Here is a 71,009-nt window from a genome sequence, read left to right as displayed (position 1 = left end):
TAACATCCATAGCTTTAAAACAAAGTACTGGATCAACAACAATTCACAGCCCAACAACAACACACCATAGATCAGTGACCACACCAACACAAACAGCAGAATCCATAGAAAATGCATTCACAACACAAACTACAACATCTGCAGAAACAATATCCACAGCAACACAAAAACAACTAAGTTCAACCATAACAGAATTGTCAAGAACGTCAACTAAAACTACTTCATCTGTGGAAACACCACCGCAAACTACAGTTGTAACCACAGGATCAGCAACTCCTACACAAAGTACAATATCTCAAACAACAGAACCAGTTACATCTACATCATTAACAATGGTATCATCCACAGCTGTAAAACAAGGTACTGGAACAACAACAATTCATAGCACAACACTAACACAAAGTGGATCAGTGACTACACCAACACAAACACCAATGACATTCACAACACAAACTGCAAAATCTGTAGAAACAGTGTCCACAATTACACCAACACAATTTATTTCATCCCGAATAGGATCAACATCAACAAAAACTAAAACATCTGTGGTTTCAGCACCACAAATATCTACACAAACTAAAACTGTAACCACAAAACCAACAGCTCCAGTTGAAGTTGCAATATCTGCATCAACCAATTCAGTCAACTCACAAACATTGGCATCATCCACAATTGCAGAAATAAGTGCTGGATTAACAACAAGTCATAGCACAACACCAACACACAGTGGATCAGTGACTACAACAACAAAAACACCAGAAACAGACACAACATCATCTTGGGTGACACCAAGGCAAACTGCAGTTAATAAAACAACAACAGAGTCACAAACAACAATTAATACACTGAAATCAACAAAACAAAAAAATGAATCAACCTTTCACAGCACAACACCACAAAACACCAGCTCAACAATTGTTCAAACCCAGGCAAACACATCCACAGCAGCATCAACCACAAATTTAACAGAATATTCCACACCCAAAACAGATTCACCACAGTCAACAACTCCAGTACAAACTACAGTTCCTGTAACAAGTGGATCACCAAAAGAAATCTCAACTAACACTCATGTATCAACACCAAATCATATAAAATCTACACAAAGTCCAGTGTCAACAACAACAGCATCCACAGCAATGCTAACTCAATCTATGACATCTTCAACAGAAACCGTGTCCACAACATCAGCAGACATTATAGTATCAACAACAAATAAAAGGGAAAATGCAACATCTGTCACCACACCATCAGAGATCACTTCAACACAAACTACATCATCTGTAAAAAGAGAACCACAAACTTCAGCTGATGAAAGAGAGACAGGAACAACAAAGAACACAAAGAATACCATGCAAACACAACCAAGTACAGCATTGGTGAAGACAGAATCAGCCACATCGCAAGTAACGGCATCATTAACAATGCTACAAACCACAGCTTTAAAACAAAATACTGGATCGACGACAATTCACAAAACAACACCAACACACCATGGATCAGTGTCTACACCAACACAAATAGAAAAATCCATAGAAAATGCATTCACAACACAAACTACAACATCTGCAGAAACAATATCCACAGCAACACAAACACAACTAAGTTCACCCACAGCAGAATTGTCAAGAACATCAACTGAAACTACTTCATCTATGGTAACACCACCGCAAAGTACCGTTGTAACCACAGGATCAGCAACTCCTACACAAAGTACAATATCCCAAACATCAGAACCAGTTACATCTACATCATTAACGAAGGTATCATCCACAGCTGTAAAACAAAGTACTGGAACAACAACGATTCACAGCACAACACTAACACACAGTGGATCAGTGACTACACCAACACAAACACCAATGACATTCACAACACAAACTACAAGATCTGTGAAAACACTTTCCACAAGTACAACAACACAATCTATTTCACCACCACACAGATCTACACAAACTACAACCGTAACCACACAACCAACAGCTCCAGCAGAAGCTGCAACATTTGCATCAACCAACTCAGTCACCTCACAAACATTGGCATCGTCCACAGTTACAAAAATAAGTACTGAATTAAAAACAAGTCAAAGCAAAACACCAACAGACCATAAATCAGTGACTACACCAACACGAACACCGCAAACAGAAAAAGCATCATCATGGGTAACACCGAGGCAAAATGCAGTTAATAAAAGAACAGCAGAATCACAAAAAACAATTCATACACTGAAATCAACAGTACTGAAACAAAACAACCAAACAACATTTCACAGCACAACACCACAAAACACCAGCTCAACAATTTTTCAAACAAAGGCAAAAGCATCCACAACAGCATCGACCACAAATTTAAAAAAATATTCCACACCCAAAACAGATTCACCACAATCAAAAACTCCAGTACAAACTACAGTTACTGTAACAAGTGGATCACCAAAAGAAATCTCAACTAACACTCATGTATCAACACCAAATCATATAACATCTACCAAAAGTCCAATTTCAAAAACAACAGCATCCACAGCAATGCTAACTCAATCTATGACATCTTCAACAGAAACAACATTCACAACATCAGCAGACATTATAGTATCGACAACAAATACAAGAAAAAAAGGGATACCTGTTACAACACCATCACAGATCCCTTCAGCACAAACTACATCATCTGTAACAACAGAACCACAAACCACAGCTGATGAAAGAGAGACAAGAACAACAAAAACTACAATACAATCAGCCACATCACAAACTACAGCATCATTAACCATGGTACCATCCACAGCTGTAGAACAAAGTACAGTATCAACAACAATTGACAGTACAACACCAACACACCATGGATCACTGACCACACCAACACAAACAGCAGAATCCATAGAAAATGCATTCACAACACAAACTACAACCTCTGCAGAAACAATATCCACAGCAACACAAAAACAACTAAGTTCACCCACAACACAATTGTCAAGAACATCAACTGAAACTACTTCATCTATGGTAACACCACCGCAAAGTACAGTTGTAACCACAGGATCAGCAACTCCTACACAAAGTACAATATCTCAAACATCAGAACCAGTTACATCTACATCATTAACAATGGTATCATCCACAGCTGTAAAACAAGGTACTGGAACAACATCAATTCACAGCACAACACTAACACACAGTGGATCAGTGACTGCACCAACACAAACACCAATGACATTCACAACACAAACTACAAGATCTGTGGATACACTTTCCACAAGTACAACAACACAATCTATTTCACCACCACAAATATCTACACAACCTACAACTGTAACCACACAGCCAACAGCTCCAGCAGAGGCTACAACATCTACATCAACCAACTCAATCACCTCTCAAACATTGGCATCGTCCACAGTTACAAAAATAAGTGCTGAATTAAAAACAAGTCAAAGCACAACACCAACACACCATAAATCAGTGACTACACCAACACGAACACCAGAAAAAGAAAAAGCATCATCTTGGGTAACATCAATGCAAACTGCAGTTAATAAAAGAACAGCAGAATCACAAACAACAATTCATACACTGAAATCAACAGTACTAAAACAAAACAACGATACAACATTTCACAGCACAACACCACAAAACACCAGCTCAACAATTGTTCAAACACAGGCCACATCATCCACAACATCATCAACCACAAATTTAAAAAAATATTCCACACTCAAAACAGATTCACCACAATCAAAAACTCCAGTACAAACTACACTTACTGTAATAAGTGGATCACCAAAAGAAATCTCAACTAACACTCATGTATCAACACCAAATCATATAACATCTACAAAAAGTCCAGTGTCAAAAATAACAGCATCCACAGCAATGCTAACTCAATCTATGACATCTTCATCAGAAACAATATTCACATCATCAGCAGACATTATAGTATCAACAACAAATAAAACAGAAAAAGTGATACCTGTTACAACACCATCACAGATCTCTTCAGCAACAACTACATCATCTGTAACAACAGAACCACAAACTACAGCTGATAAAAGAGAGACAAGAACAAGAACAACTACAATACAATCAGCCACATCACAAACTACAGCATCATTAACCATGGTACCATCCATAGCTGTAAAACAAAGTACAGTACCAACAACAATTCACAGTACAACACCAACACACCATGGATCAGTGACCACACCAACACAAACAACAGAATCCATAGGAAATGCATTCACAACACAAACTACAACCTCTGCAGAAACAATATCCACAGTAACAGAAAAACAACTAAGTTCAACCACAACAGAACTGTCAAGAACATCAACTGAAGCTACTTCATCTGTGGTAACACCACCACAAAGTACAGTTGTAACCACAGGATCAGCAACTCCTACACAAAGTACAATATCCCAAACATCAGAACCAGTTACATCTACATCATTAACAATGGTATCATCCACAGCTGTAAAACAAAGTACTGGAACAACAACAATTCACGGCAAAACACTAACACACAGTGGATCAGTGACTACACCAACACAAAGACCAATGGCATTCACAACACAAACTACAAGATCTGTGGATACACTTTCCACAAGTACAACAACACAATCTATTTCACAAATAGACACAACAACACAAACACCAGAAACAGAAAAAGCATCATCTTGGGTGACACCAAGGCAAATTACAGTTAATAAAAGAACAACAGAATCACAAACAACAATTCATACACTGAAATCAACAGTACTAAAACAAAACAACGATACAAAATTTCACAGCACAACACCACAAAACACCAGCTCAACAATTGTTCAAACAAAGGCAAAAGCATTCACAACAGCATCAACCACAAATTTAAAAAAATATTCCACACCCAAAACAGATTCACCACAATCAACAACTCCAGTACAAACTACAGTTACTGTAACAAGTGGATCACCAAAAGAAATCTCAACTAACACTCATGTATCAAAAACAACAGCATCCACAGCAATGCTAACTCAATCTATGACATCTTCAACAGAAACAATATTCACAACATCAGCAGACATTATAGTATCAACAACAAATACAAGAGAAAAGGTGATACCTGTTACAACACCATCACAGATCCCTTCAGCACAAACTACATCATCTGTAACAACAGAACCACAAACCACAGCTGATGAAAGAGAGACAAGAACAACAAAAACTACAATAAAATCAGCCACATCACAAACTACAGCATCATTAACCATGGTACCATCCACAGCTGTAGAACAAAGTACAGTATCAACAACAATTCACAGTACAACACCAACACACCATGGATCAGTGACAACACCAACACAAACAGCAGAATCCATAAAAAATGCATTCACAACACAATCCACAACATCTGCAGAAACAATATCCACAGCAACACAAAAACAACTAAGTTCAACCATAACAGAACTGTCAAGAACATCAACTGAAACTACTTCATCTATGGTAACACCACCGCAAAGTACAGTTGTAACCACAGGATCAGCAACTCCTACACAAAGTACAATATCTCAAACATCAGAACCAGTTACATCTACATCATTAACAATGGTATCATCCACAGCTGTAAAACAAGGTACTGGAACAACAACGATTCATAGCACAACACTAACACAAAGTGGATCAGTGACTACACCAACACAAACACCAATGACATTCACAACACAAACTACAAGATCTGTGGATACACTTTCCACAAGTACACCAACACAATCTATTTCATCACCACAAATATCTACACAACCTACAACTGTAACCACACAACCAACAGCTCCAGCAGAAGCTGCAACATCTACATCAACCAACTCAGTCACCTCACAAACAGTGGCATCGTCCACAGTTCCAAAACTAAGTGCTAAATTAAAAACAAGTCAAAGCACAACACCAACACACCATAAATCAGTGACTACACCAACACAAACACCAGAAAAAGAAAAAGCATCATATTGGGTAACACTGAGGCAAATTACAGATAATAAAAGAACAACAATTCATACACTGAAATCAACAGTACTAAAACAAAACAACCAAACAACATTTCACAGCACAACACCACAAAACACCAGCTCAACAATTGTTCAAACAAAGGCAAAAGCATCCACAACAGCATCAACCACAAATTTAAAAAGATATTCCACACCCAAAACAGATTCAACACAATCAAAAACTCCAGTACAAACTACAGTTACTGTAACAAGTGGATCACCAAAAGAAATCTCAACTAACACTCATGTATCAACACCAAATCATATAACATCTACCAAAAGTCCAATGTCAAAAACAACAGCATCCACAGCAATGCTAACTCAATCTATGACATCTTCATCAGAAACAATATTCACAACATCAGCAGACATAATAGTATCGACAACAAATACAAGAGAAAAGGGGATACCTGTTACAACACCATCACAGATCCCTTCAGCACAAACTATATCATCTGTAACAACAGAACCTCAAACCACAGCTGATGAAAGAGAGACAAGAACAACAAAAAATACAATACAATCAGCCACATCACAAACTACAGCATCATTAACCATGGTAACATCCACAGCTGTAAAACAAAGTACTGGATCAACAACAATTCACAGCCCAACAACAACACACCATAGATCAGTGACCACACCAACACAAACAGCAGAATCCATAGAAAATGCATTCACAACACAAACTACAACCTCTGCAGAAACAATATCCACAGCAACACAAAAACAACTAAGTTCAACCACAACAGAATTGTCAAGAACGTCAACTAAAACTACTTCATCTGTGGTAACACCGCCGCAAAGTACAGTTGTAACCACAGGATCAGCAACTCCTACACAAAGTACAATATCCCAAACATCAGAACCAGTTACATCTACATCATTAACAATGGTATCATCCACAGCTGTAAAACAAAGTACTGGAACAACAACGATTCACAGCACAACACTAACACACAGTGGATCAGTGACTGCACCAACACAAACACCAATGGCATTCACAACACAAACTACAAGATCTGTGGAAACACTTTCCACAAGTACACCAACACAATCTATTTCACCACCACAAATATCTACACAAACTACAACTGTAACCACACAACCAACAGCTCCAGCAGAAGCTACAACATCTACATCAACCAACTCAATCACCTCACAAACATTGGCATCGTCCACAGTTGCAAAAATAAGTGCTAAATTAAAAACAAGTCATAGCACAACACCAACACACCATAAATCAGTGACTACACCAACACAAACACCAGAAACAGAAAAAGCATCATCTTGGGTAACACCAAGGCAAACTACAGTTAATAAAAGAACAGCAGAATCACAAACAACAATTCATACACTGAAATCAACAGTACTAAAACAAAACAACGATACAACATTTCACAGCACAACACCACAAAACACCAGCTCAACAATTGTTCAAACACAGGCCACATCATCCACAACATCATCAACCACAAATTTAACAGAATATTCCACACCCAAAACAGATTCACCACAATCAACAACTCCATTACAAACTACAGCTTCTGTAACAGGTGGATCTACAAAACAAATCTCAACTAATACATATGTATCAACACCAACTGTTACGGCGTCCACACAAACTGCAGCATCCATAACAACAGCATACAAAGCATTGCCAACTCAATCCATAGCACCTACAAGAGAAACAATACCAACACAACCAACGCTGTTTGTAAAAACAGGATTCCCAACACCAACACAACAACATAACACTGTAGTATCCACAACAAATAAACAGATATCAGATAGCACAATGTCTGTAGCAGTAGAATCAACTGCAACACCTCAAAAAATCACTTCGTCAGGAACTACATCATCAGTAACAACGCAGCCACAAACTACAGCGAGGATATCAACACAAACTGCTTTTGCAACCACACAATCAGCAACTCCAGGTCAAAGTACAGCATATGTGACAATTACATCTGCACCTATATTAGCATCTACAGCTGTAAAGCAAAGCCTAACACCAACACACAGTGGATCTACACCAACACAGTTCATTTCATCTACAGCAGTATCAACAATAACACACACTACAGCACCACTGCAAACTACACAAACTAATGTTGTGACCACACATTCAACAAATCCAGTACAAGCTACAGCATCTGTAACGATAGAATCAGTCAGGTTACCAACAAACAGTGTGGCTTCAACAGCATCACCTACAATTCACACACCTGTGACACAAGGTACACCCTTTGTAAGCGAAGGGAAATCTATACCAACACAAACTACAGAATCTGTCACAACAGCAGTACAGACTAACACACTGATGGCAACAGAATCCATAACATCCACAACAACACATACAGTTAAACCACAAGGTTTTACTTCTGCAGCAACCTCTTCATCAACATATGTACCATCAACCTCCATGACACATTTCGGAGAGACTACCAAGCAACCAGGAACAACATCCCCAACTGTAAACAGCACCAGTCCGCCAAGTTCAACTCCTCCCATCACATTCAGCCCATCCTTAACTAGTGCTTCAGTTAATACACCAACAGGACACTCATCAGTTCTTCCCAACACATTGCCAACCGATGGATCAACAGTACATACAACACGATCGACAGGCATCTCCTCTGCCTCACAACTGCATAATGTCTCATCTGTTCCCCACAATGCCTCATACAGTACTACTTCAAACACAACATCCCTTACAACAGGATCAATGCATTCAACCCTTACAACACCTCAGGCCAAGACCTCAACGTCAACATCTGTACAAACAGATGTTACTCTTACCCACAATGCAGGTGTCAAGGGAAAAGTGAATGACTCTTTCACAGATACACCAACAAACATGACGGTGACACCAACTTTGTCAACTGATTGCCCTGTTTCATCAGATACAAATGCTACAGCAGCAACAGTGCCATCAAGCTCTTTGCCATCACCTGGACTTGTGTCTCAGACCACACAATCTGACATTCAGGTGACACAGCTGAAAGTTGATTCTAATTCTATGGGAAATATAGTGTTCTTCGAATATAGCCCAAAAATTGCAACTGTGAGGCCCCTTGTGTTCGATCATCCAATTGTGATCCGGACCACTTTCGACTTTTCTGAGGAGGATCAGGATGAACAGAACAGCACAAGTGAGGTAATTACAACTGTTTTAAAGGAATGTTTTTGGAAATACACTTATTTGGTATCTTGCCTAGAGTTAAAACGACAAAAATACTATACCACTCTCATGCCTGTATGGTACACATAAAGCTACAGCTAGCAGCCATTTAGCTTAGTTTGGTATCATGAATGGGAATGCCAGAGAACAGCCAAAGGTAACAACATTTGCATACCAGCACCTCAAAGCTTGCAAGCTCACTAATTTACACATTATACCTAATTAGAATTTTGAGAATACATGAAAGTGAAACAAGACGATAGGGTTAGGTGGTATTTATAGGAATGCTGGAAGTGGTGCATTTGCTAAAAAAAAGCTTCAGTTAATGGTGTTGGTAGGCACATTTTGTTACCAATGGACAGGCGGATTTCTTAAAATTGTGTATATATGAGATCTTCTTTGTCTCATATTAACTATTTCTTACAATTTCACAGACCCCCACGTTTCCACAGTGATTGTGAATTAGTAAATGCAGAGGAAAGGGTGTCTCTCTGACTGATGATCATCTCAGCCACAAAACACCCCAATTCAATGTATGTTGAAGAGCAGTGTGGCAACAATGATGGACTGCCCTCAAATGCTTTCAAATGACATGTCCTACCCTCATCAAATCTCCATTACTTTGATACACTTGAGGTTTCTCACCCTGAATGTTGGTTTGATTAGCTCAGCTTTCCATTGATTGAGTGCAGTGGACTGTAAAGTAACTGTAACAGTAGCTGTCATGTACACAGTGCCTAGCTATAAATAGATATATCATTCAGCTACAAATGCCATGGATCATTATAACAAGGACTGTGAAAGTAAGCCAGGCACTAGATGATGTCCACGGGGCTTCTTCTTTCATGTCGGTGTTGGGTAGGCCAGTTAAACACCTAATTATCACTGTGTGTGGCTATCACTGTGTCTCAATACATTGCCCTTTTCAAAGATGACACTCAAATACCGATATTATCTTTAAACACAATATTCTAAAAGATACATGCTCCTAACAAATTTCATACATGATTAAAATGGATTTTATTTGTTTGATTTATTGTTTAAGTTATCATTTATTTGTGTATATGTTCTTGTTTTTTATGAGTTCAATTGTTATTTGATTCCCAGTCATATTCAGGTTATCATTTTTCATTCTTACTTTTATTTAGATATTGAGGTGTCACATTTTTTTATCTGGCTTGCAAAATTAGAAAATACTTTTTCTCCTCTGCTCCGTTATTTGATATAATGTCCATAGTTCATACCTAACATTAGTGGGGAGGAATGCCTTTACCTACACTTTGATTATTGACTTCTGAAGGTTTTTTTAATGATATTTTGTGTTTTATTTATCAGCACAATTTGTGTGTTGTTGTTTTTTATGTGTTGTTCATATTATAATTTTTAATGGAAAGTTTTTGTGAATGTGGCTGACTCAGCTACAGTCCCCTAGTGTTACTGCCCCTCTCTGGTGTTTCCAGTACTCCCCTGTTTGTCTCTCTCTCTTGCTCTCCTTTTTTGTTCTTGTCCATGTGAACCTGGCGTGGGTGTGGTTCTCCTCCCAGCTCCCCCTGTCTACTGGCTCTGCTGTGGCACTCACACCTGCCTGCAATCTGCCCAGTCAACACATCTACCCCGGCTCTCCAACCAATCCTTGCTCGATTGTTATCTCATCTGTGGTAGATACACTTGAGGCTCGGCTATTCTACTTTAGTGAATTCTCTGCTCCTTGTTTTTTGCTGTTTACTAATCACATTTTTCCTTGTGCCTCAGGATCATCTTCGCCTTATCCTCAGCCTGCCAGCCAGCTATTCCCACTTCAGCCCCGCTCCTTCACCCTGCCATTCTACAAGAAGCTCTGAGCTCCATACCTGTCTGCCCTCAGCCTCCATCAGAATTCAACCTTGCAATAAATACTTCTTTACTAATTATCCTGCTCTTGGGTCCGACTCTTGTTCATGACAAAAGTCTATGGGATGAATGTTTTAAACTTGATATCTCAAACAGTGTCAAAGTATTCATAATTCATAATTCATGGACAGGTGTTGCAAGTGAAAATGCTTAACATATTAAAACATGGCACCTGATTCGACTGGTCTGTGCTCTGTCCATTTGGGCCTGGAAAAAAATTCTGCCGTTCCATATTTTTTGGTAAACACATTTTGGCTTCTTTTGGCACATATTTAATCTAATCTTCACCTAACTTGGAATATACCATATTTTGATGACCCAAAAACAAAACATATGAGTTCAATTTTAGGTATCACTTACTGTTTGTCTCTAATTGGTTACCAAACTTTTGAAGGAATGGCCTGATAGCCTTAATGGGCCATAACTCTTTAATGTTAAATTTGAAAGAAGAAAAAGAAAAGATGAACAGGCTGTTGCACAGGCTTATTGCTCAACTTTTTGGCAAATGAGCTACTACTTTGACCCTGCTAGTTGTCTCTTGTGATTCAGTACATCCAGGTCCAGGATGAATAATAGTCTTTATACATTTTAATACCCTTAGTTTTCAAGTCACAAATAGGTTTAAAAAACACATCTAGTGATCTAGAACTGAAACAATTAGTCGATTAAGTCAACAAAAAAATGATTATCAACCTTTTTTTTTTATGAGTGAGTAATAATTTGCTGGATTAAATGTCCTTTCCAGGCTTTACACATGCAATCTTTTTTAGAAATCAGATTGACAAAATGTGTAGCCTAACTTTAATAATTTCTCTGCCAGGATTTTATTTAATCATCTGCTGCTGGATTGCTCATCTTGACTTCAAAAAATGCTTTGTGTTGTGTGTCTTGCGCTCTACAAAGTGACCGGCTGAGAAAAGGTTATTTTTATATCTGCTGATCAGCGGAACCGGAAGAGGAAAACGCATGGATTAGTGTGTTTACAACTCAAATCATCCTGGGTGCGCTCTGCATTACCTGCCGCTCTAAAACAGACTCGTAGCTTAAAATCTGCATTTGCATGCTGGTGCTGCCAACGACACACTGCGTCTTACAATATAGGCCAGTTTTTGGCTTGTGTCTTTGCTGAGGACTGTTATTGCTCTGTGATATCAAACACAGCATCGGGCCACCCACCATCTGTGGAAGTGGGACAAGGGAACAGATGGCGCATCCAAGCCGGGCTTCAGGGCTGCTCACTGTTAGGACAACACTGGAGATGAGTATCAATCATTAAAACAAAAGGCTGTCGTTGGCTATTGCACGGCACAGCCCAGCATCTTTTGTAGATTTAAGGATGCCAGAGTGACTGAGAGAGGAGTGGGAGACAGGAAGCATCGCAGATCGGTCAAATTGGATGCGCGGCGACTCGGCCACCGGCATCAACTTAATCCCTTTTGACGTGTCTCTGGGTCGGTGAACAATGGTTGACAATCGCTACGCCACAGCTCTGGTCATCGCCTGTGTGCTGAGCATACTGGCCACCGTGTATCTGTCGGTGGCCATCGGGACGCAGCACTGGTACCAGTACAGCAGCCCCACCGTGCGCGGAGAGGCCAACGTGTCCGAGTTGCGCTCCCTGTATGAGGAGTTCATGGATGGGGAGTTTGATGAGAAAACCTACAGTGATACCTTGTTCCGTCTCAACGGGACCGTGGGCCTCTGGTGGCGGTGTGTACTCGTTCCTGTCAGTACACACTGGCACAAAGAGTCAGGTATGTTTATATAACCTCACTCTGATTACACCTCTTAGTAAGTAAGCACCAGCCACCAGCCAAATGCAGGTAAAATATGCAAGAAGCTGCTGGTAGATTTGCCTAACTCACTTTGGCAGGTGGATAAAAAGTTAATTTTGTACCCTGGTTGTCTAAATATGAGCCTCACCTTGTGTCAGGTAGATGCCACCAGGTGTGGCTCATTACCCTAGCAGGTAATTTAGCCACCTTGGATTATGGATGGTATTATCCCCAGTTTGTGTCAGGCATGGATTATCATTACAGTCCAGTCACAGAGCTAACTAAATGGGCAATGCACATATATAGCGCTTTTCTAGTCTTCCGATCACTCAAAGCGCTTTACAATACATGCCAAAGTTCACCCTCTCATACATTTATATAGTGATGGTAGAAGCTGTCATCAGTAGCATTCAATTTTCTGATCAGTAATCTTTGAAAAAGTCAGAAGGCAGAATAAATGTGCAGCTGTTATAAAGTTATTGGGTAAATTGAATTTAGTTTTCTCATGTTTGTCACTGGAAACAGATGAGTGGAGGTAGTTTCATCATCAATTTAGTTAATACATGAGGGCTAAATAATAAATTAATATAATGAGTTTTGAGGAGGAATGTAATTTTATACCAAACTGGTATTAACAGACACATTTCAGTACAAACACATTCACGTAAATCATTCATCTGTACACAGAACATAAAAAAATATCAGTATCTCCCATAATCAATTCATATTATACTTTTCTAAGCCATAACATTAATAGAGTGATGAATGTCATTTAAGGAATACAATTTCATGTTTTGGCTCCTGTGATTTATAGCAGTTAATTTCAGCTGTCAGCAAACACCTCACAAAAACTGCTACTTAGTGGGATCATGTTTCTTATGTATGGGGTTAATGGAGTGAAATTTATTGATATTAAGTGCAAACAGTTTCTCCAAGGAGTGAGAAAATATAGAATTGTAGTAATACAAACTTATATACTGGTGCTTTAAGGAAATATACATATTACTCTTATTGAGTCATATATATTCTTAAAGTTTTGGCTAGACAGCAGACTATATTAAAGATTCATATTCCGCATTTGCCCCAAAAATTAAAACTCAAACTAGGCCTCTATAGAATTAAAGGATGTCTGTCTTCTTCCAACCGTAAAGCTATTGTGCAGTCAACCGTCATGTCTGTCCTCCAGTGTGAGGATATTCTGTACTGTCACGCTGCCCTATCATCACTGAGCTAAACTGGGTGTATCATAGTGTATTATAGGCTTCATCACAAATGATAAATCATCATTGTTCTCTGTATCCCTGGGCTGGATAGACTTCCTTACAGTCAAGAAGAAATAGTCATCTCATATTATTCATCTATAAATACATGAAGCTTGATGTTGAGCGTTTGAAGCTTCCAAACTTCCTCACATCTCTTCTCTCATTTAAATCTAGTAACTACAGTATACATTTCAGTAACTACTTAACCTCAGATCTCCCTCATGTCTGTACTAATGTTGGCAGAATCAGTTTCAGGTACCATGCACCTTTTTAAATGTAATGAAAAAGATTTATTACCTGATGTTTTTTTTATGATTTTATGATATGATTGTGTGCCTGTATTATGAATGTTTCTTGTTTTCAGGTCTCTCTCAGAAAAAAGATCTTAATGAGACAAATATTCAATTAGAAAAGAATAATAATAAACAAAAAAAACCTCTTTCAGATGCCAAATTGGTGCTGGAGTGTCGGAGCTTCACTCTACCTCAGCAGTTCACTCCTAAATATAAAGAACCAGGAAACCACAATAGCGGAGAAGACATGCTGCGCACCTGTAAGTTCAATCACAACCAATCTTTCAATCTTTTTAAATGATACTATAAAGATGCACAAAAAATTCAGCCTCTTCTCATCATTGTGCATTAATAATGACCAATATGTCATGTTGAATAATACATTGACCCCAATCAGGGGGCCGTTTTCTGTCCAGCAAAAGATGGTCAGTAACTGTGAAGCCTCCTGACTCATTCCTGCTTCCTGTGTGTGTGTGCATGTATGTATTTGTAGACCTGTGGAGGTGCCAATTTCTGCTGCCACTGGTGTCTCTGGGCCTTGTGGTGTTGGCAGGCTTGACTGGGTTCTGTGCCTGCCTCTGCCGAAGTCTCGCACCCACACTTGGCATAGGAGTCCTTCACCTGCTGGCTGGTAAGACCTGTTTAGCTGTGCCAAAAACTTTTTCAATGCCACTGGTCATCATTGATTGCAGATACAGCAGGCAGCAGACAAAAAAACCCTCTGTTTGCCACCTACCAGGCACCAAATTTACAGAGGAGGTGTAGCGTGAGCAGCCAATACTTGATTTGTGTGTCTATACTGGAGGAGGTGTTCAGGAACAATGTAGGTAGAGTGTAGAGTGTAGGTCACCTGAGTTTTGGAAGAGCTCAGAGCCCCTGTTGCATTAATGGCTTGAAAGCAGAGGAAAATAGGCTTGAAGCTTAAAAATACTGTGTCGACAGCGAGATCGATTAAAATAGTAGCAAAGCTGTTCAGTCAGACTTTTGCGAGATGGACACTGCACCATTTCACAACTAAATAGCCAGATATTTCAGATATTAATGGGAACAAAACAAAGCTTAAAAGAGAGCATATTTTTTATATTTGTCAGGTGAATGAAAACATGGCTACAAATTGATGCTAATGATGCTTCATGTCTGCCGGATGTAAGAATAAGCAACTGTTTGCTAACTGTTTTGTGTATAGTTTATTGTGCTATGCTCAACAGTTGGCCTGTTTTTGTGAAGATAGGCAACACATTGGGAACAGTATTTAGTTTAATAATCAATATAAATTCTCACATCAGTTTAAGAATGATTTGTAGGTTAATAGTCTGCATCACAGCCATCCAACTCAGGGAGACTTCAGACTGGAGGATTTTGTGACCTGTTACAGCAGAAGAAACACAGATGTAAATAATAAAATCAATGATTGCTGAATTTAATTTACTTCGGTTTCAGGGCCCTGCTGTTGTGTATGCTGGCTCACTGTCAGGCTTAAGTGGGATACTTGAGTTGAGCAGAGCCATCGCTAATGTTATTAGTACCACCTGTGCTTTTTCTATTAAGAAATCAAAATGTCTGCTGTGAAAAAAGCAGTAGCACTGCATTAATGACCATGCTAGGATGAGTGTGTGGGTTTGAAGTTTTAAAAAATGTATCCATACGAAATTTCAAGCACAGAACATTCAGCTAGCAAATGTTTAAGCCCCCTCATCCTGTATCCTGCAGGTCTCTGCTCCTTAGCCACAGTGTGCTGCTACCTAGCAGGGATGGACCTGCTCCACCGGGTGTCGATGCTGCCCGACAAGGTGGATGGCTCCCTTGGCTGGTCCCTCTATTTGGCCCTCATTTCTTCACCTCTCCACATGATGGCCGCTGCGCTGCTGGTGTGGGCAGCACGCAGCCACAGTCAGAACTACTACCGCATGACCGCCTACCGGGTGGCGTAGACTGAGATTCATCTCTGGATCTCTGCCCTGTTTCAATTCAAACCCCACTCTTGACACCAAGTGGCATTTTATAATGATCTCAGTGGAACAGGATGTGGGTTAATCTTTGCATTTTGCCCTCTGATGGATTAAAGTGCATGTACACTATAGTAGTGACCCTATCTGCTGTATTAAAAGATTTGATTTTTATCTCTCTAAGGGTTATAGAACCAGTTTGAAAAAGGTCAATCAGAGAAATGTGTCAAGTTAAGCATATGTTTAGTTTAGAATAACTTCACACTAAGCTGAAAAGCATTAACTGTGTCCCAGTTTCATACTACACACTAATTAAATCTGGGCTTTGAGTATGGGATGGATTCACACTTGAAAAGAAGGTACATTAAAGGATAAATCTGGATGATTACAACTTAAGTCTTATTTTTACCGTTTCAGACATCATTTCTAACGGTTATGATAACATTGTACTTATAAAGTTATTGTCCAACAAGACAAAAAAGTGTGTTTGGATGATCTGACAGTTTTTAAGTAAACTCCAAAGTTAGGGTTAGGGTTATGTATTATTTAAAGAGAAAAAAATTAGTTTTTTTTGAAAGTTTTTCTAACAGTGATACTGATGCCAATACAGTACTTCATTTGATACCTTTTTTCCTACTTCATTCAATACCTAATAATCATGTGAATGGTAGCATACAGTTGCATAAAATGCCATCATTCCTTCCCCTTCAAATTATTTTTGCACAAATTCATTTTGAAAGTGTTCAAATTATTCAAAGATTTATTAAATAACTACAAAACTGTACAAAGGAATATTACAGCCACAGACTGTATGGGTTGTAGCTGGTGTAGTAGTGGGCCAATCACATGTCACATTAAATTAAATTAAACGCTTGCGGTGATTAAATAAAAATAGTCATGTTTTTCTAACTGTTGATACAAAAAGGATTGACTGGAGAAGTTTCAATACTACACGGTACCGTATTATTTCAGTTGATAACTTAAAGGTAACAAGTACCGATACCCAGCCCCACTTTATAGTGAAGTATAAGACATCTTACATCCACTTTTGAAATTTACCTCATTTGCATATTCTTAGATTCCTAATTTTCAAAGAGGGAGAAGGAGTAGATATAAATTATATAGTATATAAAGTGCGTATAAGTTATAAATCAGTTACAATTTCAGACATGCCTTATATTATTATATTTCTCTCAACATTTCTGTAGGAATCTTTAATGGCAAAAGTTTTCAGACATTAACCTACCAGTCAGTCTAGTTGTGTGTGCACATTGTTCCGAGTACAATGTTATCATAATAGAAATAGCGTAATTACGAGCAGGGAACTAAATGTCTGTGAATATATGTGTTGTTTGGAATTTCATCTCCTTTGTTATCATAACCAGGAGAAATGATGGCCAGGCGTACATAATAACATAGAAGTTGTGATAAACCAGACTTAAGCTATTTATACACCTACATTTACTAGATTTCTGAATATGGTGTCATAGTCAAATCAAGTGTTTTTATTTATACAGCTCAATTTCTCAAAATTTGCCTCAGGGGGCTTTAAATGTGTCTACTTTTGTCCCATATCACTATAAAATAATATATACAGTATATTTAAAATAGCTCAAAATGTTTAATTAAATTGTGCACGCTTGGAGAGGAAATAAAATCGCCCAATCAGTGTGCTGTTTGAAATGTTCTCTAACCTTGACGTGATGTGTGCACCCTGTTGCACATGAAAATAACACTTTGCAGGTGCTCAGGACAGCCTGAGCACACAAAAACCTTTAACTGAACCAGAGGGTATTTATTTTGACAGAGGTTTTCTGTTGTGTAGTGAAGTCTTGTACATCAACGGCTTTAAAATATACTTGGTCAGTGGGAGCAATGAAGAGCACAGCGAGAGACAATGACTAATGACTTCTGTTATGACTCATATTTGCATTTCTGTTCACTTTTTTTCAAACTTACTGTAAGTGACATTTATTTATTTCTGACGATTATTGAGGTCAGACTGTCTTCATGTTTATAATTTTTGTACCCAATGCATTGTTTTTGATTGTTTTGTTATTATTAATCAAACACATTTTTAACGTTTTAAATGATTTTGTAGGCTTTTGTAGAAAACATGAAAAAAATCCTTATTTATTCAACATAGTCCTTTTACCATTTTGTGTTTTGTTGACCTCATATACTCATATAATTTTAATTTCATACAACTTTTCACTTCTTATATGAATTCAATTGTGTTTAGTGTTATCTATTTGATTTGTATTTGTTCTTTGATGTTTTTTTATTTATTAATTCCTATTTATTATCACTATTCTGGGAAAAAAAAATTACAAAGAAATGAACTGACAGAACAGGATTTAGGGAGATCAATTTCCCTGTTAAGCATTATGAATGTACTTTAAAGGCCATATTGTGATACGCTACTGTATTCCTTTGCACTTAAATTGTTTCTGAACATATCCTGAATATTGCAGTAGTGGTCTGTAGTGAATTTATATTTTTTGACAATATAAATGTCCCAAATATCAAATACATTTTGAAAAAAAAGCCCCATTATTACCCAAAGAACCATGCTATATGTCTGCGTAAATATATAAATCGCCAAAACCACCCAAGGTTTCATAAAACGTAAGAATGTCTGTGATAATATGTGTGGTCTGAAAGATGTCATGATAAATCCGATTGTACTTTACAGATTCAGCCTTCAAATACAAGAAATGGTTCTGTCCCGCTAAATGTCACAATATCGCTCTATGACTGTGCTTTTGTGAACCTACAGTGAATGTGTCGTACATTCTCCAGTTGAGAGCTGAAATGGTCAATTTGTCCACTTAAATATCGTGTGTGAGTGTATGCCAACTTAAACAAAACATATGTACGTGTTCCAAGCAACCGCTGTCATTTCAATAAAAGCTTTTTAAAAATTTATTTCATAGTCACATCAGTCTGTTTCGCCTCTATCACGTGGACTCTCACTTTCAAACACTGTTTGTAGCAGGTGTTTCTCAGTCCTCGTCTTCTGATTCGTATCCCTGTGGGTTAGCTTGTTGCTCCTCGTCCGTCTGCACCCGGATTGCGGGAATCTTCACACACTTCTTTCTTGCCAGGGAGAGAGCGATGCCCTTTTCGTAATATGCACATTCATTGATGAAGAAGGGATAAAGAGGTTCGCTCCCTTTATACCTCAGCGTTTCACCAGAGAAAGTCTGAAACAGAGGGTCCTCAGGGTGAAGCAGGCAGAAATCTCGGTCCTGTGAGGAAAGGTATTCAGTTATTGCTAATTGCTAAAATAACTGCTAAATTATTGAATAAAAAAGTGCTTAAAAGGGATATTTTTATAGTATTGGAAATAGTTTGTTTTGTGGCTAAAGAAGAGGATCAATTAAACTTGATTAGCTTAGTTAGCATAAAAAGTAAAAGCAGGGAGAAACAGCCAGCCTGGCTCTGTCTTTACATTTCAGGTTTTGCACAGGCTAAATAAAAAAGATAAAGGATGTTAATTAGTGAACTTTACCCATTACCCAATTTATTTTAAACCTTTGGACACAGCCCAAGCTAACGGTAATGTCCTCCTGGCTCTATGGCGCCATAAATGCACAGACACGATAGTATCAGTCTTTTCATGCAAGTTTCGGTAAGAAAGTGAATAGATGTGTTTTCTAAAATGTTGAACAATTAATTCAAAAGCTGTACTTATTGTTTTATTGCTTTTTCAACAAAAATGGATGATACCCTTTAGAAAAGGTCATTGAAAATGAGCTGACCATGTGTGAGAATTCAATTAACTAAAATGAAGCTTCTTATTACTGAACTGAAACAAGATAATTTGCTTTTTTGGTGAAAAAGCACAATTTATTAGTTTACGTTCAAAGCTGACCAATATCATTTTATACACTAAGAACATTAAAAGTGTTGCAGTGATTTTATAAGGTGTGTCACGGTGCCAAATTACTGTTTCCAAACACTGCAAATACACAATCTTAAACTTTTGACAGATCCAACAGAAACTACACTGCAACATTCATATGCTGGTTATTTACAGAAAGGCTGCTATTCATTTAAACAGTAGGTGTGTTCAGGTTAGATATTAACAATGCCCTATTAGCCCTCTCTCTTTTTTTCTTAGGACAAAAGGTCTAGCTTCTTTGTTGAGGTCATTATGTATTTGATGCTTCTCTGCTCTTTATTGTTATATGTAGCTTATTTAAATGTTTCTGGGTATTTTTGTTATTTTATCCACTCCTTTGTTAAATCATGCTCAAATTATAAGGTATAAATTAAAATAGCATTTAAATCTGACAATGGGTCACTCTGGAGGCCACAAATCTGTTTCAGACTGTACCTGGAGTTGAGGATGAATTGCTGCTGTAATGTGGTGAGTGTCTTTGTCTCTTGGATAGTCAATGTGTTTAACCATGGTGTACACCTCCACAAATCCTCCTTCAATAGTAGCACCTGAATATAAAAGCAGAACAAGCACAAAAACAGCTTAAACAAAGACCAAGTCTGCACAATTTCAACCAATTTAGGGCTGTTTTGTAGGGCACAAACACTCAATTGGTAAATTGTGTTTAGTAGTATACCTGAGTTGAAGAAACGGATCCAATCAAGCATGTGTTGGACACCAAGTTTCATGGCTGTGTAGACGTTTGACCTCACCACACCATGGGGCTGAGGACCGATCTCAATGGCTGCAGAAAATGGATTTTAGATGAAAACTATCACAGATGATACAGTATATTGCAATAAAAATGTAAAACTTACCAAATCCGTGTTTCCCAACTGAATCTAGAGAATATGATTCTTTATGGGAGACGTCAAAATGGATGTACCTCACTGGTACATCTGGCATCTGCCTCTGAAAATGACATGTTAGACTTAACTTTAGTTTTCTAGCATTACCTGTCCCCAAAATGCTGGGTGAATTGAATATACTTGTAGGAGTGTGTAGGAGCTGCTTGTGCTTGCCTGCAGGTGTTTGAATATGTGCAGGCAGATCCAGTCACAGTCTGAGTACGCGATGAGGCACAGGCCCATGTTGGCAGTGGTGTTGTGGAGGTCGCAAACAAAATCCATCGCCTCAGGACTCCCTTTAGGCCCCAGCATGGCATTCAGTTCTCGGGACCTGATCATCTCGTAGGGGGCCATATCTGATAAGGGACCACTGGCAGACAGAGATACAATCTGGTACTATCACAACTCTTCATCATCAGAACTTTTAACCATGACCTTCATCACCTTTTCATCACTGCTGCCTTACTTGAGGATGGCGTGGGTGAAGCAGCGGTTCAAGTCGGTGTCGATGTATCTACGGCACTGCAGCATGGCCCGCGGGTTCGACAGCACCATCAACACTGACATAGGCTGATCTCCTTCCTCCTCCTCCTCCTTCTGTGCCTTCAGCAACTCTCTCACCAAGTACACCCCAGACAGCTCGTTGCCATGGGTACCGCCACACACAGCAACCCGGGACAACCTTGGCAGACTCACCACCTCCTCTACCTCCATCTGACTGCAAGCTGGCAGAGGAAAAAGTGAAAGAAAAGTATATGCAGCTGGTTTATGTAAATTTCCAGTCCTCCTGTATTATATCAAGCATCCAGTTTGAGCAGATCACATGCACAGATTGGGTTGCATTTTCTCTGTTAATACACCATCTGTATCTCTTTTCATTCAGTATGCATCCATGTCAAATGATGTCAAACCAAATTTGATTTCCCTCTGGTTTCACTCAGTGGGAGGTATCAGTTTCTCCAGTGCTGATGTCACCAGGTACATTGTAGACAACACTGCAACACAAAGCAGAGATATTGATTTAGGATATCTTACCTCGCTTTTCTGGCTTGCTGAAAACTGTCAGGGCAGTTCCGGCTTTAAAAGCTAGACGTGTGCTGTCTGTACTGTAAAGCAGCTCAAATTAAAAGTCTGTTTAAAGTCTGTTAAGTGAAGAGAAAAAGCTCTTGAGGTGTATCACGGTGAATTGAAAGCTCCGCAAATAAGAAATGAAACGAATGACAAGGCATCACACTGTACATCTTACCCAGTCTACCCTGGCTGTTACCTTTCCTCTTCCCTCTCCCCCTGCCGTTTACCCCCTTCCACCCTCTCCCAGGCTTTCATGCAGTTTTCACTGATTCAGCATTCCCATCCCTCCCTCTGTACAGGCTGTGGCTGCCTGTACACTGTTGTGCAAACTCTCACTGTGCCTCTAACTCCTCTTGTCCACCGCACTGTACAACACTGTACCATACACAGGGTGTGTCCTTAGTGTGATGTGGTGCAACGGTTGCTTCCTTTGGTCCTAACAGCTGTCAGGTCAGCCGAACCGTAAGCCCCTCCCCAACTTTCCCCAACTCCCTGTTTCTCTCTCTGCCTCATGTATAGGATGGTAGGTTCCAGTCTGCCTTTCAGAAAATTGGCTAAAAATAAATCTGCTGGCATGACACAGCAGAAGAGGCGCCTGTGAGGTGTACAGTAGAAGAAATGGCTTTTCTCACTGGACAAATAACAAGCGAACCAGCCAGTGTTTTAAAGAGAACAGTGAATTAAGCTTAAAGTTTAAATACACAGAGATTATCGCTCAAGAAAACACAAATATATTTTGATAAGGATGTCTTCAATTTATTTTTGAAGGGATTGAGACAAACAAATACTTAGCAGGACATGTCGCAGTTGAACAAATCTACAGCTACAGTAGCAGCTCTGTGAGGCAGTACAGCGGTGCTTGTTCACAGTGACAATGCTAACATGCTGATGTTTCACATGAATAATGCTTACCATGTTCATCATCTTTGTTTAGCATGTTAGGATGCTAGCTGTAGCTAATTAGCACAAACGAAGATAGATCAAAATTCTGAACAAATGTTGACCTGATGATGGTGTTGAATAAAAAGTGAGGGTGACACCAATGTATTTACAATTCAACCAATGGGGAACAATGTTTTTTTTAATTTATTTTTTTTACTGTATTTCATGACAATCCATCCAATGTGGAGATATTTGAGTCTAGACCGAAGTGGTGGACAGACTGACAAACCCAGGGATGTATAAAGAGAAGTGGATACAGTGTCAGGGCCCCATTCACTCCTATGAAAGTTGTTTAGTGGCACATGATGTTAAAAAGGCCACTTCTCGCTGTGAAGAAACTACTCAGATGGAAACATGGACCACGCTCCATGGGCCCAATGCTTCCTTGGAGCATGCTCACAAGAGGCTACAGCCAGCTTAAACAGCCAACTTCCAGTTATGGCTAACTTGAATGGGGATTAAACAATTAAATAGTGTGACTCTATTAGACTTTCGAAATGTGATTGAACCAAGTGGATCAAATTCTGATAGTGAAACGAGTCATTTCGTGGGAGTCGTGATGCTCAAAAAAATGTATCTACTGTTGAACAACTGCTCCTTTTTCCATGATTGCGTGTGGAGAAAAAATGCTTAACCCTAACCCTTGGCCACTATGTCAAATTGACCTCAAAGCCGGGCACTGTTCCTGGGGTCTTGGGCAAACTGCCATTGCCATGATGTTAGCATGGATAATAAAAGTATACATGTCTGGGCCCTCTAGTGGACAAACTATGTAATAGCTACACTCTTTCAAAACTGTCAAACGCATATCTTTGGCTTTTACCTACTGCAATGTCTTGTTATTTAATGGTCAACATAATGTATACACCAATACTAACATATCTGCAATAAGATAATATCGGCCAAATTAGCCCGGATATAACGTTCTAGCTCAAATTATTACTTAATGCAGCTGTTTTAACGTTGCTACTTTTGTCAAGTCTATTTTCTTAAATGTGGAAAGGGCTGTGGTTTTTTGTTTAAAATATATACCAAAAGCTTAAAAACTGTTGGTAAATTTAGAAATTTAACAATCAAAAAATCAGATTTTGTTGCACCTAATTATTTTCATTCTTGGTTAATCTGGTGATAAAGTAATAGATTCATGTTTTCATCTCTGAGATATTCAATTTACAGTGATATAATAACTGTGAAAACCAACAAAGCCAACATATGAGGAGCTGGGATTAGGGGAGAATTTGTATTTTATCTTGAAAATGGCTTCATCGAATTATGAAAATATCTAAATTAGTGTTGTAATTGTTAATATGAATTAAAATAGACTAGAACGCAAAGTAATGGGAGCGTGTTTTCATTGCTTTATTTTACTGTCAACAAAAGCAATTAAACTGGGACAGAAATTCCTAAAGAACTGACTCCGCAAACAATCTTCAACTGTCTAAAATATTAACTAATGGAAATGTTGGGAATATTGGAACAAGTAAAAACCAGTATGAAGAGCTATTTGTTTGACATCACAGCATTTGTTTATTACAGATTTTCTTTTCTTTGTTAATACAAAATACTGAACAATGTCATGTGTCCCCCTCTCACTCAAGTATGGAAACTCCCTTTTTTCTGAAAATGAAGACAATCCTCTTCCAATAATATGAGAGGAACCAAAAATACATGAAAAAAACTACCTCACAGTTATCAATACTATAATATGAATTTCTATACATTTATAAAATCATAGTTATTTGCAATGTTTTTAAATTCTTTGTTTCTTTATTCTTCATTTTTAAGTACACTTACAAACAAAAATTATGAAACCCACACACACACGCACGCACACACACACAATATATCTCGTGTTTTTGGTGTCAAAATGTACTTGCATATGTATGAACTTGGGTGTGACATTTATTTTCACCACTTTTACTTTTGTTTTCTTTGCTCATTTGTCTGTTTTACTTTTGACACAAAAAGGGCCTTTAAAACCATTTTTACTGCCATGTAACTGAGTCACTTTATTTGCAAAATGGTGCAGTGTTGTTCCAATACTGTGAAAAATTGTAATTTCATTAACTGTTAGTGAATAAAACTGTACTAGTGTGAGATTTTCACAGAACTGGAACATGACTTTAGCCATTTTAGCAGCTTTGTAGTTTCCTTTAATATTTCTTGAAAGTTTTTTTTAGTTTGTTCAAGAAACTATCGATAAATTGGAGCTTCATATCCATTCAGTTGGGACGTAAGTATAAGTGAGAACAGGTTGCTTGTGTCTAAGGCGAAGAGAAAGTTTAAAAAAAAGAAAAAAAGTTCATAGTTCACCATCATAATTTCCATCAGAAAAAAGTGTCTTCCAACTAAAACAAAAAGACATGACAATGTGGAGGGTCAACAATTATTTTGAACAATCTTTTTTCTTTTCTTTTTTTAATTACACATTTCTGCACAGTGGCAGTGTTGTAAAGTGATGGAAGAGCAGATATGCAGTCATACGCACACGCACACTAGAACCTTCACTTCATTACATTAAGACACTAAATCAGAGAGAGAAACAAGAAATCCTCAATAACTTCTTGAAGGCCACCAGTTGACATTTTAATGAAATTATTTTAATTATATATAAATGTATATATAACCAGGTCTCACCCCCCTCCCCTTTTTAATTTTTTTAGTTATTACCAAAGCACACAATGCTGTGGATGACGATAAGAACACTATGTTATCTCACAGGATGTTGTCAGCACAGAACCTCTTCTGCTCATGATCGGAGAGACTGATCAGACGTGAGCACAGAGACTAAAAAAAAAGATCTACTATAGATTTGGAAGCACTGCCCATTTCATTATCGTCCCCCTGTTCTATGCTCAGTCTGATCCGAGTCAAAGTGCGACTTCACGAAACTTTTCATTCCCAGTCCTCTCAGATGTGTGACAGCAACAAAGGCGTAGATGCTAAGACTCTGGGCAAGGAGACAGGAACCAAAATGGGATGTGGGGGGAGGGGCCGGAGGGAAAGCCCTGCTCTCCCTCTGGATCAGACAGCAGGGACCGTCCTGGAAGATCTCTTAGAACAGAGAGCCACTGGAGGGAAGCGGCCGTCCAAAGTAAGGGACAAGCAGGCCTTTGCGGTAGTTGTCCACCAGGGGGCTTCGATGGATCAGTCTCTTTAGGGCACTTTGCAGTCAATGCCGAGGTCAAAATATGTCCGGGCAGCCCTCCCAGTTGCCACGATCCTTGTTTTCCCAGTAGCCTCCTTTATAGATATGCACTTGCTCACCTGTGATCTTGTCTTCGCAGCGATCGAACCAAAGCGCTCTATAGTTGTCATGAAGTGCACCTGGTAAAGAAAATACTTGTTTTACCAGAAAGGACAAAAAAACAACAACCATATGGATAGACAATTGGAAGAAACACCAAAAAGAAAGGAGTTGACACACAAAAAGACAAAAAAAGAGGAATACTTGCTTTTTAGGGATGGATCAGTAAGAGAATCCTCATCGATAGCTTTTGGAAGAGAAAAGGGGGGACCACAGAAATTGTTTTTTACCCCTAACTTCAAAGATTATTTTTCCCCATTCAAGATAGAGAGGAACACAGAAGGAGTAAAGTATTAGAGCACAAATAATTTAAAAAAAATTACTCACTCTCTCCTTCCTCTGACTGGCTGGAGGTGCGTTGGCTGACAGCCTCCCTCTCTCTCTCACGCCGGGCGATGCGCTGCTTCTCCTCCAGCCGCTGCTTCTCAGCGTTGGCTTCTTCCCAGCGACCGTCCTCCATAAGGCGCTGGTCGGGCCGGCGCCGGCTGTCGGTGGGCGCCATGCCCTCTTCTGGCTCGTTTAGGGTCAGCGCCAAGGCAGTGAAGAAGTACATGGACTCTGCTCCGTCACTTTGGAAAAGCAAAGATGAAGAACAGTGGGATCTAAAGTCAGAACTTTGTGGGTTTACAACACACAGAAATACAAAACATCTAACACACTGCTCTGTATTTGGTGATACTAATGACTTTGAATCTATTACATATAGATGAGATGACTTATTCCAACTACAAAAGCGGTTATTAGGCACGTGATTTTATTCAACTGCCAGTCTGCTGCCACCACCTGCACTTCCTCTTCGTTCAGCTCGTTGTTGTGTACCCTACACCCCGGTAAAATGTCAGAAATGTACGAAAAAGTAGATAATGCCTAAGCCTAATTGAGAGAGAGTGGGTTGAATCCTGTTTATATTCTCATCTGGGTGCAAATGTCAGATTATCAGTTCCAGAAAGGTACAGAAATTGTCTCATTTAGGCTGCCATTAAAATAAACTCTGATAAATGATGAGGTATTTTGTGATTCCATTTAGTTAATTTGTTTAATAAATACAAATTTAATAGAAATATTACAGTAAATGCTCTGTTGCATTTGAAAATCGTTACAACTGTAATGTGCGCTGATGGATGTGTAGCTGATGATGTAGACAGAAGTGAAACCAGTCCAAACTTTGATTGGAAGAACTGATCAATTTGTAAACTGGTTCAAATTCAGACCTGGTTCTCAGACCTGGTTCTTGGTAGCCAGTCTTACTGAACCTGTGATCTACAGTACTTGCAGTTAACTGAGGTCAGACTGCAAACGACTGCTGTGGTGTGGGTTATTTTTAGTGTATGTGTGACTCAGGTTTACACACGTGTATCTAGCAGTAATTATACTTACAGTATAGGGTTCTTCCTCCAGACCTCTCTGGCTTTCAGGGTTTGGTAGACCGTCTTCTGTTTGCCCTCGGTGCCGTTCTCTCCTCCTCGGCTGCTCTGCATCACTCTGGAGAACTCCATCTTCTCATCCCATGTGCCTGAGAGCACGTAGTGGGCCTTGCCATCCTTGTCCATCACCACACCCGTCACCTGAGGACAGGAGCAAGAGAGGGTTAACAGGGAAGGATACAGAGGAGCAGAGCATCATGACCCATGAAGCACAAGAGACAGGTCACAGTAAGTCCCCAAGTGTGAGAGAAAATAGAGCGAAAAAAGATGAAACTCTTGAGTCAAATCATTCTCTGCATGTCTCTCACCTTCCTGGCGACATCTCTGGAGAAGTAGCTGTACGGGGCAAACTTCAAATGGCAGCGGTCTCCGGTAGTGTGGTTCACGACATCTATCTCTCCTGACTGGAGGGGAAACGGAAAAAGAAAGTCTGAGGGGAAAATCACTTGCACCGTGGAAACATTTTCAAAGCAACGTGAATACAAGACTCGTATCTCCCACAGAGAGTAACCCTGTTAAGAGCTGCTGTGGCTGTAGGTACCAGGCGTTTGCCAAAGTGAGCCCTTCTGCACCTCAGGGACCTGCAGCCAGGGGGCAGTACAGTGAAGTGATGATTTGTGCTATTGAGCTCTGAGGAGTCTGACGTGGAGACACTTATTATCTTTGTAGCAGTGTTGGTTATACATGTGACTTTGCCCCAGTTTGTGACAACATATCAACACATCTCTTATCGTACAAGCAGGAAATGCTTTCACATCAATGAGCAGGTATGTTTCATGGCTACACCGGATCTGCAGGATGTTTTGACAGAAAGACTTCATATGTCAGGTATTCATTTCAGCATTTTAGCTAGAACGGATGTATGTAGTATTCCAATATAAAATGTCATATGTTGACACAAGATTTTATCAATATACTCCTGTTTCCCTCTCCCCTTATTCACATCTCTCTATTGACCTTATTAAAAGCAGAAAATTCCCCCCCAAAAATCCTTGCTACTACTTAAGAGACAGTCTAGCTGTTTATTTAAAGCTTTTTTTAAACTGAGCTGCTTTGCACAGGTGATGCCATCTCACCTGATCGATCCATAGCTTTCCTACAATAATGTTGTGCACTGTGGTGGTAACTTTCTTCCATGTGTAGTGATTGTTCCCCTTTTCAAAGACAGCGTGAATTGTGCCTGAAAGGAAGAGGAAACAGAGACATGAGAAATAAACTTCCTGCGACAAGAGAACATTGTTTGTTATTTGATAAATCGGTGACTGATGATCATCTATTAACCAAAAGGTGTGACAGGTCATTCCTCAAGTTGTACTCACTACTCTCTCACAAGGACACAGTTCTAATCAGGTTGTGTTCTCCGTCAGGGAATAATCGATGCGTTCGTATCACATTGTCAATTTACTTCATCATCAGACTGCAAGGCATCCGGTCTTATTGTGTTAATATGCTCTGAGCTGAATTATCTCTTACCTAGAGGCATGATAGAGAGGTATTTGCCCCTGAACTTGCTGGCAACAGTGATTTCCTGCCTCAGGGTCCAGCCGCGATCGGAGATCACATGATGCGCTGCTGCAGGAGGGTGGTGACTCACCTGGCGAAGAGGTGAAGACAATTATAATCTGCTTCAACAAAAGAACATAACTTTGGGCATTGTTTAGGGTTAGGGTTAGATTCTCATCCTCCCTAATGGTTATGACTCACATTTAGTTTCACTGTACGTCAAAACACAGACACGGTGACCGACCACACGAATGAAAAAAAATAAATCCTTGCTGTTATAATTATAGTGCAGCGCATGAAAATCCCTGCTGTAAATCTCAAATCCAATTATATTACTCATCTACAACAGGATTTACTAGTTTCCCCCTTTGCCCAATCCTGTTTAAACCCTTTGAGGTTGATCTGAACCAAAATACATACACAACCATCAGCCACAATATTAATACCACCTGCCTAATATTGTGTTGGTTCCCCTAGTGTCACTCTGACCCAATCGAGGCATGGACTCCACAAGACCTCTGACAGTGTCCTCTGGTATCTGACACCAAGACGCTAGCAGCAGATACCTTACGTCCTGTTAATTTCAGGGTTTGGCCTCCATGGATCGGACTTGTTTTTCTAACTCATCCCACAGATTGGTTTGAGATCTGGGGAATTTGAAGGCCAAGGCAACACCTTGAACGCTTCCTCAAATTCCCAAACAATTTTTGCAATGTGGCAGGGCGCATTATCCTGCTGAAAGAGGCCACTGCCGTCAGGGAATGACGCTGCCATGAAGTACTTGGTCTGCAACAATGTTTAGGTAGGTGTTACATGTCAAATAGAGATGAGACTGTTAACAGTTTCACGATAAACTATGGTACAATTCCCGGTGGTTAATATTACTGTTTCAAATTTGAATTATTATTATTAAAGCCGTGCTTTGAAAAACCATCAAACAAAGGTAGCAACCGTCTCCGAGACGCAGGCGCAGCGTCTGCTTGTTTTGCATCAATGAAAAACATGATGGAAGGCAGTGATAGTGCTCCAGACTACTTCACTAATTCAAGGCCAATTCATGATTTTTGTGTTACACATACGCAGACAGGATTCACTGAGGTTCCCAGACAAATGCAAGTTCCAAGATTCCCCCTTAGTAATCAGCGTGGCAGTGTGTTAACTGTCCAGAGTAGTAAAATCCACTCTGTGAGTACAAACCACTGTACAGTGTTCAACTGTTCAACTTTTAAATACAATCATCTGTTAATCCAACCGGACTTGCTGGATCATATTTCATTGTCTCACTGGCACCTTAAATAACACACCCTAACCAACACAACTCCTTTTACTGTTTTACAAAGGACAGTTTTCAGTCTGAATGCAGTGAGGAGTAACCTTTTGTTGTTGAACAACAAAAAATTGAAAAAAGAAAAGTGCCAGCTTAATGAGAACAAGAATACAGCACGTACACAAAAAAGATGAGACCGAAATTCCTGTTTGCTGTAGTCCAAAGTGCAGTTACTTCTCATGGCCACCTGGTGCCATCTTTAATGTTCATGCAAATTTGATATGTTTTTCATGTTTACATATGGTGTTGGCCATGTTATTATTTTAATGTTAATGCAAACAAATAGTGCATAATGTTAGCGCTGCTCATTTTATTTGTTGTTTTCAATTCAAAACTTGGTGAAATGATTTCAGTGTGTGTAGCAGTACTTTCTGAAACACTTTCAGCATATTTTTAACAATATTGCAATAATAAGTGATTCCTCTTGCTGCTGAAAATGTTCAGAAAGTCTGATACACACACTGAAATCATTTTATATTCTGTACTGAAAACCACAAATAAAATTACTTATGAAAACAAGAAAGAAGTTGCTCAGATCCTTGCCCATCCTTCTGTTTCCAACACATCAACTTCAAGAACTGACTGTTGACTTGCTGCCTAATATATCCCATCCCCGCACGGGTGCCATTGTAACAAGATAATTGATGGTATTCACTTCATCCACCAGTGGTTTTAATGTTGGGGCTGATTGGTGTATAGAAAAGCTTATACTCTAAATACAGCTTTCTCCACAGCTGCCTGATCACTGGATTTGCTGCCTGAAAGCACAATTTAATGGATTATTTATTGAACTGGATATATGTTCTTAGTCTTTACGAAAAGAAACCTCTCTGCTGTTCTGTTTTTCTAACTTCAAACCTCCACGCTGTGTCCTCCAAAAATCCTTTTCTGCTGTTTTTATAAAAATCTTTGCTTTTTAAACACCTTGTGGATCTATTTTAATCCCTTTAAAACAAGGTGCTACATAAAATATACTCAATAATTTTAATAAAAAGTGTTCACATTGTTGAATAAAAATTGCAAACAATGACATAATCACGTATTTTATACGTATTTTATACTACATGTCTAACCCTTGATTCGGATAAAACTACCTTTCTATTCCTGAATGACTCAGAAGTGGTTCCTTGTTACGGGTGCTACCCAGAAAAAAAGGAAGCAAGATTTTTTCAAAATGCTGAGTCAATGGGATTTTTAAAAGGCATCCTTCCTGACATTCATTCTTTGTTCGGTTTTTGCTTTGTTGCTGGAACCTCTCGGCCCCTCTGTCTCTCTCTCACCTGCTCGCAGAGGGAGCGGTAGCCGCTTTCTCTCCGGCGGTCCAGTTCGAATGTCTCTCCCAGCAGAGGGTTGAAGGGCTTTCCCGTGCGGTGGACGGTGGTTGAGTAAGAGGACACGGAGAAGGCGGCCACGTAGCACATCTGCTCCAGGGTGCTCTGGCACTTGCCGGCCTTATCCAAAAGCTCGTGGTACTCGAGGTCCTCCGACAACCGCTGCAGCATGGAGATGGGCTCATTGAAGTTCACCTGGAGAAGTGATGAGAACGTTTAGATTAAATTAGGCTTGCTCTGAATATTTATTAAAAGTACAACACTTAACAAGATTGTGTACATTAATGAAATCAAGTAAAAGAATCAAACCAGCCATATTATTATGATTTTTATCATCATAAGTCATGTTATTACTTCTGGCAGGAGAAAGGTAGCACTGACAGATGCTTAATGGGTCCTATTCACCTCAAGCTGCGAGCACAATTATGAACAAACACACAGTATTACAGACAATTGAATTTTACAGAACAGGCTTTCACATAAAATTAAACAACGTTAATAAACTGCCATAATAATGTAAATATGGCAGTCTGAAGCTGTAAAACATGAGCTTTTATTGGTTTGTTTTTAAGATATTTGCCTGTGGGCTTGTGCTGTGTGTGTATACAGGATTATATACTGTAGCTGAGTTCAAGGTTCAAACCAGACTACTGCTGCATTTTAGTTAAGTAGTTAATTCAATTCTAAAACAAATGTGATGACTATAGTAATGTCTCCAGAGCTTGCGAACCAAATAGTTTGCTTACAAAACACAAACGGCACTATGAAAATACTCTTCTCTCTAACCTCACCTTTAATACATAGCTATCAAAAAAATAAAAGCTCAGTAAGTATCGATTTGAGTCGTGCTACAAAGACGATGCAACAATCGGAAACACAACAGTTACACTGACTGACACAGAAGTTTGTTTATTAAGAGGTATTCAAACTGTTTTGGTCCAGCTATGTTGTAAACAGATTCGATCAGCTCAAGTATTTCTGTCATTTGTTTGGTAGACTCTCTGTCTACATGTCTAAGCCTAAGTGCTGCCCTTTAAAATGGTAATAGAGAAAGTGTGAAAGCAGAAGTCACTGCCAAATATAAAAGAAACAAACAAATAAAGACTGTTTATTATTTTATGTATGTCGGTCTCTGAAGTTCTCCGAATAACAAACACATCAGTAAATCTGGCAGTGGAACTATTCTCGTCACAGCTGCTTCACACAGAATGCTGTTGAACCTGTATCGTGGAAGTGGAGAGGACGATGTTTTGGTTAAAGCTCACGTCACATGAGCGGGCTGCTGCCAGATGTCTGTGATATTCTGACACGAGTCCTGACCGAGCGGGCTGTGGGCGGCTTGTTCCGAGTGATTACATTTTTGTTGTAAGTGCACAAGGACACGACAAGAGCAGCCAAAAAATGATTGCAGAAGAGGAGGTGAAACTGTGTGAGGCCTTTACAAGCCAGGCCAGCAAATCTACTTCCTGTGGGCCAGAGTGTACGTTGAGTAACCTTCTGCTAGAAATACTCACAGGCATCGGGATCTTGGACAGCTCTTTGCCGATGCAGTTCTTCATGATACTCCACAGGTTGAGAGAGTAGTTGGGTTTGTCGGGGATACGTGTCCGCCTCTTCTTCAATGGCACCAGCTCCTGAGAGGGGGACTCCTGGTTCATCGCTAGAGGCTCCTCGTTAAGCTAAAACACAATGAATGATGTTAATAACACTAAAAACACAGATGAACTGTTTTTCTCCTTTAACTCTCATCTCAGAGGTCAGAAAGACCTACCGACTGATCATCAGCACAGATTTCACTGTTGAAACCGCTGACATTACTGCTCGACCGTCTGCAAGAGATTGGAAAACAAAATTAAAACCAAGAGTCATTGTGTGAAAGGTTTAGAGTTAAATTTAGATTAAGGAAAAGGAAATGGAGCATTGAACCGGTTAAAGTACAACTAAGTGGCAAATAAAGTAATCAATGATTGCACAAATACAGGAAGTGTGAAGAAATCGACGTGCGGGACATTATGATACATCGTGTAACTTGGCTCACATAAGGAACTCGATTAAATGGAGATAAAACACAGATGAAGTTGAAGGGTTTTTTCTTTGTGTAAACATGAGTAACGGTTGATGAGTGTTACTAACTTGTGGAGCTGAGGGTCTGCAGGTACAGTGATAAACTCGGGAGCCTCTTCCATGGCATCGAAGAACTCGTTGTCGTCGTCTTCGTCACTGGCTTCACCTTTTCCCGGCCCAGAAGAACCTTAAAAAACACATCAGTTCAATTACATAGTTTTTACTACTTAAAACTCATTTACCTGTTTATCATTGACTGTTTTCTAAGAAAAGAAGAATAAAACCTTGGAATTCATTTTCATTTACTGCAAATTATTTTCTTTACTAATCAATTGTTCAACAAATAAAATGACAGCAAATATTAAGAAATATAGAAATTGCCCATTTAAAACGTTTTAAAGCCCAGTGTGGCACCAAATAAAAGCTGCAAATCCTCACAATTAATGAGCTGAAGCTTCATTTGGTATTATTTGTCTTTAACAAATGAACTAATGGCTGAATTGAGTTTCAAAATTTGCCAAATTATTTTTCTGCTAGATAATATCAAAATTGATTGAAAAATGTTAAAAGTGGTTGATTTCTTCATCTGGAGTCATCAGTTGGCATTGCTGTGATTTAGGAGGCCATAAGCACAAAAGATTTATTCAACTTTTCAGTGTAAGTCTTAATTTATGTTGTTTTTTGGATTAATTACTAATGTGTTTGATCAACGAGTTCATATGCATTAATGAGGCCTTAACATGAAGCACTAGCAAAAGGTTTCACATTAAAAATATGACCAGTTGAAAAAATACTACATCCAAAAAATACTGTTTTGATGTTTTCAAACTACAGAAGTTGCTCCTGTTCATTATTCATGTGAACTGCAGTGTGGCTCTCACAGCCACTGATTAATGAGAGGCGTTCACAGTAATACCATCAATAAAGTGGGCATGGGAAATCCTGGAATGCTAATTATGTTTAATTTCATTTAATTATAAAGAGAAGAAGGAAGTGGAAGAGAGGGCGAATTGGGAATTGTAACTTGGGAGTGATGAGTGTCAGGTCTTACTTTTACTGTCTGTGGCGGTGTTAGACTGCCCTGCTCCTCTGAACGCCCGCTCCAGGTTATTGTGCTGCTTGGCCAGCTGTTCTAAAGTCTCCTCCAGCCTCACCCGCTGATCTCGCTCTGCTTGCAGGGCCTTCTGCCATCGCTTGCTGTGGGCCTGAGCCAGCGCCAGGAAGTCTCGGCATGCCTTAGGGGCAAAACATCAAACATACTGGGTGGAGTTTGGTTGCTTTGTTTAGTTTAAAAAGGGAAAAAGACTTGTGTAAACGTTTGACTTGATATACCGAGGGAGGAGGTGGCACTTACATTAATCATGGCATTAGAGGTGATGCGGAACAGTGTGGCTCTCTCAGTCACCTGACGGATTTTATCCCCCGCTTCTCCAGTCAGACGCAAACTGTCCAGTTCTGATAAAGACCTGAAATGAAAATTAGAAGATGCATAAAGAGCTTGGACAACAAATCATCTTTAAGTTTATATTATTAAAGTACATGAGCTTCAATAAGTTAATTAGTATGACTGTTATCTGTTGTTTGGGTGCAACACCTCACCTGAAGTTGTCAATGACCTTCAAAGCTACAGTATCTATATTTGATAGTTAGGAGGTAAAAATCTGCCTAAACAACTTCACTTGGTTTGGTGTGTTTTGGACATGAGAGAAACTTATTATAGTTTTGAGGAGTAAAGAAAAAAGTAAACAACAGCATGTTAAAGTCCTACCTTTGGAGGGCAGAGCCGTGCTTTGAGATCAGGTCGTTGCACGTGCTTAGATCCTCCACTTTGCTTCCCAGAGTTCTGAGAGCGGACTGTACTTCTGAATTCTGTGAACTACCACCTTGTCCAGGCGCAGCCGGAGGAGACGATGGTGAGAAGTCGTCCCCCGAGTCGTCTGTTGACAATGCAAACAGCAGCGAAGCAAAATGTGAAAAACATCAGCTTAAATAGGTTTCAGTTTCTCTTTGTATTTTACACAAGTCACTGCGTATGCTCCTCTTCCCCACTTGTGTGCTTTACCTGACTCAGCCTGCATGCGGGCCGCTTTGGCTTTGGCCAGCTCCAGGGCGGTGATCCAACGCTGACGTTCCACCTCGCAGCTGGCTTTCAAGTGATACGTCTGTGCCCCGCCGTTGGAGATGACAAAGTTGCAGGCGTCGTCCACAGTGATGGTCGCTGTGGCCAGGTTGATCGTGCCCCGACACGTGTGGCCCATTTCTGCCTGGGTCCTAAAAATAAGAGGGGTTTAGATTTTATTTGTTGGGGAACATAGAAAACAACACATCTGTATTCAGGAGTTGAAAGCCTTCTTTAAAGTTGTCCAGCACAGGCAAATTGACAGTATTAGAAAAGAATCGTATCTCAATGTGTCATCAGAGTACTGGATCTGTGTTTAATTATTACAACATTCACTAGGTGTAAATTCACCTCAAATATGAAAGAAATAATGATTAGGTGAAGCTGCTGGGTCATTAAGCATTAGTTACATAATATCAACGATGAGGAAACGCATATTTCTGGTGATATGATCAAAGCTTTGCATCGTTCTATCTGCATTTTTGCAGGAGAGCATACCTGTAGTATGACAACAAGCCATTACTGAGGACAAACCACCTCCGCTGATAACCCTTGATGTAATTTGTCCACTTGAACACCCATCCTTTGTACGTGTCGCCAGCAGGGGTTGGAGTGGGCGTCTTGGGCTCCGACATCACACCCCCAAAAATCAAGACAGATTTGAGGAAGCTTAAGAGAAAAAAATTAAAGCAGAACAACATATAAATAAATAAATAAATGATAAGATGATTACACACTTTTAAAAAAACATTCCCTTCATTGTTTAAGTCATATTTTAGCAAAAACACAGATTCACTGAAATGTGAATACATTTTCTGGATATTAAACTAAATATCTTTGGATTTTGGACTACTAACTTTATCATTGGCCTATTTTCTCACATTTTATGGACCAAATGATTTAGTCTATGAATACAGTACACAATCAGTAGCTCATTGATCATTTTAACAGCTGTTATTTGCATCCCTACTTTCCATACTGCACTATCTCAACAGTGTATAAGACAGTGTGACGATTTATTGCTGGTGGTTGCTGTTGATTTTTCAGTGTGGTGCGATCAAAGGTCAAACTAAGGGATCAATACAAATTCACTACTGACACATTTGTACTTACTAGAAAGCTTGTGTTAAAACCTGAATTAGATGTTCTTAAAAAAGAGGGAATGACAATGTGATTAAATACACTCGTGTTTGACTGTGTCATTTAATTAATGTAAACTAATAAAGAATATTAGCTGAATTACATATTTTAAAACATGAGACTGTCATTTTCTTTTTAGGGAAGTGTATTATCAAGTCATTACAACAAAGACAACCACATGATAACAGCAAATTTGATTTAGTACATCACACTGACGAAGTTTACAGGCTTGACACTCGTAAATTAGCGACGTGGTACAAGCAAGACACACAGCTTAAACAATTGTTAGCCTACTAGCTCGCTTTCAAACTCGCCCATAGCTAAATGTTTACCTTGACGTGTCCGAAATGTGAGCTCAGGCAACCAGACACCCGGTGAAGTCACGGCTGACTCTGACACCCATACGCCGCTGTAGCTACCTAGCTGAAGGGGCTAACTAGCCGACACGGGACAGCCGCTGATGAAAAACAACTAATACCGGAGATGTCGACGACAACAGCAGTGTGACATTAACTTAAAGTGACTCCGACGAGTTTAATTAATATCTCTCGATAATCGTGCATGTAATGTTCATGATATAGCTGCGTACGCCGACAAGAACCTAAAGCTAGCTGGCTACATCTAACTAGCCTAACGTTAGCTCGTTGGTTACACCCCGGCGCAACGCTATTTCGTCCCGTCCCGAAACAATCCAGCTGCCTTCAACGTAAAAGCACAGTGTCCGTATTTGCCACGTTTGATCATCTTAAATGACTTTTATGTGTTAAGCTAAATATTTATCCACAAATAAACATTCAATCAATAACTAAATATCAATTCATAAACTCATAGTACGTTTACTTTGCTACGCTCACGCTTCAGAGTGAGTTTTATTTTGAAAAATGTAACCGGAAACGTCCGTTTTGACGCGTATTCTTTCCTCACCTGCATTCCGCGAGGACCCTCCCTATCCTGGCTCTGGCCATGATATCCTTACTCCTCATGTCTAAATCTAACCAATAGAGCCAACGAAAGCAACAAGTACTAGCCAATCAGAGGCAGAGTAGGGCGGATCGTCATGGAATGCGGGTGGAAAAATAAATATGGCCTTTTGATGGGTAGGAGTTTGAACTACAACATTGAGTTGAATTGGCCAATCACTCTTGTTGACCACAGCATTAAATTAAGATTATAGTAGTAATATTGATTGCAATACACTCCTTAATTGATAACGTTAATAACCGTGCTTTGGTGTGTTGATGTGGTTTGCAAGCTCTCTTCTTAGTGCATCAAACTGAAAAGATCAATTTAACTCTTAACAGTTCAAAAGTTTTATTGATCCTGAGCCAATAACAGTTGTACTTAAAACGACTAGAAAGACGTGTGTCATGTTACATAAACATATGTCACTTTGTAAGAGCAAAAAGTGCGACTCCGGTGGGACTCGAACCCACAACCTTTGAATCACTGCAGCAGTGCCTAGAAGTCCAATGCGCTATCCATTGCGCCACGGAGCCACCTGTTGCATATGGAGAAAACCAACGTATTTATCAAAGACAGAAACTCCACAACTGTCCATGGTGATCGAGAAAATATATATGGAGAATGGGGTCCTTGTGTTGCCTCCTCCAACAACAACCCCCTTCCCAGTTGTCAAAGACACGCTCTACGGGGTGTGATACCGATGAACAGGCGCCATTTAGCATCTAGCTTAGTTTCAATCTGCTCCAAATTAAACCCATCAGCGTATTAGATTTCTATCAGGTTTAGGCACAAAAACACGTTAGGTTTAGGGAAATATCATGGTTTGGGTTAAAATTATCGCATGCAACGTGGTTTCTACTTCCTCAACGTTATGCAATATGCGTCGTCATGGTAACAGTAATCAATCGCTGTTAAAATTTTAAAAAGTCCCTTGCCGCTAAATCATGTTTTGCACCTTAAATATCCATTCACCTGCTCTGTGTCATATTAAACACTGGGTGGCGCTGAAGGGCCATATACATCCCGTCTGACACGTTCAGCAGTGACAGGAACGATTACCAGTTACAATGTCAGTACAGCCAAATAATGAAAATCTACAAATAAATATATGGAATAATTATGAATATGATTCATTGTTCAATTTGAACTAGAAAAGGCAAACAAAAACAGATCAGAAAACAAACAAGCTTGGTACTAAGACATGACCAAATGTACTTATCAACAGAGGAACCTAATCATGGCCTGGTCTCTTGTGCAACTGAGGTAATTAAAGCAAAGGTCTTGCCACTATTTGAGAAGTTATGGTAATCTCTCACACTGGTGTGTGAAATGTTCTGTATAAATAAAGTATATTATTATTATTATTTTTATTATTATTATTATTATTATATAATTATTATATGAAAAAAACATATGCTACACTTACATAACATGATGCAGTAATATTATGACTCCAAAATATCTAAAATTGGCTTCACAATGTTAAACCACAGCATTAAAATGTTTTCACATGTGTCTGTTAGTGATAAAAACCAAAAATATAAGACACTGTAATAATATAGCACTCTGTACGATGAGTACTTTTACTTGCTGATAATACTTCTGTATTTTTACTTAGGTAACATTTTTAATTCAGGAGTTTTACTTGTATTGGAGTATTTTTTAAACCACAGTATGTTTATTTTTAGGATCTGAACATTTCTTCCATCACTGTTTGAATGCAACAGGGTTAATAAGCAACAAGAATTTGCAGTAGTGCAAAAAAAGTCCCCCTTTGTCCACTCTACGGTGTGCCAGGCAAATTTGAATTCTGGCAACATCCACCTTTGCTTAAGTGAGTTTAGTGTTACGGCTTTATTTATCATTACGATGTCAGTGAAAGCTTCTGTTTCTGACATCTTGTCTACTTCAGCATCAGCATTTAAAAACTAGTTTTTAAACTTAAAGGCATCTACATCCTTTTGCATGTGAATGGTCTGGTTTAATAATTCCTCTGACTCCCGGCTCGTGTCTGTTTTGAGATCTCAAATGTCATTATGTCAAATGTGACGAACGATTGGCTTGGTCACAGCTTCCAGGACTATTTTAAGACCCTTGAAATCAAATAAAGCTCCTGATATAAAAAGGAATGGGCGAGCACAATGGTAGAAATAGCATCATATAAAAGTATGCTCAACAGACTGACAGGTGATCAGGTAGACGTTTATTCTGTGAGGCTCATATCATAAACACTTAAGTCATTGTTCTTATTCATTTCTCATTTATTTATGTATTATTCCCTTATTATTATTTTAGCATATTATTAGTATTATATACTATTACTATATACTATTGTATTAGTATTATTTATTGTTCAGCAAATGTTAATTACTATTCTCTTTTTGTTTTTTTTCCTGTGGACTTACCACATCCACATGTTCTCACTTGTTACTTGTATTATATAACATATGCAGACCACCTGCTGTCCTGTGGTTCAACTTGAAGCCCACTGCTATTATTATTATTAGTCATATTTCTATTTTCATTATTGTGGTCATCATTGTTGTTGCTGTGCATCTCTGAGCATCTCTCTCTATCATCTCTCCCCTTCCTTCTTTCTCTCTCTACCCAAACAGTCGAGGCAGATGGCCGCCCACCTACAGCTACAATAATCTACCCATGCACATGTGGGGGGCAAGCTCTGATGATACTTTCAAATTCATGCAGAAAACACATCTTTTTTTCTGTTTACCTTTCTAATTTCACCGGCTTACCACAACCTTATTATGGTTATATGATCTCTGATTTAAAATAACTAACCTAAACCTAAACCTTGTTGTAGGCCAATATTAACATTACTACTTGTGTATGTGTGTGTGTGTGTGTGAGAGAGAGTGTGTGTATTTTTACATGAAATATTTTGTGCTTCTTTTTTCTGTTGTTGTTTTTTTTTACTTCCACTTTAACGGTTTAAACTGTTATGTTATGTCTTTAACTGACATATGCCCAGTGTTGGGGTGTAAATAGTTACATGTAACAGCGCTGATTCATTTAATTACAAATAAAGGTAACTGTAATCTCTATTGTAAATAAATAATGACGTAGACCTTATTTGGAGCACACATGGTCTTAAATTATGTCATACTACCAATTAAGCCCATGCCAGACTTTTGACTTTTTTCATAAAATATCTTTAGTTTATTTTCCAAAATCTACATGAACTAATGCATACATTTTTAAATAAGAGATACATCTTGATTTATAAGAAATTATCTCCCTTATACATCATGTCAGTATCCATGAAAAACAGCTGAACTTAGATTTTGGTGCTTAATGGGTACACTTATCCCAACAGTTTAAAAATTAGAAAAGTAATAAAATGTAATAAGTTACATTACTTTTATTAAGTAATAGAAATAGTTACATTACTTATTCATGACAGTCGTGCCTCAGTTGTGTTTTTATTTATGACATCTGTTGTTTTGTCTTTGTCTGTGTTTTTATAGGCTACTAATGCACCTTCAGTTGTGGCACTATTGTATGACAATAAAGGCTTAACTTATCTTAAATAGAGCAACTAGTAATCTGTAACATATTACATTTCCAAAGTAACTTCCCCAACCCTTGGTATCTCTCTGAATGCTGCTTTCATCCCTGTAGTTGTTGAATGATTGTGTTATATTTGTCTTTTAAAAATAATAATAAATGAATAAATAAAAGCGTGTATTCCTTTTTTTTTGCATACGTGGCACGATGACGCCACTAACAAAAATTATAAAACTTTGCTTTAATTGGCTCCTTTGTGCCTTTGAGTCGCTGTTTGTGCAGTTTTTTCGCAGACCATGTTATGACCACATCCGGTCTGGCTCAGCGAGGAACCTGGATGGAAACAACAGATATCCCTCTTGACTGCTGCGCGTCTTTGACACATCCTGTCGTGAGCGGAAGTGTCTGGGATATTCCGTTCAGTTCATCCATCCAAAACAGTCGTTTGTAAAAAAAAAAAAAAAAAAAAAAAGGAGACGGGGCCAGCTCGGTCTACATCTCTTCCCACACCAACACCAACACCATCACCATCATCTTCATCAGCTTGGCTCACCATTTACACATCTAGCAGCACGGGACATGCGCTCTCAGGTCCGGCTTTTACTACAGCGGACATGCGTAATTAGTGACAAACCACCTGGACAATAAGTGTGGTAATAATCGGATGGGCCTTTTTTTGTCTCTCTAATGGATATCTTTTTATTATAGGTCTGCGCAATCGACGTGAACGCCTGCTCGGACACGGAAAAGGATTAAGTTACTGCTACTGCTGCCCGAGGATTATTTTATTGGCCTCCTGTCACGCCCGAGTCTGTCCGTGGTGATCCTTTTTCCAATTAAGAGAGATCGCTCAAAAGTCAGGTATGTTGTTAATTGTCTCGAAAACAACAGGCAACCTCGCCGTTTCCTTCATATGTCTGATCGCAGGTTTTTAGTTAAGCTTTAATAGTCTGCAGCTCCTTTTATTGCTCATGCATCTAGTTTGGGAAAACCACATTTCCGCGTAATGTGTGCAGACAACAATAGAAAGCCTTACAGAAATGGAGTAAGAACATTGAGTCGATGTTTTATAATAAAAACGAAAAACCCCATTATACAATAGGATAGACACTATTTGGTAACGCACACCTATAAATACCGATGCAAGGGTGACAGTCTTGGCCTCTACTTTGCAAACCTGCGTGGATTTGGGTACTTTTTTCTTTTCTCCACACCAACAAATGCTATAGAAAAGGTAGACAACAGTGCTCCAAACCTGTTAAAATACAATATGCTTTGACAACTGTGAAGCATTAGGTGGTAGGTGGCATATAGAGTTACTGGAGTTCCTGCCCAACCCCCTTCCCCTCCCTGCCACTGCATGCTTTGGTTTCAGGCGGATCATACCCTTTTGTCCACTGAAGCCTGACTGTACTTTTCAGGGCAGACTCCCAGTATGAAAGAATTTGCCTGGTGTTTTGACAACCCCACACCCTCCCCTTCTCTCTCTCTCTCTCTCTCTCTCTCTCTCTCTCTCTCTCTCTCTCTCTCTCTCTCTCTCTCTCTCTCTCTCTCTCTCTCTCTCTGGTGTCTGTGGTTTCAGTGAACAAGCTGTAACACCTTAAAATGAACCAACATCAGCTGGACGCAGATGCAGAAAGGCACAGCAAAGTTTATTAGTTGTTTTGGAGATCTGAAAAGACTAAAGCTGAGAGCTGTTCCTTTATCCAAAACCAAAAGAACAACATCAGTTACGTCATCACTCAGTTATGACATTTTGATTCTGATTTAGCAGTAGAAAGACATGAAATGCTACAAACTTAAAGTGTATCATGATGAAGGGACTTTTTCCTCCAAGTAACTGATCTGAACAGTGAACTCAGTCTTAGTGTATGATCAATGTTTTAAATCTTATGTTTTTATCTTATTAAGCAAAGTAGTGTGTGGTTTCCTGTAAAAAAGGAGAGTAGAAAACAAATTAAACTTCTAAAATAGTATAAAGACTGCTTAATGTTATGTATTGCAACTCATTTTTAATGTAGACAACCATGATTTTCATTCTGATAGTTTCATGGAGTCCAAGGTGTTTGTTTTCAAATTGCTTGTCTAAAAAAAAAACAACCGCAAATCTTCAATTTTTTCTAAAATTGTTGCATAATAATTTCTGTTTTTTCAGCTCCATTTCCTCAAAATTGCAACCACTTCACTGCTTGTGTTCTAATTATCTTATGACATTTCTTCCCCTCAGATATGTCTTTCCGGCGAGGTGTGGTTAGGCAGAGCAAGTTTCGCCACGTCTTCGCCCAGGCGTGGAAAGCCGAGCACTGCATCGACGACGTCCGAGTGTCCCGTGTGACGTGGGACACTCAGCTCTGTGCCGTCAACCCCAAATTCATCGCTGTCATTGTGGAAGCCGGTGGAGGAGGGAGCTTCCTCGTCGTTCCGATCAACAAGGTTCGAACAGCCAGCATCAGATAAAAGCTGAATCAATATTTTTTAAAAGCCTCGATCTTGTTTCCTATTGTCCACTCTGCTTCTAAAAGCATCAGCAACTATTTAATGTGTTGTTTCACGGTCTGCCGGATGCATATGCAGCACTTTTAAAGTTCCAAGACACAGTGCGGACAAAGGTCAGAGTCCCGTGATGCGTTCAAATGTATCCGGCTACTTTTTGTTTACTCTCACAGAGCGGCAGGATCGATCAGTCCTGTCCCACAGTGTGCGGCCATGCAGCGCCGGTGCTCGACATCCAGTGGTCTCCTCACGATGACAACATCATCGCAAGTGCCTCAGAAGATTGCACAGTAAAGGTAGGTCAACATTTACGCACGTGACTAGCAGCTGTGCCAGCGGTTTGTGGCTATTCATCGGATTTTAGTGACACCAGCTGTCACATGTTACCACAAAAACCACTTAAGATCTATATCGAACTCTTCATTTTAGACACGGAAACAAAACTGTCCTTCATCTGCCTTGATGGTTTAAAACACCTATCGGTTCATCGAGGCCGAAATTAGCACTAAATAAATGCTTTTAACAGATTTTTTCCATTCTCTGCCATGTCTGTTGTGACTTGGTGTTTGTAGCTGTGGCAGATCCCAGATGGGGGCTTAACAAGTCCCATGACCGAGCCCATTGTGACCCTCGAGGGACACAGTAAAAGAGTGGGCATCCTGGCTTGGCACCCAACTGCCTTCAACATCCTCCTAACTGCAGGTAACACCATTTTTCATGTGAACTAATGCACTTACATGCGAGCAGTTTTATCTTGCATGGTTTTTTGTTGTATATTGTAGTAAATGCGGGTTAAAAATTAAACTATACAACCTTCAACGAGACCCAGAGTATGTGGTTTATAGGCTGTTTTACTTAAATTTACATAGAATTGATGATCTAAAAGAAGGGTGTGTGCTGGCAGGCCATGTGAAAGCAGTTGCGTGTGTCGTACTGTAGTCCTATATAACAAATATAAGCCAACTTGTGCTAAATATTTCACATGAACCTGAAAAAAGTGATGTACACCTATCTGTTTGTAAATAGTGAGAGTTGAAGAGCAGCTCTTATCTTACGTTGCTGGTGTTCAGTGACAGTGAGTTCAAATACTACTGCATTATACAAGCAAGGAATTGGATTTCCCTCCTCAGCAATTCATAGCATGTATTGCAAGTTTAAAGGAGAATGTGACAAGCCTGAAAAATAATTACACTTTTCTGCAAAAGTGCATTTTCTTTCATTTGAAATAAAGTATACATATATACTATGGTTGGACATGGAGGCACACAAATGCACCTTTGTATGTACAACATGTTTGTCTTGTGCAACAGTGAAAAGGCTAAACTAAACTGGAGAAAACAATATAAAAGCTCCTAGAATTTGGTTTCAAATCTCAGGTGTTTTTTTTCTATAACAAATCTAATTAATAAATAAGCAACAATCAAAATAATTTGCTCTGAGAAACAACACACCCTTTGGTATTATTCAAACACTCACATAACTAATCTGCTTCATCAGGACTGCATAGGTGTGGTTTTGTCAGATTTGATTGACATTGTCGTCAGCATAAGCAAATAACCCCAACTGTCATCACATTTTATTCAAATATTGCTTAATCCTGATTGGTGCTCAGACATGGGTGACAATGCCTTTTATTAGCTGAGCTCTGTCTGCTTCAAACCACTGATACAAAAACAGCAATCTCTTGTGAGAAATAACCTATTGTACCTTTTGGTAGAAAACCATGTGATCATCACTCACAGTTGAAAGGTGATTGGAAAAGTAGTTGTTTTTTGGTGGGCTTTCACACAACTGGCAGCCCAATCAATTACAGTCTCATTCTTTCTCACTTAAAAAGGCAAAATTGGCAAGTTATTGATCAGTAAAGTGGTTACATGCACAATTTTAAACATTGGATTGTCTCATCCTTACAGTAATGCAATGTAATGTAATTCTAGTATCTCTGTATGCAATCAATTCAATCAAATCTTTGTCGCTCACCACATCTGAAAAGGCTTTTTGAAAAAACAATTTAAGATCCTCTTCTTGGTTTAATGGCTTTGCTCCACAGCACATTATCAGACATGCTCTCAGTTTATAAAACCAGCAGATCTCTTGGGTCACAAGGCACCAATCTCATTTATGTTCCCAGAGTATTTTCAGATTAGTATTACATTTAGCATTTACAGTATGTGCCTAAAGAATGGAAAAGCCTAAAGACTTTTATTTACAGTCCAACATTACTTGAACCTTAGCATAATTGTTGTTATATATGTAATTATGTACGGCATAAGTGTATCTGTGTATATTTATGTGTCAGTATGTAGTTATATATGCTTCTTAGTTAGTCTTATTGTTTTTTTAAAATTCTGTAAACAACTTTAAGCTCTTGTGTAATATGGTGCTGTTCCAAATTTGTACTTAATTTTATTCCCTCCCATGGATTAATTCCTCTAAATTGGATGTTGTGTTGCCCTCTGTCACAGGCTGTGATAACGTGGTGTGTGTGTGGAACGTGGGCACGGGGGAGCTTGTGTACCAGCTGGGCGATGCTCACCCAGACCTGATCTACAGCGTCAGCTGGAATAAGGATGGAAGTGCCGTGTGTACAGTCTGCAAGGACAAAGCCCTGCGCGTCATTGACCCACGAAGAGGCACTGTGCTAAAGGTTATTTCATGTTTTGCTGTGTGTGCAGATGCATAAAAAGAGGTTAATATAGTACTGTACATCATACATGGATATATGATGCCAGTAAAGTAATCCAATGGTGTTCCTTTACTCATTGCTATGTTATGTTTCTTCCACATTAGTCTTTTATCAGTTTCACTGATTCCACTCCTAGGTGAAGGAGAAGGTCCATGATGGCACCAGACCAATGAGAGCAGTGTTCCTCTCAGATGGGAAGATCCTGACCACAGGATTCAGCCGTATGAGTGAGAGACAGATGGCCCTGTGGGATACAGTAAGTCTGACCGTCCTCTTGTTTATGTATTGGAGCAGCCCATAATCTCTAAGAATTACTTTGATATTGTTGAATCTGCAAGGCACAGTTTATGTTCAATGTCAGTGTTCAATTGCATTGTGAGAAGCCATGTACCCTTTATTCAGAAACATGTAGAGGTCAGGATCCTTTTGCATGCCGGGGATTGTGTGTTAGTCCCATTGCAGACTTTTCCCTATAGGATGCAAATAAATGTGTTTTTTTTGTTTTACAGAAAGATCTCTCTGAGCCAATGGCTGTACAGGAGATGGATACAAGTAACGGGGTTCTTCTACCCTTTTATGACCCTGACACAAACATGGTGTATCTATGTGGAAAGGTATAATCCAGGACAGCACGATCAATTAGTGTTATTTCCTATTGGTTCAGTCCTATTCATTTTGTTATCTTTTGATTTTCAGGGGGATTGCACCATCCGGTATTTTGAAGTGACAGATGAATCCCCATATGTTCACTTCCTCAGCTTATACAGCAGCAAGGAGCCTCAGAGAGGTGCAGGCTTCCTGAGTAAAAGAGGTGTGGATGTCAACAAGTGCGAAATCGCCAGGTAAGTATTTGCATACCTTTTTTAAAGGATAATTGATAAACTAATTTATAAAGATTACTTATTCTGAGCTCTTTTGTAGATTCTACAAACTGCATGAAAGGAAGGTTGAACCCATTTCTATGACTGTACCACGAAAGGTAAGTTGTGCACAGCTATTAGTTACTTAAAGTCACTTAAACTTTATTCTAACAGTTATTTCTAAAATAAAAAAATACAATTCATACGTTGACAGTAATTTTCTCCATCTTGCATCCCCAGTCAGATCTGTTCCAGGGAGACCTTTACCCCGACACTGCTGGCTCGGAGCCCGCTCTCCTGGCTGACGAGTGGATCGCTGGGCAGGATGCACAGCCCCTGTTGGTCTCCCTGAGTGGCGGGTACTCGGCTCCTCCATCTAAGCACAGAGACCCCCTCAGGGGTAAGCCCAAGCTTGTCTCACAGGACTCTGGGACCGGGGCACCTTCAGCAGCCAATGCAGCAGCCCCAGCGTCTACATCTACCATCGCTGCCAAGGAGACAGAAGAAGAGGTGCCACAGCCAAGAGTAGCCACGAGAGAGACAGATGGAAATACTGACAGAACGAAGAGAGAAGTAGGTTGACAAAAAGAGACATATTGACTATACTATAAAGTAATTTATGCTGACAGTCCTTATCTGATGTATTCCCTTTCTACTGTCTCCTTTTAGGACGACGTGTTGAACGAGATATTGGCAGAAATGAAAGCCCTGCGTGCTGTCGTTCTCGCTCAGAGCCAGAGAATCGAGTTGCTGGAGAGGCAGCTGGCTAGGATCGAGGATGGAGATGTATGAGCAAGGAGGACAACCACTACATTCAGAGGGCATTCTTACTAAATCAATAGAATATAGCCTTACTAGAAACAACAGTACCTTAAGCTGTGTGAGTGGGGGAATGTAGTGTAGGGTAACGACTACAACTCGGTCAACCATTGTGTCGTAAAATGAGACCACAATTTGTTTCTGTGATTCTTCTTACAGACTGTGGCAGAGATTAGAGTGTCATCTGCATAGAGTGGTTTCTGTCATATGAAGGAGTATTGTAGCAGTTATTTGGTGCATATAGTGCAGCTTTGCAAAAATCCATGTTTATTTTGAAGGGCTATGGCACCACGGGCTCAAATTGCTGCAGAAAGTAGTAACAAGCAGCATTATATTAAAGCAAATGAAGGATAACATAATATAGCAAAGCGATTAAGTACCTCCAATATGATTTTTTTCTTTTCTCTGAAGCACTCAAATGTAACCATTAGGGCTATATAATCAGGTAGTTAAAGCTGCTAAACTGTGATATATCAGATCCCAACTGTTGAACCATTGTGTAACTTGTGCTTTGTACTTTATTAATTTCATTAAGATACCATCTGTAAGGTTATCGGTAGGAAAAATCTTCTGATACACAAATCATGACTTTGACCATGAGAATTGTGTGAATGATAGCCAATGAGAGTGTAGTTGAATATTTATGTGTACTGTAACTCTGTGTAGTCTTTGCAGTAAATGAAATGGTAACACTTGTGATTTTGTACCTCACGTTGTCGCGAGAGAATAGCGGCTTCGTGAAGTTTTCTGTAACATTCCTGAGGCACGATAATTGTCCTCTGGAATCTCTCTTCAAATTTTTCTGCTTTTTTCCTCTCTTTGGCATGTGTGGAAAGGCTGCTTTACCACATACCCCCAAAAGAACCAGGATTTTGACTGCGTATTTACCATGCAGTGCCCTGTACAGTACTTGACACTTCTACGCCTTTTTTCAAAGTGTAAGCAGTGTTCACAGGGCACAAGTTGTGCTGCATACAAACACTAGTTCCTGTGCAATTTCACAAATACACACTAGACTTATTCAGAAAACCATTTCAGAAAAGTGCAGCTGCAAAAAAGAGGAAGTTACAATGAAAAGTGAAACATTTTTTATTGTTTGCAATTGTATTGTTGTTAAAAGATAGAAAGCTCTTTTAGAGTTTTGTTGGTTTCTGGGGTTTTGTGGGGTTTTTGCCATTACATTTAGAGGCATATATTTGTTACCTACCCATTAGTCGATTGTAGTGTAACTATGGTACATTCCACATCAAGCTTAACCTTTATTACTTAGGTAATTTATATTTCTTTATGCACTGACCTCTTAATACTTTATCTCTGTGGTTGTAAAACCAGTAGCAGGTCAAATGAGACTGCAATGTGAAAACTCAATAAACATTCATTCCTCCTTTGTATTTATGTCTGAGTGGCTGTTTTCTATCACAGAGAAATGATCAGCTCATTATCATAGTGTATTTGTGATATTTGTTAGGGTGTTAGGGTGGAGTGGTATATAAGCGATTTTTAACTGGAACTGCTCACTACTCAAATGTGAGAAAAGATGGTTTACAACACCTTGGAGTTTCAACATTTTATACTTTTTTGGTTTATTTTTGGCATTGACTCTGATTGACACGATAAAACCAATAACGTCAGTGTGAATTAGATATTTTCAAGAAGTCCCGTAGTCAAATTAGTTTCTTGAAAAAAGTGAGACAGAAGCAGAAGTTCGATAATAGCAGTCTATCACTAGTTGAAACTAATCTACTCTCGCCTTGAGTGAGACATTTGATCAAAGGACAAGAGAAGACCACTACATGACAGAACCACAGAGCTTAATCTGATCTATTTGGAAGCCCAGCAAAAGAAAACTACGCTTCAGACGAGGAACAGCAGCTGGGAGTTTGCGGAAAGGTTTGTAACTTACTTTACTACAATGGCACTGAAAAGTCTGTGCATTGATGGTGTAAAAGAAAAGAAAGCAATACATCTAGGCACAAGCAAATATACATGACTGCAGTTCTGCTTGGTGTGTCATTCTCTGGAGGTAGCAATGTAATTAAATGCCATCATTTAGCAGCAGGGATCAAGAGATTTGAAGGGGAAGCTGAATGGATGCAAATGTAAACAAAGTTTCAAGTAAAAAATGCTTTAAAGTTGTAAAGATATCAGATAAGAGTGTTCAGTCACTGCTGATATGAAGCAATTAACATTGGAATGGGCTTCAGATGAATCCTAAACCTCAGATCGGCTGAGGATCTGTGGCACGAGTTGTTCCGCCAACCAAGAAAATCTAGCTGCAATTTGAACTTTACTGACTGTATAACACCTATTAATATTTGAGAACCACACATTCAAAAGTGTAAAACCAGAAATAAGACAGGAAATGTGAGGGTATGTTCAGTGAACCCAAAACAAAACGAAGATTTGATGATTACTGGCATCTCAATTTGACTTGAAATTAAATTTAGTGGTACATGGAACAATAATGTGCCTGCATGGGTGGTGCAGAGTAACTTTACAGTACAGATTTAGTACATGCATTTTTTGTTGGGTGTGGGGGCTGTCTGGTCACCGGAGCAAAAACAGGATGTGGCTGGCTTGTTTCACACTGTTGTTCTGTGCAGCTTTTTTGTTTCTTTTGATGGGTTCAAATCTTACAACTGTAGTGTGTCATAATAACCTAAAAATGGTATTTGCGTATATCAAATAGTTTTTATAGGTTACAGTACAGTTCTTGGACTCATGTAACACTTTCAGACTCATTTTACAAAGTAAAAAGTAATGTCAAAAATACATATCCTCCACTTATCTTGATGGTAATCTGGAGGCGAGGTATCATCAACAACTTGCTGACACATATGACTGTACAAGGTTGGCATGTTTCAGAGGAAATTAACTTACAGTACATTTCTGTAATGTGTATGGTCCTATTATACATTTAGTGCAACTTGCACCTGTAACGCATTCAACTCTGTGGGGAAAATTCAAATATGTTTAAAAAAAACACATCCTTCCTCTTGCCACAAATATGTACAGTTTATCACAGCTTTCTGCCATCCTGCTGCTGCTGCATGATTCTGTCTTTTCTTCTTTCTAATCTGCGTTCACACTCTGTGTCATCCTCCACCTACCTGAAAGGGGCTTCAGCTAGATACACTTTACCACAATTCATGCAACATTGCCTCTCGTTTCCCTCACTCCCACACACACACACACACGCACACACACACACACACACACACACACACACACACACATTTCATACCTCATACCTCAAATGACATTTTACCGCTCTTCGTATTCTGTCTCAAACTTAATCTCCTGCTCACAACTCGGGTAAGTTCTTAAAATCTTTATTTGAAAATATGATCAGTGATTAATTTATCTTTTCTTGAATCAATGAAAATGAAAATGCCTCATCGTATACATTTATATATAAGCTAAAATTGTACGGAAGAGTGTGTAAAGCCAGACATATACTGTATATGTCTGGCTTTAGACACTTGAGTCATTTACTCAGCATATTATACACATGAAATGGTTTGATAATTGCAGTATTGCAGGCATTAATTTACCTCTTAGGTTATTGATACTCATGCATTTAAGCTTTAATTGCACCTTTAGTGCACTTACATCACATACTTTTCTTTTCAAAACTCTTGGTGTTCTTCCACATTGTAGAAAGCACCTCCTCAAACTCTATCAACGTGTTTTTTATATACATTCATACAAAAATAATGGCATCTACACATTATGTATATGGAGAAAAAGTAAACTAAAATATTTTCATGATTATAAGAACAGACAAAAAACACAGTCTTCGTGGTAAATTACAAAATAATTGCTCTATAATAATTAGATTAAAGAGCATGATTAAAAGGAAAAGTAATATAAAATAACAAACAGCCATCTTCACTGACATAGAATCTGGAATGCAATATTTCTATATTTTTAACATCATGTTGCAATACTTAGTGCTTACTACTCGGATACCCACAACTAAAAGGTTTCCTCCAATGGCAGGCTGACTGATGGTTCAATTATCATTTTGACAGGAAACTAGCAACGTTGCACGCGGTCTGCTAGCTTCCTGTCAATGCAGACAGTTCATAACTTAGTCAAACAAGATAAAGGCACTGGTGTTACATCTCCACTGTATGTATTTAAAACAATAATTACTCTGTGTTACATTTCAGCCTGCATAGATAGTGACTCTCATGTTATAATGGTGTCAGAATAAGATTTTGATATGCTCTTGTTGTGTTCCAGATCATCCATCATAAAGCCATTTTGGTCATTTTATGCTGTCTGAAGTTTTAATGTTAACTGGATGCAACATTACTTTTTTTCCCCAGATCCTGAATGTAAAGTTGCTGATGGATTTCCTTCTCATGATAACTTCTGAACATTAGAAAGTATCTGCAGTGTGACTGCAAACTTCTGTCTGTAACTGTGACACCGAGGCACTGGGATTTCTTCTACTCAACAGGGAATTTTCTAAGGAGGTACAGTATGTTCCTTAATTGAATCTGATTCAATAATGTGGGATTTAGAGCTTGATGACACAGAGAGGGTTTCTAGTGCTCTAGGAAAAGAAAGTATTCACACCCTGTTCACACCTACATAATGTTTACTATGTGTCAACCTGCTTTTAGTATATCCTTTATATCCAAATGAAAAACCACCCCTGGAACATAATTTCTAAACAGTATGTTGTGTAGTTCACCTGATATGAGTACAGTATTTCCTTTGAAAAGGATGTAATATTGTTGTGTATTGAGTATTTAAACAGCACAGGTAAAAGCTAAACACCGTAAAAATCTTTTTTGACCCGTAACACACTTTACTTTTTCAGAAAACAGATTTTAAAAAATACTGAATGAGATATTGCATTGAGTTATGGAAGCTTTTCATTTCCCAAAATGTCAAATTATTCCTTTAATAGACACTAAAAAACAAAGATATTCTTAGAAATGAAAAACTCCAATGTGTGACCACACTAACTCAACATTTCTTTCCTATTTCTTCACTTCAGGCATGACTGTCGAATATCATACATCCACAACGACTGTGTTGCTTCTTTTTTTCCTTCTGATAGTCCTAGTTGCATTGCTCATCATCTTTTACAAGAAGTTGAACAAGGAGAACAATGGAGAATATACCATCAGTCGCATTGTGTCTAAGGAAGGAGGGCTCAGGGACCAGGTGAGAGGTGCAGCTACGTTCCTGGGGACACGCCTCGGGGTCCAGCGGCGTCCTAGCTACGAATCAGAACAAGATGAAGAAGAAATGCAAGATGAGGAGCAACACATGGGGGAGCACAGTAGCCAGGGGAGTGACAGTGAAGAGGACGAGCAAGAGGAGGAAGATGATGAGGAGCAACCTGGTGAGACGAAGCGAAAAGGAGGTTGCACCTCAGATGACAACTCAAGTTATATTGGTTCAGATCTGGAGGAGGAAATCAGTCTAATGGGTCAGTCAGAGGCCAAGGGAGAGACAGGGGAGGAAAAGGGAGGAGATGGAGATGGTAAAGGGGAAGCAAGCGCAGGAGGTGGGTTGCTGATAAACCTTAGTCAGTTGTCTGGAAGTGCCATCTGGTCTGATGACAAGGGAGACGGAGCCAAGGTCTGTGATGTGACTGCACTGTGAGAACAGTATCAGAAAAAATTGAAATACAAGGGAGGCTTAGGAAATGCTCTTAATCAGGATTTAAGAAATACTGGGGTCATTAAATTCAGGCCTCTCAGTTCTGCTTTTGTGTCCCTACAAAAGGTCTAAATGATCTTTTAAAGCCCCCAGTCAGGCATAAGAAGCTGGTAAAAAAAATAATGAATGCTTAGTTTTTATCTATTTTTCTTGCAAGTCAGTTTGAAAGATCTGGCATGTTTCACAATATAGAAAAATACTCCGTCTTGAATAATATTTCATATCCAATAGGGTTTCCCCACAAAAAAAGTTCTATTACCTAATTTAAATATTTAGAATGAAATATTTTCCTTCTTCCTCATTGAAAAATCAACACATCTATAAACATGCAAATTAATTTCAAAGGTTTTACTACTGGATGTCTTCTACTCCACTGTGAGCAGTGTAACGAGCACTGAAGACCTCATGTTTCCATATGACTTTTTTGTGAGTTACATATTGAACCTCAACTGGCTTCAAACCAGTTATGATGTCACACATGGTATTCGTAGTTACGCGCCTTTAATTGACATTTAAGGGGAGCACAGAGAAACTTTCCACTTTCAGCAGATGAATGTGAAAACGTCTTCTAGTATTTGAGTAAATGTATAGATACTTTTTCTGTACAGTCAAGCTCAAAGATCCATATGAAGCAATAATAAGAAAAATATGTGTGTATGTTTTTAGTTGTAATGTTATTAAAACCAGTCAAAGGATGGTAACTAGTACTGTCATGGTCTTAAGTCACTCTCTGCTGTGGCATCAAGATAATATGGTGACGTATGAATGATGCTGTTATAAATATGCAGACAGAGCATACTGTATTTTGAATGTTTCTGTAAAGAGTTTAGCTTTAATAATGTTAAAATGCTCAGTTATGAAATCAAACTTTGTATGTGTTGTTTTCTGTATATTGTTGGCTGTGTTTTGTATTGCTTATCTTTAAAAAAAAATATTACATTAAAATTAAAATTAAAATTACTTTACAATTGTTTTGTATCGTATCTTCTGTACTTCTGAGTCAGAGAGAAGGTCGGAGTCAAAGTTTCCATCTTTGACTTTGAAACAACAGCCCTTTTGAAACGATTGCATCAATGAACTACAAACCTTAAGCTCTGCAGCATAATGAAAACTAAATTTAAAACCGTACAGTAGGCATATGATTGTGTATGTAGCTGCCTTACTTCCCTGTTTTTTCATGAGCAGTTTTGCTGACAGGGCCAGCGCCCTTTTTTTTAATTTTATTTTTTTTAAATGTCGTTCTTTTCTTCCATTTTGGTACTTTAAAACTGTAACTACAAAAATAATCAATAAAGTAATCACTGTCAAATAAATGTCATATTAACATCGCCTTTTATGTGGAGATACACTGTATATCAATCTTTGTTATAGGATATAAATAACTCTGATGACACCTTATCAACCAATGGGGATGTAGCTCAGTGGTAGAGCGCATGCTTCGCATGTATGAGGTCCCGGGTTCAATCCCCGGCATCTCCACTCTTTTGTACAACTTTTTCTCCTTCCCGGATAAACCAGGGGAAATATTATTTGATCAATCTCTGTTATTATTTTCCATAAAACAGCTAGAAATATACTCTCTGTGTTTAAGTACAGTGAATAATAATCCTAATATAACAGTCGTTCGTGATTGGCCAAACGAAGGACTTGCTCAACTCTGATTGGCTGTTGGAGGCTTTACAGGCGTGGGAGTGTTCAGGCACACAAGTGTCAAACATTTATTTCTCACCGCTGACCAAATTAATTTCCAGTGCCGGAGAGAGTTACCGGACCATGAGCCAATAAGTATGACAGAGTCAAAGTAGATGAAACATAACTGTAGCGACACATGATTAAAGTCATTATATGTAACAAGAAATCCAGGATTTTACCACAAGACTGAGGAGATTCTCACATTCAGTGACAGATGGATTATTACTAAAGCAGCCAAACTGTTCAAGCAGTGATTTGGCTTGGACTGGAGACACTGGAGACGATCTAACCAGGTAAATATGTAAGTTATTTGCTCTCGACAGTCTAATTCTCCCTGACAGACATGACAGATTTAGTAAAAAAAAAAAAGCCACCTTGCACGATCACAAACCAATCTGTCACAGTAACCCAACTTACTTCACTAGTGCCGCACCACTGTGAGCATCCAAGTTGCATTTTTCTCCTCTCACCCTAACTTGATTGTGCCGGAGAAATGATTTCAGTAGACGTCACTCATCTGCATAGGGAGTAAAATGCAACCATCCTGCACGGCTTTTTGCGCCCTGAAACGCTCTGTATCCTCGCTGTGTGATAAAAGGACCTACTAATTGCTGCATATCCGAAACTACAAACATGGAAGGTACAGTTTGCATGTAGTGTCATCGCAATATATATATTTATATTCACAGATAGGAGACACATCTGGGTTGCAAACTGTCCAAGATGGATGCAGCGCCGCTGTGCGCAGGGATGCACGGCGGAGTGGCATCAGGGTATCTTTAAATGTCCACCATCCCAGCGGTTTCCATCTATGCCCCGATATTGTCATTTCTATTTTTTCACCTTTGCAGGAGTAGGATGTTACTAGCATCCGCCGTAGTGGTATGGGAATGGCTGAACGAGCACGGACGCTGGCGGCCCTACAGCCCGGCTGTCTGTCATCACATCGAGGCAGTCATCCGGAGCGACCCTCGGTGTGGTAGTGTCGTCCTCGGCCAGGTGGACTCTCGCCTCTCGCCCTACATCATCGATTTGCATTCCATGCACCAGTTCCGACAAGACACAGGTGAGGAGCAGACACACACACACACACACACACACACACACACACACACACACACACACACACACACACACACACACACACACACACACACACACACACACACACACACATATATACATATACACACACGGTGGAGGGTGTAACGGTGTAGCCGGGGGCCTGAGGTGGGGAGGCCTTTTTTATTGCTCATGTGTGTCTACTTTCTATTTTAAAGGCCTGATGTTGATTATGCTCCAGAAGTTGATGCTTCGGTGGGAGTGCTTTGCTGCTAAGTGGCTTCTCATGTCTGCAGGATTGAAATATTCTCTTGTGCAATGACATAAATGCAATTGTTTTCATATTAGAGCCCCCGAATCTCCCATTGGTTCCACTGATTTCCCTCTATAATGTTACAGGATTAAATGATAGGGAGCGGGAGAAAGATGTCAATATTCACTGGTAAAGTGAGTCATGCTGACCTGTGTGTGTGTGTGTGCGATTGTGTTTGTTTGCATTTGGCACCTAGGCCACAGTAGCCGCTGAAGTGTCCAGTCATAGTCACCAGCAGTAAACATTTTACTGCAAACACCATCATCACTACTGCAGTCTTTTATATGGACATAAGAAGTAGCTCGGTAGAGGGAGAGCCAAGCAGGGCGCGGTAAGACAAAGAAGAGAATTGTCAGATGTCTAACTTTGGCAGAGACCCCAACATTGCCCTTCTCTCTCAACATTGGCTGACAAAAGCTTTTGTGCAGTTTGTTTTCCAAACCCAGCAGACACTGAAGTGGGAGGGAGAGGGGTGGGGGTGGGGGTGGGGGGCAGACAGGGTGCCCCAAACTAAACAGGAGAGGGGGAGGAAGGTGGAGAGGAATTTCAGGAGTCCGAGGTCATTGATGAAATGGGGTCGACAGGGGCAGATTTGATGAATGAACTCTTGTGTCGTCTTTGTCAAATGTGTGAATGCCTACTGTGCCTCAAATAATGTACAGCTCAAATTCCAATTAAGTTTTCTTTATAATGGTTTCTATATAGGTTGGGTCATGTATGAAATTGTTTTTGTTGTGTTCTCAGGGAGCTTCAGATAGGTTTCGCTGTATATTTCATCCCATAGACTGTATTCAAACACTTAAGTTAATATTTGTTCAGATACATTTCTACCCTGTTTTCACTATTATTGTTGTTGCTCATCATAGAAAAAAAGGAACAACACAAGCCGAACTGTAAAATGTAAAAAGAAAATGCATTTTGCAGTTCTGCTTCATGGTTTCATCTAAAAAGGATCCATCTCTCACTTCAAGCTCACACATCTCAGTGAAATCCTCGTACTTCTTTGTGTTCCAGGCACAGGATTTGATATGGAAAGGCTTTACAGTATGAGGACTCTGTAGAGTTTCTCTGGACACCCTGGGAAAGCAAACACAGCCAGCTTTGGGTCGGATCAAGGCTGCCAGCCAATCGGAATTCAGAACTCAGTGTGCTGTTACCAGGGGCAACCTGTTTGCCCAAATTCTTAGCAAGCAAACACAGATATGTTGAATTTGTTAAGGTTGTAATCTACTTGTCTACAGCAAATGGTGGTGCAGTCATTTACCCCCTCTTGCATCTGCCTCTCCTCATTTTCAACATGATGATTTAGAGGTTTAGTTGTTTGAGTCGAGAAACAAACATGCTCAGTATACATTTCAAACTTTATAGTTACAATAGTAGTAGTAGTAGTCTTGCAGATGTCAAGACATATCCACTCATCCATCAAGTAAATCTCTCCATAGTGCCATTCAAAGATGTCTCCAAAAGCAGTATTACTGTATTTCTAACTGGTGTCACACTAAATTGACGTCTTCATAATGTGCATTTATATTTTGTGATGCTGTGACCCCCTCCTCAGGTACCCTTCGACCGGTACGACGTAGCTTCTACGACCCCACCTCAGCACCAGGCCAGGGCTGGTTGTGGGAGTGGGAGAACGACGCTGGCAGTTGGACGGCTTACGATACGGACGTGGGCATCGCCATCCAGGCGGCACGCGATCGTCAGCAGCCCTGGCTGGACCTGGCGCCGCTGGGTTTCTGCTACCTCATTGACTTCGAAAGCATGACCCAAATCAACGGGCAGACGCAGCGCTGCCGACGCATCCAGCGACGCTCCGACCTGGCTTACCCGCTGGTGTCTGGGCCACTGCCCAAATCCCACCACGCCTGGGGACCTACGTCCTTTCCTGGTCACGGAGGATTGCTGGGCGTGGATGTGTCTGGAGTGGGCATGGGGATCAGGATGAGCAGCAGTGGGACTGGAAACGGGAGTGCGTATCCCAGCGGGGCACTCCCTGCTTCAGCCATCACCTCTTTGGGACAGCCCTGCGCCTGTCAGCAATGTATGTTGGTGCTGAGTGTCAAAGCGGGCACCATGTCAACTGCTCACACTCTGGGTCGGAGACCTCCACTGACCAAGCCACCTAGCCCCAAAATAAGCAGCCACTCAATCCCAGGAGGGTCGTACTCACTAACCCTGCCTCGGCCTCCGACCCTGTCACGGTCATTTTCCCCGAACAGGACATCCATAGTCGGGGCGACAGGTGGCTTTGGTATAGGTGGTATAGGTGGTATAGGTGGTATAGGTGGTTTAGCTGGTTTAGGTGGTATGGGCGGTGCAGGAGGTATAGGTATCGTTGGTGGAAGTGGTGTTGGCAGTGCCGGTCTTGGCATCGGAGGAGGCTTCACCCACTCTGTTTCCCTTCTTGGGTCAGCCACCGCCGCCCTTTCCATCTCCTCCACTCGTCCCCCTCCTCCACCTCTCCCCCCTCCTCCGCCGCCTCCTCCTCCACCATCCACCAATCTCTCATCCATCGCCACCTCTACCCCTCATCCCTCCACCTCATCCTCCTTCTCTGCCTCCTGTTCCGCCCCTGCCGCGCCCGCTCCAGGCCCGCCTCTCATCTCCACAGTCGCCTCCACCTGCACGCCCTCGCCATCCGCCCGCGTCCTTGGCCCGGTGCCCTCGTCTGGTGCTGCTGCCTGTGCGGCCCCTCTGCCACCACGGTCCAGCCTAGCGGGGCTGAGCCGACCTGCGCTGCAGCGCATCGCCATGGCTCAGTCACGTGCCCTTATTGCCTCTGGGTGAGTAGACAAACACTGTAGCACACATCACCTGATTTTAGAAGTCATGTGCTTTAGTGGGCTAAAAATAGTCCTTTACAGTCAAAAAGGTTCAATCCTACAAGAGAATATTCTGTTGCTTAAAAAAAAGAGTTACAGTCTCACAAACACCACCCATTAGAAGAAATCTTTTTTTTTTCTTTTGCTCAGTAAAGCTGCTTCATATTTGTTTAGCCCTAAAATGATTTTTTACTAAATGGACCGGTTTTTAAACTTACCAAGCACTTTATTAGGAACACCTTTCTAATGCAATCTGATACAACAGCTCTGTCACAAATTCTACTTTTAGGAAGCTGATGCATTTTTAGTTTGTTAACAGTGTCAGAAAGGTGATAGTTCTACTTTATTATTGAGGGCATAGTGGGTGCTGGTGGTGTACTGGAGTACATTATATTGAATGGTGTCCCTAATATTTTGCCTCCCCTTATGTATGTTAATATTAGGAACAGGAAAGTTTTGCTAAAACATTTCATGTATTATTCAAATGAAATGTTCCCAGAGATTAGATTACTGATTGTAACTCTGTATATGAAACAAAATGAGCCTGACTAAACAGGATTTGTAAGAATAAAATCAATGTAGACAGGAATTCCCAGTTTGTTTGAAGCCCTCGTTACACATTGTCCGACATCAGCACTCATTAGCATTCATGAGCCTTTAATCTTTGTGACAAAGTCCATCAGGCTCTCTCATTTCCATCGAAAAACAATGAAGAGCATTCATACTGAACAAGCCGAGCTCTCTGGTGTTTCCAGACATTTGCCATGCAACCACTTAAACCATGCTTACCACTTACTTCACACACACACACACACACACACACATTTCATGTATATACCTAGTTTGTATAGAATTTTCACGCAAACAATTGGGGGCCTCTGGGAATTAGAAAAAGCGTGTGTCTGTGTTTGTTTAAGCACTTGGATTGGTAACCTTAGCAACCATTGTGAAGCAGGGGATGGATAACTTTGCTGATTAAAACCTCGCGCCTACTCAAATTGGAAACATGGGCTGATATAAAAAGATGTGGCCCAGAGTTTAGACACTGTCCAGACATCAAGACGGAAATTTGACATGCCTTTAAATGAAACGCAGTTACAGCTGCTGTCAGTAGCTGGGAGTGAGATTTCGTTTCATACAAAAAAAGTACTATCCTAACCTAATTATGTCATTTCATCCTAGAAGGCAGAAAGATGTGGCTTGGCATTAGCTCTCAAGATAATAGAGGCATGAAATTAACATGATAATATTAAACATCAGTCACTGATCAGCTGAGGTTCTGATTATGCCATTCAACTTTCAGACTTATGCTATTGGATGGAAACGCCTTCTATATGATGACATCTACAGTTTGTGTGTGAGCTGTGGTTTTGAGGTGTTTAATGATTAGCTTTGATGGATCTTTAGCATTAGTAAGTGGTAACAGTGAAGGATGTCAGTGTCCAGGTGCTATAGCCAGAGGGCGCTGGTTAGTAAGATGTCTGGAGGGCAGAGGCACCAACTGAGAAGACTTTTGAAGCAAGACTGTAGATTTTGTTTTTTAATTATTTCTGTTTTCCACATGCTTTAGTTGTGAGGATGTTACAAATTCTAGCATCTAAATTTCATCAGATTCCAATTATAGCCTTCCTGTTTATAACACTTTCCCCCTCACAATCATTAAATCTCACTGACGCACAAGATCTCAACATTCAACCATTACATTTATGTTTTAGAGCAGGTCTGCATGACTGCTTGCACTCTGATCAAACAACACATGCTGAGGGTAATTTCCATATGAGCCAACCCAACAGTGCTCTGGCATATTAACCCAACTCTATGAATCCTCGCATTAGATGAAATTACTTGTAAAAAACAGAGGTTTAGCAGCAGCTAAGCGTCAGATTAATACCAAATACCACAGGCTTAAAATTACCTGCTTTAGTAATCTGTGTATTTTGTGTCAGGTTAGCTGTGTTACTGACCCATTCTTTCAACATGCCAGGTGAGAGTATTTTTTCCATCCAGCAGATGGTTGTACCTGCTGCTGCAGTAGAACCACCAACGTCACACTTGAAGAGTCTCTGATCCCGTCAGCCTGGGCTTTCCTCTTCTACTTGTGCTTAGCTCAATCTCCACTTAGGGCTCCTGCTGTCATCATCTCATTGCCTTATCCCCAAATTCAAAACTATCACCACATGCGACTGAAGCTGGTGCACTGACTTTATCATTTAAATCCATGGGCTGCATGATCGTAATTAGCATCACATTGATAAATCAAGTAATTTAAAGAAATGTTAGGTGGTTTGTGTTCATCTAATTGGTTCACTGTTGCAGATACAAAACTGTGTGACATAATAGTCTTTTGAAGCATTGTGCTCATTAGTTGACGTAATGTTTTAGCTTTCTGCTAACACTGCTGTTACTGCCCTTTTCTCTTGGTGTCAGTGATATTTAATTCACATTTTGTCACAGGTTTAAATGTGCTTTAATTTATTTCTACTGAATTGTGTTGGTTCATTTGGTAAAACCAAAGTGAAAAATTACTCTAATTACTTTGAATCAAGAGATCAAAGGCCTCAAACCAATTGACTAAGCTATGTTAAAATGAATTCAGTCCTCAGTTTAACATGAAGCAACATTAATATATTTTTGGGCACTGTGGGGCAGCTGAACAAGATGTAAACACACAATTATCATCTTATGAAGTTTTATAGCTAAAGTTTTTTATCAAAGACGTGCCTGTTTATACATCCAGCAGACACAGAGTAACATTAGCATTCATTTACAGTCGTGTTTCTGGTCACCTGATCAATGTACAGCCAATATTCACACTCTCCAACAACTTCTGAGTGCTAAAAGCTCCACTACATATGTATGTTCACCCAATAGTCAATTACTGCTGTTACTGCTAGTCTGTTTGGTGAGTATATATAGTGAGTTTTGTCATGGAAAACAGCTGCCTGGAAACCAGTTTGATAAGAGCAATGAGAGTGAGTCAAAACGTTAAAGTTGAGAGGCAGAAAACCAAAACAATGGGCTCAAAGATGCTAAAACGCTCTGTAGAGCTGATGGGGGCTGCAGAATCGGGTTATAATTACCTATAACTACAAGCAACACACTTCATCTTCCATTGTCAATAAAAAAATATTGATTAGTGCAGCTTTAAGGAACTTGATATGTGATAGGATTTGGTACCCTTACTCAAATAAACTTTTCAAGTCAAAAGTCAAATTAGCTTATAAAAATGAGCTGTGACTTTAAAAAATGAACAGTGACCTTTTGTTATTTAATGTAATACATGCAAAGCTGCAATTTATATGAACAAGTTAAAAAAAAGAAGTATGGAAACAAAAATTGATATTTATATTATTGATATTGAACTGAAGGAAACAAAGCTTTACAAGATTACACCCTATTGTCACTGTAAGTCAGATGTCAAGCAGTAAAAAGAATCAGATGGTTTCTAAGTGAAATGTTGAACTCTGAGGGTCTTGAAGGTCACAGATTATCACAGTGATGAAAGTTGCCTTTGGTCCGCACACCTGTTACGGTCCTATCTCTTGTCATCGTGGTGGTTTTGTGTTCTGCGGCACCGCCACAAACTTGCTCTTCAAGATTTCTGAATGAGCATAGTACAGCGTATCTCCCACTTTAAGGGTTTATTCATATAACCAGACTTGAATCAAGGTGTGACCTCGTGACTGTAAAGCGTGTGTATAAATATATTGAAGAGTTGCCATATGCTACAGCTTGTGTGTTTCCATCAACCAGTCATCCAGATGGAGGCAGCTCTAATGCTGCTAGATTAGCCGGGATCAAAGAAACGTGGCAAGCTGACACTCCACACCTCAGGTCGTTTCCCACCCTTTCTCTGCTTTATCCCACCCTCCTTGAATCTGTTTACCTTTTTTCTGCCTGATGCACAAATGCCATTCACACTATTCATGCTCAGGTTTGACCTAGTCATCGGGCGCGTTCTCTGACTTTGTGAATCACGTCAGGCACACACACAGGAAGCTTATACCATGGCTCGGACACTTTGCTTGTTGGTAAACAAACAAATATAGTAACAGATCCCAGTATAATTAGATTGTCCAGTACTGGAAATGTACAGTACAGTAACTCTTGACTCTGTATTTTCCATGACACTTATTGCATCATTTACGTAGAGAGGGAAGATACCATTTATGTGATTAAACCTCAGCTAAAACAGCCTATACCTCAGGTTATTGTTAGAATAAGAACACGGGTGAAAAGGCCATATTTTATATGCTAAGGAAATTACTGATAAACTACCATAGTGGATTATTAATTGGTATTATTTGGTATTTGGTCACTTTTGGATTTCTTTGCCTCAAAAATCTATTCAATTTTCAGATAATCAAACAATATAAATTTATTATTTTATGTTGATCAGGTTCAGTCACAGAAACCCTTTAATTAATTGATCTACCACTAACAAGAGCACTTCCTTTTGGGTGAAAAATACCCTTATATTATGTCCCCTATTCTCTCTTTAAGTCAAAAAGAGCACTCTGCTAGTCATCATAACTGTTTAAAGCTCAACTTAGTAATATATGGTAAAATAAATGATGCTGATGTAGCTATGCAAGTATATTAACTGTATAGTTTTTATTAGGTTTTTGTCCTTGACCTTGTATTGCATATTAACTATATTGTGTTCACTCGTTTGTAGCGTGTGACAGATGTTTTTGTCTGTTTGTATTGTTTGCTATTAGTATTGTAGGTTGGGAAAGATGAAGTTCGTGATTGCAGTAAAAGCAAATTGGAAAACTTTATAAGAAATGTTAACTAGGTGCACACATTCACAAATCATATTTTTGTGCCAACATTACACTTCCTTACACCACAGTGGCCAGTATTAATTAATCGTTTTATGGTTATTTATTTGGTTATGGATCATTAAGTATTAAAATCATCCTCCATGAATATGTATGTCAGTATGTTGACGTACTGTCAGCATGTGGAGGTTTATGTTGGTATACTGTTGTATGTGTTGGTGTCTGTCAGCATTATGGTGCAGTGTGACGTGGTGGACAGGTAATCCCTGCCATGACGAATCTCTGGCCTACAACCAGAGTTCAGTCAACAGATGGAAACAGGTGGATTAGGCCTATAAAAGAGGAAGGAGACGTGACACCAGCACACGAGACCTGACTGAGAGACAGAGCGTGAAAGAGAGAGACAATGTTAGACGGCACTGCTGTATAACTAAAGAATAGATCGGAGACAGAAAAAAAGGAGGGAGAAGACTGAGAAGCTAGTGGCAGTTGTTACTGGAATATCTTGAGCTGTGTTGGTGATCTTTGGCTCTTTCAAACAGGAAATATGACTATTATCAAAACTGGCAGACCGTAAGTACACACTTTGAACTGGGCAGTCATATCAAAGGTGTTACTGTGCTATAACAAACTGTAATTGTTTGTTTTGTATGTTTTTACCTGTTAATGAACAGAGACACAGTACAGAAGTATTTCAGGACAGTTTTACATTTCATTAAAAGACAGGCATGTGTACTGTTGTCATGGGCTCATTCAGCTGATTTAAGGAGTTTCATCGTTTGCTTTTTTGAAAAATGTAAAATGAAAACATTTTGCTGTCCATTTTCAAAGAAAAATCAATGCAATGCAATCAAAGCTTTAATTAAGTGGTTAGAAAAATGGAAATTAGTTCATTTCATTCAAAGTTGAAGTTTACTTTGCCCATGCTCTAATTCTCTAAATTAGGGCAGTTGGTAGTGATATTTTTCCTCCTTGGTTCCTCAGATGTGTTTTAAGTGTACTCAAGAACAGGAAAACAAACAGTCAAAAGTCTAGTGCTGCCATACGCATCCTAATCTTAAGCCTCACACAGCAGGAAGCCCTACCTGGTATTATAGGACAGTATGTCAAGGTGTGATGAGCTCCTTATCCTGCTGGCAAATTGATCTAGAAACTAGCATATGTCGCGGCTGTTTATAGGTGACTCAGCAGATTTCGACGCCTTTAATCTTAGGATGAGGTTACGGGGTCCAGCTGTGAATCTGCGTTTAATGTGTCAACAATGTGTTTAAGTTTTAATTTAAATTTGTTTGTCTTGTGTTTCAGAGTGCCAACGGTTCCAGTGAAGAACCTCAATGGATCTAGCCCTGTGCACCCTGCACTGGCAGGTAAAAACAAACACAATTTTTCTATTTATATTTAAATGGATCAAAATTGAATTCTGTAAAATATATCCCTAAAAAAGGATCTTTAAGGATAACCATAAATTAGTTTTCCATAATTCCCAGCTCTTAGTGTAAACTTTTATTAGACACTGATTTACTGACAAGCCAGCTAATGACACCATGCCCGATATTTAACTGGCTGACCTGCTTTCCCGAGTATGGTTTATAGATGATTCCCTGGATAAAGAGCTCATAATGATAAATCTCTCACTAAGGCAGAAACCCCAAATGCAGTGTCTAACAACCCCCCTCTGCTGGCTGTTTCCAGGCATTACAGGCATCTTGATGAGCGCAGCAGGACTTCCTGTCTGCTTGACTCGCCCCCCCAAGCTGGTACTCCATCCTCCACCTGTCAGCAAAAGTGACATCAAGCCTGTGCCCGGCTTGGGCCACTGCTGCCGCAAGACCACCAAGAAGCAGGCCCGCAAAGGTGGGTTTGATGATGAAAAGTAAAAACTCTGTTTGAGCTCTTGCTTTCTGGCCTTCATGAAAACTTTAACAGTGTGTGCTCCTTAACCGATTGTCATACTTTGTGTTTTTCTGTCCTGTAGGCAAGACCCCTGAGGAAGTGGTGAAAAGGTACCTTCAGAAAGTCCGCAATCCCCCTGAGGAGGTGAGTTCTCCTTCATGATGGTTTTAAGCCACCAGTTCAGTCTAAAATTTGTATTACGATTTTGCTCTGCAACACTTAACAGAATTTTTATTGCAAGATCAGCCTTTTGTTTCATTGGGCAAAATTAAAAGTGTTCAAAACTGTCCATATTATATTGGACAAGACATTAATTGTACTTGTCTTCCCAACTTAGGACTGCACCATCTGCATGGAAGCCCTGGCTGGACCATCGGGATACAAAGGCCCTGGGGTTGGAGGCATCTCCCGGGCTGAGTCAGTGGGCCGCCTGGCACAATGTGGTCACCAATACCACCTGCAGTGCCTTGTTGCTATGTACAACAATGGCAACAAGGACGGCAGCCTGCAGTGCCCCACCTGCAAGACCATCTATGGGGTCAAGACTGGCAACCAGCCCCCTGGCAAGATGGAGTACCATGTTATCCCCCACTCACTCCCCGGCCACCCTGACTGCAAAACCATCCGCATCATTTACAACATCCCTCCTGGCATCCAGGTAAAGTCAGGTTACCAATGTTTACATGACACCAATATGATGAAGACAGGAAGTGTTATTGGCTTTGCTCTAATGATGAAATTAACTTTCTCTTTCTTCAGGGCCCAGAGCACCCAAACCCAGGAAAACCGTTCACTGCCCGTGGGTTCCCCAGACACTGCTACCTCCCTGACAGTGAAAAGGGACGCAAGGTAAATGAAATCTCCTTTTTTTTAACCTCACATGCAGTTTGAAGATTGAACATGATTAATCTTGACTTAATCTCTCCATCCAGGTTCTGAGGCTGCTTTTGGTGGCGTGGGACCGACGGCTCATTTTCTCCGTGGGCACATCTAGCACCACCGGCGAGTCTGACACGGTTATCTGGAACGAGGTGCACCACAAGACGGAGTTTGGCTCCAACCTGACGGGCCACGGCTACCCCGACCCCGGCCACTTGGATAATGTTCTTGAGGAGCTCAAGGCTCAGGGCATCACAGAGGAGGAATGTCTACCCAGAGACTGAACAGAGATGCCCAAGAACGAAGAGAAAACCAGGCTGGAGTCTGTAAACACATGATCCACAGGTGGTATTTTCAAAAATCCAACCTGAAAAAAAGAAACTGAGAGAACTTTTCCCACCATAGATGGAAAACAACTTCAAAAACTCTTAACAAGAACTGGTGGTTGTCAGCAGAATTCGCTGAGGTCAAAATTTCTCTTACGACTGCATGAGTCAGTTTTGATACGTGGGAAATCTTTTTTTTCCTCCTGATGCAGTAACAGTTTCAAGATCGCAGATGTTATTCAGTGAGACATTTGGGACCACTGTGCACATACGAGTCAGTGTTAGATCAGAAAAAAAACTGTCATTCATACTGTGAGACTTCATATCAAGAATGTAAACAAAGTGAATTTTGCAGAATTGATGAAGTGTTTACCACTACTGCTGCTATGTGGAATTGAACGGAAGAAAAGAAGTTGGATCTGTAAGTTTTTTTTTTTTTTTTTTTTTTTTAAAGTGTTAGTCCACAAGCAGAAGAAACTTCTCACTGCAGATAAATATTTCAAGTGTATAACTGGATATCTGAGCATGGATATTTGCTGACCTCTAGTGGTACTTTTCCAGAACTACATTCCTTTTTAGGTTTGATTTTTAAATTGTATTGTTGTATATTATGAATACTTGATATATTATACAATATTGTTTCCATTCTACCATGTTTTTTATATTTTAATTTGATATCTTGTTTTATATGGTGTATTGTTTTTGGTTGATGGACGAGACACGTGAGGTGAACTTAAGAGAAGCTGCTGGGTTACCAGAGTTTGCCTGACACTTTATTATGCCATTTACCGACCTCTTTCTTTAAGTATTAAATGTTACTTTCAGTATTTTGTATTTAATCACAAACATACATTCCTTAATTGTTCTGCCCTCAGAGCATGGGTACATTTAATAGCTTTCTATGTCTTCTTGTATCTGCATTAATTGTTAAAGACCGATAGAAGAAAAGCTACCCTGGATTATACCATTCCCCCTCTTAGGAGGAATAAATTAGGATTGGACCTCCTGCCTGAGCTCAGATTTGCACAAGGCTTTCTACTTAGTTTGACACTAAAAAGGAGACAGACAGCTTGTATCTACTGTATTTCTGTGTAGGACACACACCAGCCTCAAATGCTCTAATCACTACAAACTGTGGTCATCAGTTGTTTTCGTCTTACTTAGTTTTCGCCATTGGGAAGGTGCAAAAGACTATCTCTTGTTGTGGAACCAGCTTTGGCCAAAGTAGTCCAGTCAGTCTGCATTCGGTCTATTGTGGACTGGTTTATTATGAGGTAGAGATGTACAATGGTATGCGTTAACATACTAATGTAGGCCAACATTAGAAGCATTTATACTTTATGATACTTTCTGTATGCACTGTACTGTATGTATGTGTTTTATGTGCACAAATTTGCATTAAACGTTTTTCTAAGGTTCGGAGATAACATTTACTCGTCATTTCATGTTATGTCCATTATGTAATTTTGAAGTCTATAAATGTGCCCGTTTTCATTGCTATGAGAGTCATATAATATGATCTGAAACCATAAACACTACATCACATCTCACCATGGCAACACACATAACTGCTGTTTTGCACACAGACAAACCATGCGCCAGTTATGAATCTGTTGAAGAATCATCCATGATTAACTTCACTGAGGACATTCGCATGATCTTTCAAGAAATTTAAAACCCAGATTCTGCCATGTACATGAAAAAGAGATTCTTCTCTGGTTCAGCTAAATTATCCGTATCTACTTAGTGTTTTCTGCTGTATTGTTTTTAAAACTGTTCAGTTATTGCTCAGAGTTTGCAATGTTAAACCCTATTTAACTTTAATATTTGTGAAAAGATTAAATAAGACAGACACTAGGTACAGTAAACAGTATGTATGATGCAATTTTCATACTTAGATAAAGTACAACAGGAATATTAAACAGAAAAATAAGATAATAAAACTATCAGTTCTTTCTTGCGTGTGTTTGTGTATCTTATTACACTGGTTTATTTTTTTACTTCACCATGCAACATTAACACCCTCAGATACATGTATATATGTATGGAAAGAAGCAAATCATATATCTTATTTAGTCCTGGCAACACGTCTCAGTATTTTCCATTCCTTTTCCATAAAGCAGACTAATGACTAGTAAAACTACTTTTTGTGTTTCTGGCTACAAAATATTCTGTTGCTAAATTTACAGTGGCTTTGGAAGGTTTTCAGACGGTTTTACTTGTGGCATACTTTACTGTGTTATACATTTAATTTTAATTGGATAAAATACTCATTTTTGGCAATCAATCTACACATAATAACCTATAAAAACCAAGTGAATTTAGGCTAGAAAACTTTCCAAAGCCACTGTAAATGATATACATCTGTTGTTTGTGCTTTCACTTAACTAAACTGAAAACTATTGCACTTTGAGTGGTTTTGTTCACTAAGCGGGTGCAATGATAAAAAAGATAATGACAAATTTTGATCTTAACTGTTAAAATCTTTTGACGTGTATCGTTCCTTCCATTAAAATGAAAAGTAGAAAACTGTATCCTTGTTGGCCTTGACATATAATTCGATTTTATCACCCACTATACTGACTTCTACTCCTAGACATTAGCGGCGCATGACCAGTTTATCTGTAGATTAGTCTGGCTCCTGGATTAGTAGTCTGGATTACCTCTACCTTAATGAATGAAAAAACTAAAAACACAATTATAATGGACCCCAGCAAGCGGATTCTGTCATTATACTGAAAGAGACAAGGGCTGGTAGCCCTTCACTATCAGCTGTGATAGTTAAATATCTGAAATAAGAAGTATTCATGCAAACATTT

The 71,009-nt window shown here is 39.5% G+C and overlaps 6 protein-coding genes and 2 non-coding genes across 10 annotated transcripts; 5 read left to right on the top strand and 3 right to left on the bottom strand.

The window, feature by feature from the left end:
* Positions 1-12,549: 12,549 nt before the first annotated feature.
* Positions 12,550-16,420, top strand: LOC134005965 (claudin domain-containing protein 1-like). The gene is made up of 4 exons (XM_062445012.1): positions 12,550-12,841; positions 14,570-14,677; positions 14,911-15,048; positions 16,128-16,420. Exons 1-4 carry the CDS (start codon positions 12,550-12,552, stop codon positions 16,346-16,348), a joined length of 759 nt encoding a protein of 252 aa, XP_062300996.1. The 3' UTR covers positions 16,349-16,420.
* Positions 16,421-19,368: 2,948 nt separating this feature from the next.
* On the bottom strand, positions 19,369-21,871 carry LOC134005967 (N-acyl-aromatic-L-amino acid amidohydrolase (carboxylate-forming) B-like). The gene is made up of 6 exons (XM_062445013.1): positions 21,624-21,871; positions 21,332-21,527; positions 21,128-21,221; positions 20,947-21,054; positions 20,706-20,818; positions 19,369-19,614 (listed from the first exon to the last, which is right to left on the bottom strand). The coding sequence occupies exons 1-6, from the start codon at positions 21,869-21,871 to the stop codon at positions 19,369-19,371; spliced, it is 1,005 nt and encodes a 334-aa protein (XP_062300997.1).
* A 2,649-nt stretch (positions 21,872-24,520) lies between these two features.
* LOC134005708 (oxysterol-binding protein 1-like) lies at positions 24,521-38,009 on the bottom strand. 2 transcript variants are annotated; one of them, XM_062444689.1, is made up of 17 exons: positions 37,718-38,009; positions 36,744-36,914; positions 36,189-36,397; positions 35,895-36,063; positions 35,481-35,592; positions 35,178-35,361; positions 34,196-34,313; positions 33,834-33,891; positions 33,577-33,741; positions 32,012-32,257; positions 29,375-29,495; positions 28,978-29,081; positions 28,210-28,305; positions 27,855-28,042; positions 26,805-27,046; positions 26,626-26,664; positions 24,521-26,497 (listed from the first exon to the last, which is right to left on the bottom strand). In XM_062444689.1, the coding sequence occupies exons 2-17, from the start codon at positions 36,878-36,880 to the stop codon at positions 26,355-26,357; spliced, it is 2,331 nt and encodes a 776-aa protein (XP_062300673.1). In that variant the 5' UTR covers positions 36,881-36,914; positions 37,718-38,009; the 3' UTR covers positions 24,521-26,354. The 2 variants fall into 2 exon arrangements, with proteins under 2 accessions (XP_062300673.1, XP_062300674.1); XM_062444690.1 differs by lacking the exon at positions 26,626-26,664.
* A 784-nt stretch (positions 38,010-38,793) lies between these two features.
* On the bottom strand, positions 38,794-38,881 carry trnar-ucu (transfer RNA arginine (anticodon UCU)). Its single transcript is given in 2 exon segments — positions 38,794-38,829; positions 38,845-38,881. It is a non-coding gene; the product is annotated as a tRNA-Arg (tRNA).
* Positions 38,882-42,181: 3,300 nt separating this feature from the next.
* Positions 42,182-50,105, top strand: coro1b (coronin, actin binding protein, 1B). Its single transcript, XM_062444743.1, has 12 exons — positions 42,182-42,464; positions 42,582-42,734; positions 44,101-44,306; positions 44,540-44,662; positions 44,939-45,068; positions 46,832-47,013; positions 47,189-47,308; positions 47,562-47,666; positions 47,749-47,894; positions 47,974-48,031; positions 48,153-48,485; positions 48,582-50,105. Exons 3-12 carry the CDS (start codon positions 44,103-44,105, stop codon positions 48,702-48,704), a joined length of 1,524 nt encoding a protein of 507 aa, XP_062300727.1. The 5' UTR covers positions 42,182-42,464; positions 42,582-42,734; positions 44,101-44,102; the 3' UTR covers positions 48,705-50,105.
* A 2,997-nt stretch (positions 50,106-53,102) lies between these two features.
* Positions 53,103-55,707, top strand: si:ch211-119e14.1 (cyclin-dependent kinase 11B). The gene is made up of 2 exons (XM_062444835.1): positions 53,103-53,224; positions 53,746-55,707. The coding sequence occupies exon 2, from the start codon at positions 53,748-53,750 to the stop codon at positions 54,357-54,359; it is 612 nt and encodes a 203-aa protein (XP_062300819.1). The 5' UTR covers positions 53,103-53,224; positions 53,746-53,747; the 3' UTR covers positions 54,360-55,707.
* A 116-nt stretch (positions 55,708-55,823) lies between these two features.
* trnaa-cgc (transfer RNA alanine (anticodon CGC)) lies at positions 55,824-55,895 on the top strand. The gene has a single exon. It is a non-coding gene; the product is annotated as a tRNA-Ala (tRNA).
* A 778-nt stretch (positions 55,896-56,673) lies between these two features.
* dtx4a (deltex 4, E3 ubiquitin ligase a) lies at positions 56,674-69,565 on the top strand. 2 transcript variants are annotated; one of them, XM_062444537.1, is made up of 9 exons: positions 56,674-56,748; positions 56,960-57,174; positions 59,042-60,269; positions 66,398-66,459; positions 66,785-66,946; positions 67,068-67,129; positions 67,323-67,643; positions 67,745-67,834; positions 67,918-69,565. In XM_062444537.1, the coding sequence occupies exons 2-9, from the start codon at positions 56,967-56,969 to the stop codon at positions 68,146-68,148; spliced, it is 2,364 nt and encodes a 787-aa protein (XP_062300521.1). In that variant the 5' UTR covers positions 56,674-56,748; positions 56,960-56,966; the 3' UTR covers positions 68,149-69,565. The 2 variants fall into 2 exon arrangements, with proteins under 2 accessions (XP_062300521.1, XP_062300520.1); XM_062444536.1 differs by lacking the exon at positions 56,674-56,748 and having other exon boundaries at positions 56,895-57,174.
* The last annotated feature ends 1,444 nt before the right edge of the window (positions 69,566-71,009 follow it).

This window comes from Scomber scombrus, chromosome 23 (genome assembly GCF_963691925.1).
Source record: "Scomber scombrus chromosome 23, fScoSco1.1, whole genome shotgun sequence".
Classification (NCBI taxonomy): Eukaryota; Metazoa; Chordata; class Actinopteri; order Scombriformes; family Scombridae; genus Scomber; species Scomber scombrus.
The sequence above is the reverse complement of the archived record's forward strand: the minus strand, read 5'-3'. Positions and strand labels throughout refer to the sequence as shown.

Excerpts from the sequence above, each read along its gene's own strand:
- si:ch211-119e14.1 (XM_062444835.1), top strand. The coding sequence starts at position 53,748 with ATGACTGTCGAATATCATACATCCACAACGACTGTGTTGCTTCTTTTT.
- LOC134005965 (XM_062445012.1), top strand. The coding sequence starts at position 12,550 with ATGGTTGACAATCGCTACGCCACAGCTCTGGTCATCGCCTGTGTGCTG. Across the intron at positions 12,842-14,569 it reads ACACTGGCACAAAGAGTCAG|ATGCCAAATTGGTGCTGGAG; the intron begins GTATGTTTATAT and ends AACCTCTTTCAG. Across the intron at positions 14,678-14,910 it reads AGAAGACATGCTGCGCACCT|ACCTGTGGAGGTGCCAATTT; the intron begins GTAAGTTCAATC and ends ATGTATTTGTAG.
- coro1b (XM_062444743.1), top strand. The coding sequence starts at position 44,103 with ATGTCTTTCCGGCGAGGTGTGGTTAGGCAGAGCAAGTTTCGCCACGTC. Across the intron at positions 47,309-47,561 it reads AGATGGCCCTGTGGGATACA|AAAGATCTCTCTGAGCCAAT; the intron begins GTAAGTCTGACC and ends TTTGTTTTACAG. Across the intron at positions 47,667-47,748 it reads TGGTGTATCTATGTGGAAAG|GGGGATTGCACCATCCGGTA; the intron begins GTATAATCCAGG and ends TTTGATTTTCAG.
- LOC134005708 (XM_062444689.1), bottom strand. The coding sequence starts at position 36,880 with ATGTCGGAGCCCAAGACGCCCACTCCAACCCCTGCTGGCGACACGTAC. Across the intron at positions 29,496-32,011 it reads ACCGCTCCCTCTGCGAGCAG|GTGAGTCACCACCCTCCTGC; the intron begins GTGAGAGAGAGA and ends CCTCTTCGCCAG. Across the intron at positions 28,306-28,977 it reads GAAAGCTATGGATCGATCAG|TCAGGAGAGATAGATGTCGT; the intron begins GTGAGATGGCAT and ends TTTCCCCTCCAG.
- dtx4a (XM_062444537.1), top strand. The coding sequence starts at position 56,967 with ATGTTACTAGCATCCGCCGTAGTGGTATGGGAATGGCTGAACGAGCAC. Across the intron at positions 60,270-66,397 it reads CGTGCCCTTATTGCCTCTGG|AGTGCCAACGGTTCCAGTGA; the intron begins GTGAGTAGACAA and ends CTTGTGTTTCAG. Across the intron at positions 67,130-67,322 it reads TCCGCAATCCCCCTGAGGAG|GACTGCACCATCTGCATGGA; the intron begins GTGAGTTCTCCT and ends TTCCCAACTTAG.
- LOC134005967 (XM_062445013.1), bottom strand. The coding sequence starts at position 21,871 with ATGGAGGTAGAGGAGGTGGTGAGTCTGCCAAGGTTGTCCCGGGTTGCT. Across the intron at positions 21,222-21,331 it reads ACATATTCAAACACCTGCAG|AGGCAGATGCCAGATGTACC; the intron begins GCAAGCACAAGC and ends TGTCATTTTCAG. Across the intron at positions 21,055-21,127 it reads AGTTGGGAAACACGGATTTG|CCATTGAGATCGGTCCTCAG; the intron begins GTAAGTTTTACA and ends CATTTTCTGCAG.